This window comes from Gracilinanus agilis, chromosome 1 (genome assembly GCF_016433145.1).
Source record: "Gracilinanus agilis isolate LMUSP501 chromosome 1, AgileGrace, whole genome shotgun sequence".
Lineage (NCBI taxonomy): Eukaryota > Metazoa > Chordata > Mammalia > Didelphimorphia > Didelphidae > Gracilinanus > Gracilinanus agilis.
The window spans coordinates 95,838,880-95,910,968 of record NC_058130.1 but is presented as its reverse complement, the minus strand read 5'-3'; the positions used below and the strand labels follow the sequence as shown (position 1 = coordinate 95,910,968).

The 72,089-nt window shown below is 39.4% G+C and overlaps 1 protein-coding gene across 1 annotated transcript; it reads left to right on the top strand.

The window, feature by feature from the left end:
* The first annotated feature begins 25,807 nt into the window (after positions 1-25,807).
* LOC123230812 (serine protease 38-like) lies at positions 25,808-58,163 on the top strand. The gene is made up of 6 exons (XM_044656987.1): positions 25,808-25,880; positions 26,851-26,877; positions 28,291-28,453; positions 46,437-46,714; positions 50,788-50,930; positions 57,915-58,163. Exons 1-6 carry the CDS (start codon positions 25,808-25,810, stop codon positions 58,161-58,163), a joined length of 933 nt encoding a protein of 310 aa, XP_044512922.1.
* The last annotated feature ends 13,926 nt before the right edge of the window (positions 58,164-72,089 follow it).

Here is a 72,089-nt window from a genome sequence, read left to right as displayed (position 1 = left end):
TGTTCCTTAAGGAGTATACCAGAGCAATGAGCTTGACCAAGGTAAGACCCATTTCTCTTTCAGAATCTCACTTTGTTTGTCTGAGATTTCAGTGAGCACTAGTCACTGAAGGCTGGCGTGTGTGTGTGTGTGTGTGTGTGTGTGTGTGTGTGTGTGTGTGTGTGTGTGTGTGTGTGTAAAAATGCTTAGATTAAGAGAATATAAAGGAATCCCAGAAGAGAGTGGGAGCCTGAGGTCAGAGAGGGAAGAAAAGGTCAAGAGAGTAGTGAAGGAAGCCAGGGGTCAGGGCAGAAACACTAGGGATTGAGGACAGTTGCCAGGGACCTGGGATCCAGGGCAGTGAGCCAGGACATGAGCACACACAGAATAAGATTTCCAGAGAATCTTCTCCATTGGCCCTGTGGGTTAACCCAAATGATCATAGTTGTTATAAAAATGACTTTTACTGATATCGTTAAGTTTACTCCTTTATTTCTCAATTTACCCTCTCTCCTCACCATTCCTTATAATGCTGAATTTTAAAAGATGAAAAAAAAAATAGTTCAGGGGCATCTAGATGGCTCAGTGGATACAGAGCCAGGTCTGGAGATAGGAGGTCCTAAGTTCAAATCTAGCCTAAGACACTTCCTAGCTGTGTGACCCTGGGTAAGCCGCTTAAACTCTCATTGCCTAGCTCCTTATTGCTCTTCTACTTTGTAACCAATACTTAGTATTGATTCTAAGACAGAAGGTAAAGGCTTTTTTTAAAAACCCAGTTCTGTAAAATTAGCCAACACATCAACCAATTATGATATTATATGTACTGCTCTATAGCTATAATCCTTTACCTCTTCATAGGAGGCAGGGAGGTACTTTCTCATGATTTTTCTTTGAGGTTGAGCTTTGTCATTTTAGAGTATATGATTTTAATTTTTATTGTGTTCTTTCCAAGTAGATTGCTATAATATTTGTGTATATGGCTTCCCTGGTCCAGCTGACTTCTCTTTGCATCAGTTTGTAGAAATCTTCATATCTTTCTCTATTGTCTTCATTCCTTGTTTCTTATTAGTGTAATAATGTTCCATTCCATTGGTGAGCCAAGATTTGTTTAGCATTCCCTTCCCCTAATCTATGAGTATCACCTTACAAAAAATTCTGGATAGTTCCCTTTCCTTGGTGCTTTCAGGCTTACCAAATTCTCTTCTCATAACATCTCTGCAAGGTGGACAATATGCATGTCATTCATTATCCCCATTTTAGAGATGAGGAAATTTGAGGCTGAAAAGCTAAGGGCCTTGTCTTTCGTCCCACCAGTGACTGTGTTTTTATGGGATTTGAGCCCAGGTCCTCTGACTCTTGTCCATTATTGTGCCTCTTGAGTAATGTCTTTCTCTGTTTAGGCCTTAGAGAAGATTTGGGGAACCTTCACTTCGGGACCTGAGGCTGACCTCTAGTTTCATAGAATTATAGAATATCAGAGCTTAGGAGGGAAATACGGAGACCGCTCGCCTGACTCTTTCATTTTAAAAAATGAGGAAGACTGAAGCCAAGATAAGTGATTGGTCAAAGTCACAAAAAGAGTCTCTTGGGGAGGGAAGAGACCCTTGACTCCCAGGCTAGTTTTCAGTCCATTAAAACACTGTCTTTCAATGCTTAACAATCCTAGGAATGCTACAGCTCCCAAATGAACTAGGAAGATGCCTGGCATTCTGAGGTACGGGTTTAGGTAATGAGGTAAAAATTCATGGATGCAAGAGGGAAGAGAGGGACAAGATTAGTAGCCAGGCTAGGCCCTGGTCTAGGATCGTTGGAATCCTGATGTTTTCCTTACCTAAGGACTGCATTGCTCAGAGGACTAGGACTGAACCCTTGCGGGGTGGCTGCTCAACCAGGAAAGGAGACGTGATAGAGTAAAAAGAGTGCTGGATTTGGGATCAGGGGCTCCGATTTCAAATTTTGACTTTGCTTCAGACTACTCCCTGCGTGATTTCTGGCAGGTCACTTGACAGCACTGTTCCTCAGTTATGTCATTTGTAAAAGGAAGGGATTAGACCCGATGATGGCCAAAGTCCTTTCCAGTGTTAAACATTGTAATGTTGATGAGATGGAGACTCAGGCTGAAGAGGAGATGAGGCTGGAGAAGGAAGAAATGTGGTAAGGGCTCCCTGCCCTTCTTATGCTTGGAATCCTTGAACATGGGGCTAGAAAGGACCTTATGAAATTGAATTTCAGGAATGGGAAGGGCCTTAGAAAAGAGAATTTTATAACTTTCAGGGACCTGTCATAGAGGCCATTTAGTTCAACACCCTCCTTTTTAAAGAGGAGGATCCAAGGTCAGTCAATCAACCAGATAACAAGCACATATTCAGCATCCAGTAAAGGAAGCAGTTAGGTTGTTCAATGGATTGAGAGTCAGGTCTAGACATATGAGGTCCTGAGTTCAAATCTGACCTCAGACATTTCCTACTGTGTGATCCCAGGCAAATCACTTAATCTCCATTGCCTAGCCCTTGCCTCACTTTTATTTTGGAACCTCTAAGACAGAAGTTAAGGGTTTAAAAAAAAAAAAGCACTCACTAGGATCTAGGCTCTATGGGAGGCTGTATACAAATAATGAGATGATACCTACTCTCAAAGAACTTACATTTTAATGGAGAAGACAAAAAAATGCACACACAATTACATACAGAATAAATATAATTAAATATGAACTTATAGTGTAATTAGGGAGGAAAGACACTAGCAGTTGGGGGACTCAGGAAAGACTTTACATATTTAGTGAGAGTTATAAAGAGCTAGAACTAGAGAGAAAGAGGGAGGGAAGGAGAGAGGGAGGGGGAGAGAGAGACAGAGAGACAGAAAGACACAGAGACAGAGAGAGAGAGACAGAGACAGAGACAGAGACAGAGACAGAGAGACAGAGAGACAGAGAGAAAGAATGAACGATTGGGGTTGCATGCTTCAGAACTCAAGATGTTTTGAAACGTAGAAAAATGGAGAAAGAAGGTTCAAATTTAATGGCTTCATTTTCTCCAAAAAAGTTAAATGCTTACTTACTGTCTGTCGCTTAAAAATTAAGTAGCAGTGGGGGCAGCTGGGTAGCTCAGTGGATTGAGAGCCAGGCCTAGAGACGGGAGGTCCTAGGTTCAAATCTGGCCTTAGACACTTCCTAGCTGTGTGACCCTGGGCAAGTCACTTGACCCCCATTGCCTACCCTTACCACTCTTCTGCCTTGGAGCCAATACACAGTATTGCCTCCAAGACGGAAGGTAAGGGTTTAAAAAAAAAAATTAAGTAGCAGAGATAGGATTTGTCTCCAAGTGTTGTCTTCCATCTTCTGCTATTCAACCTTACCTTGGTGGCCAATTTCCCTTTTTCTCTTTAAATTCCAGAAGCTCCACACTCCTTTGCAGGAGAATGTGCTACTTCTATAGCTATGTTTCCTCATATGTATTCTCCCTCTTATGATGCAGATTACTACCTATATTCATATTTCTAGAGTAGTGCACAATTTGCAAAACATTTTCCTCCTAAAACCTATGAAATACAAGTAGCATTAATCCCGTTTGTAGAGGATCAGAGTGGCAAAGAAGAATGGGAGTCCACACTTCTGATTCTTAAATCTAGTTCTTTGGGGACATTCATTTTGGGGGCAAGGGTGTCCTTGGATTTGGAAGGGTCCCCTAAAGTCATTCACAGAAATGGCCAATTCTACTCTTGATTGTCTATGAGTCAATCTTAGCTCGTATTAGGGCCAAGCACAGGACTTGGGCCCGTTGGTGTCCCTCATCTCTTCTCTCCCGTTGCTTCTTTCTACACAGTGTGCGGGAAGATCGCTCTACAGGAAAAAATTATGGGGGGCATAGCTGCTTCTGAGAAGAGATGGCCCTGGCAAGTGAGCCTGTGGCAAAAAACAAAACTCGTTTGTGGAGGGTCTCTCATTCATTCCAAGTGGGTACTCACAGCAGCCCACTGCTTCAAAAGGTGAGTGACTATTCTGGAGGGAAAAGATGGGCTCTGGGTGAAGGGAGAGCTCGGGGTGGGAGACAATATTGTGTTGGGACAGAGTGCCTTCCTTGGCTTTCTGGGAAAAATTCTGAGAGGCTCGTCTTTGTTGCAGGGCACAGCAGGTAGGGAGCTCTCACTCAAGGAGTCATGGCTAGAAAGAAGGAAGCTGCAGGGTGTGTATAAAGGAGACTCGAGTGTCCTGGTGTCTTAGCCATTTATAAGGAAAAACCAAAAAAGTGACATGCCCAACAGGATCTTCCCTCCATGCCCTGTTCTCCTCAAGCCCATCTTGCTCTGGGAACAGAGCCTGAATCCTTACTGCCCGTGCTGCAGAAAAGGGCTTGATAATGGACTGCCCCAAGTCTCCACTCACACCCTGCTCTGATCCAGAGCCCACTTCCCTTTCCTGGCCACTGTCCCCTCTAGAGGTTGTGTCCTCAGATTAGAATGCAGGCTTCTTCGGGGCAGAGACTACACTCTCTTTTTTTGTCTTTATATCCCCAGCATCTAATAATGCTTGGCGTATTGTAGGCACTTCATAAAAACCATTCATTCGTTCCCTAAAGTCCCCCTCTGACCCCTCATTGTGGTGTGAGATCACTCCAGTTCTCAAAGACTTTGCCAGGACATCAGAAGCCCTGACTGACCCTCCTGAGCAGGAAAGGTTTCAAGGAAGAGCCTGGAATCAAGCTGTGTATCTGTTCTCCAGGCAACAGTAAAGTTCAAAGAGAGATCACCCAAAGGAATGAGTTACCAGGGCTACTGGGAGATGAGAGAATGAGCTCAAAGAGGATGCTACCCCTGTAATTAAGGAGACCCCCCCCCAATTCCTCCAGGCAGCCCGTTTTGCTTTTAGCCAGCTCTAATCATCAGTATGAGTTTCCTGACATTAAACCTAAATTTATCTCTTTATGACTTCCATTCATTACTCTTTGCTCTGCCTATAGGATCATTTCTGAACTGGACACCATCTTTCAGGTGTGATCTGGCCAGGGTAGAGTCTTTTTTGGGGGGGGGGGCAGGGAAACAGAGGGAAGAAAGTTTTGATAACTTTTTCCAGGAGTCTGACTGAGAGACGGAAGGATTATAAGATGTGAAATTGAAGGAATATACATTGGCAAAGAGAAAACAAAATTATTCCTTTTTCAGATGCTATAATGATTTACTTAGAGAACCATAAATCTTCAGCATTCCTGTCTGTCATCGGCAAAACACAGCAAGAAAGGATAGGAGAGAAATTTCACTCAAAAGATAACATACAACATAACGTCTCAGAATGTATCTACAAAGATCCACTCAGGAGCTGTATGAGCCTATAAAACAGTATTTGTAGAATTAAAAATAGTCTTAAATAATTGAAGAAAGCATTAACTTCACATGCATAGTTTTAAAGCCAATATCAAGAAAAAGACAAGACCCACTAAATTAATTTGCTTATTTGGTGCTGTTCTGATCAAATACCTAAAAGGTTATTTTATAGAGCTAGAAATAGTAATAGTGAAATTCAGATAGAGGAACAAATGATCAAGAATCTCAAGAATAATAATGAAAAAAATGGGAAGGAAGGAAGCCTTTCAGTACCAGATTTCAAATTGTACTACAACGCAGTAATCACTGCAATGATTTGTAATTTTTAAAAATTAAGACTTTTTTTAATTTTAATTTTTAATTTTTAAAAATAAGAAAGATTGATCAGTGGAACAGATTAGGTTGATTAGGTACACAACATACTGAAGCAAACATATCCAGTAGCATTATGTTTGATAAACCCAAATGTTCCAATTAAAGAGAGAAAGGTTCACTGTTTGGCAAAAACTGCTGGGAAAACTGGTTAGCAATCTGGCAGAAATTAGGTTCAGACCAGCACCTCATACCACATATCAGGGCAAACACCAGATTGATTTATAATTTATCTCTGAGAGGATACATAATAAACAAATTAGAAGAACAAGGAAAAATTATCTTTCAGAGCCATGAATAGGGGGAAGAATTCATGGTCAAATAGCAATGGAAAAGATCACAGAAGATAAAATGGACAATGTTAAGTATATAAATTCCCAGCATTTGAAGTTAGAAATAGAAAAGAAACAGCTAAATGGAAAAATGTCTGCAGTAAATTTCTCTGGTAAATGTCTCACATATCAGATATGTAAGGAACTGATTTAAACTTATAAAATTGAAACATTCTTCAACACATAAATGCTTAAAGAATATGAAGACAGGGGGCAGCTGTGTGGCTCAGCGGATTGAGAGCCAGGCCTAGAGATGGGAGGTCCTAGGTTCAAATCTGGCCTCAGACACTTCCCAGCTGTGTGACCCTGGGCAAGTCACTTGACCCCCATTGCCTAGCCCTTACCACTCTTCTGCCTTAGAACCAATACAAAGTATTGATTTTAAGATGGATGGTAAGGGCTTAAAAAAATAATATGAAGACAGCATTTAAAAGAAGAAATCCAATAGATAAATAAACATTCTAAGTCACTAATAGAGAAATACTGAAGCAACTTTATGCTTTTATTTTAAACCCATCATATTGACAAAGATGACAAAAGAAGAAAATGGGGCCATGGGAAAATAGGCACACCAGCATACTGTTGTAGGAGTGTGAAATGTTCCGATGATTCTGGAAAGCACTTTGGATTTATGACCCCAGAGTTACTAAACTGTGCTTACCCTTTGTCCCAGCCATATCAGTACTAGGCTTATGCCTCAAAGAAATCAAAGAAAGAGGAAAAGAATCCAAATGTATAAAAATATTGACAACAACTCTTTTCATAGTCACCCAAATTGGAGATTTCTGGATTGTCTCATGGGGGAATAGCTAAACAAATTATAGTCTATGAATGTAGTGGGATATTATTGTGCCACAAGAAATTATAAAATGGATCTTTTCAGAGAAAACTGGGAGAATCTCTATGAATTAATGTAGGACAAAGTGATCAGAACCAAGAAAACAATTAGATAACTTTGAGGTGTTGCTCACAAGTCCTCAAGACTGAAGGTGAAATATAACACTAGCCATCAGTAAGAAAGGCAATGAACTTAAAATGCAGAGATATGTTGTGGGGCAGAGCCAAGGGGGGAATTTGTTTTGTTGGACTGTATATGCTTATGATGAGGTTTGATGATGTTCAGCAGATGGGGTGGGAGAGGTGGCAATGGGAGAGCAGATTATCAATTCATTAAAAAATATTAATCAATGCTTCTTTTAAAAAATGCCATTGAAGGGGGCAGCTGGGTAGCTCAGTGGAGTGAGAGCCAGGCCTAGAGACGGGAGGTCCTAGGTTCAAACCCGGCCTCAGCCACTTCCCAGCTGTGTGACCCTGGACAAGTCACTTGACCCCCATTGCCCACCCTTACCACTCTTCCACCTATGAGCCAATGCACAGAAGTTAAGGGTCTAAAAAAAAAACAAACAAATAAAAAATGCCATTGATGGGATTGAGAGCCAGTCCTAGAGACGGGAGGTCCTAGGTTCAAATCTTGCCTCAGACACTTCCCAGCTATGTGACCCTGGGCAAGTCACTTGACCCCCATTACCTACCCTTACCACTCTTCTGCCTTGGAGCCAATACACAGTATTGACTCCAAGATGGAAGGTAAGGGTTTAAAAAAAATATAAATACCCCTGACGCATCTAGGTAGCAAAGTGGATAGAGTGCCAGGCCTGGAGGCAGGAGGTGCTGGGTTTGAAATTGGCTATAGACATTTCCTAGCTGTGTGACCCTGGGCAAGTCACTTGCCCCCAACTGCTTTGCTTTTTTTTTTTTTTTTTTTTTTTGTCTTAAAACTGATACTAAGACAGAAGGAAAGGTTTAAAAATAAAACAATAATATAAAATATCATCATTACCACTTCTTCAGTCCAGCTGAACAGGTGTAATAATTATAAAGACCAAGCTTAGTCCTGAAGAAGAGGTGAAAAAAAAATGCATCTCCTGTCCAGCTCCTTTCTTTGCTTATGTGGGAGATTGTCAGTGTGGAACATTGTGTGTACTGTTTGACTTGGTTGATATGATAGCTGGTTTTACTAATTTCCTTTTCTTTTTTATATTGTGTTACATGAGTTAATTCTTCAGATAGGGGAGGAAAAAAGAGTTAGATAGGAGAAAAACTCCCAGAAATCCCATGTTTTGGTAAGAGAGAGTCTTCAAAATTGAGGCTTTAGTTTCATATTTAAAGTGTTCGATGAAAGTAAATTAAAAATTTAAAAATTATAAGCTTTCTTCAATTCTTGGCAAAATCCTAGAGACATTATCATTATTAAATTATTTGTGGGCATTTTGAGGCGAAGGACATTATCACTAAGAAAGCAAAGGCATAAATGGCATATATATCACCTTGGCAAAAATCAGAGGGATAATATACCTTAGACAAGAGAATCAGAATCCAAAATGATTTTGAAAGACTAGAGTTATGGGCTAACTCATAAAATGAAATTGATTTGGGAATGAAAGAGATACTGAAGATAACCATGATGATATTAAAAAAAAAATCTCAAAAATATCAATAAAAACTTTTTAAAAGATAAAATTGAATAAAGATATGTGTATAGTCTTATACTTAAGACAAATCTCATTCAGAAATACAAGGTCAGGGTATGTGACTAAATGACAATTTGTGTGTTAAACATCTGAGGATTTTAGTGAGCCACTTAATCACTTAAATTAGTAAATTGTATAGCATGTGATAATTAAAAAAAATAGTTAACATGATCTTCTGTTTCATTAAAAGGGCCTTTAAAAGGGGTGTTTGGGTGGCTCAGTGGATTGAGAGCCAGGCCCAGAGATGGGAGGTCCTGGGTTCAAATTTGGCCTCAGATACTTCCTAGTCCTGTGACCCTGGGCAAGTCAATTAACCCCTATTGCTTAGCCCTTCCCACTCTTCTGCTTTGGAGCCAGGTTTTACACCCATCATATTGACGAAGATTACAAAAAAAGAAAATGACAAGGTAAGGTGTTTTTTTTTAAGGCCTTAATATCAAGAAAGAGAAGGTAATCATGTTACTGTACTCCAGATCTCATCTGTAATATTGTGTCCAGTTCTGCATATTCTATTGCCAAACTGGCGTTTGTCCAGAGAAGAATTATCATGAAACTAAGGGGCCTGGACACTGTGTCCTATGAAGATCCATTGTTTTAGCGAGGCCATAATTACTGCTCTCAAATATCTTAAATGTTTTCATATAAAAGGATGATTAGGCTTTTTCTGCTTGGTTCTCGGAGGCAGAATTAAGAGTGATGACTGAAACTCTCAGAGAGGCAGATTTTATCTAAATATAAGGAATAACTTCCAGTTAGAGCAAACTCAAAATGGGGCTCCCTTGGTTGGAGCTGGGAGGAGAGAAGAGTGAGTGACTTTATGGAATTTCCCATTGTGGAAGATCTTTCACTAAAAAGCTGGACGATCACTTTAGGGACAGAACTGAGCCTGGGTAGGATTGAAGCAGATAATATCTGAAGTACCTTCCAACTCTGAAATCCCACGATTCCATGATCCACATAACGATTCCCTTGGAAAGGCTTGGACATATTCAGTAGTAATGGGAGTTCTTCTTCTTCCCTGCAGTTTCCATTCTCCAAAATCGTATTCAGTCCTCATGGGCAGCGTAAATTTACAGAGCAAAAACTTGGAACGAATCTCAGTGAAACACATTTTCAAACACCCAGGCTTTTCCGGGCATCACCCATATAAAAATGACATTGCCCTGTTGGAACTGCACACCGCAGCTAGCTTCTCTGATTCCATCCTTCCTATTTGCCTGCCGACTCCTGACTTACAGTATGAAGGGAAATCATTTTGCTGGATGACAGGCTGGGGTGCTCTCCTAAAATCAGGTGAGGCAAAATCAACCAACATGCATTTATTAGACACTTAATATATACCAATTATTGGACTAAAAGCTCTGCCTTTGAGGAGATTACAATCTGATGAGAGAGATATCATGCAAATAATTATGTACAAAACGAGTTATGTACACATAAAAAATATATTTAAGAAAAATTGGAGATGAGAGAAAAAGCACGAGCATTGAGGGAGGATCAAAAAAGGCTTCTTGTGGAAGGGGGGATTTTAGCTGGGACCTGAAGGAAGCCAGGAAAGCCAGGAGATGGAGATGAAGAAGGAGAGAGTTCCAGGTATGGGGGGACGGCCACAGAATTCAATCCTTTTACATTAAAGTTATCATTGTTAACTTTGGATTATCATCTATCATACTTTATTATTTTGTAAGAAAGAAATGTAATCTGATATTAATGAAAGAGAATTGTCTTGTGGGAACATACAGTGATGGCCTCGCCTATCGCGAGAATTATGTCCTAGAGACCCCCGTGATAGGTAGTGGCGTTCCACTGATTTTATTCTTCTTTGATGGTCAGCATCTTTCTCTGGCACTTGGGTTCACTGCCAGAAGCCTTAGAAGGTGCAGAACATTCGGGACTTCACAAAAACACAACACTGCAGGGCAACACTAGGCGCAGCCATCAGAAGTTGGTGTGACGGACAAGGAGAGATGCTGAACATGTGGGCGCAGGGAGAGCAAACAGAAGGATGCTGCAGTCACTGAGCCAATCAACGCCCAGGATACAGAGCACAGCGCTGTGGTTGGTCACCTCATTCCATCAGCCAATAGTGTGCGTGTGCAATCTCACCTTGGCAAACTTCTACCAGCGGTAGTGGCATACTGCCTTTCATCCACAAAATCCTGCAATATAGTGAAAACTTCGCAATACAGAATTAGATTGTTTTTTGTTTTTTTTAAACCTGTGATACAGTTGTGTGGAATGAAATTGTGCATTATTCGCCGGGATACACTGATTAGTGCTAGTAGTAGATTGGCAACTTCCTATAGAAAATTAGTGAAGTTGGGTGCCTTTTATTAGGGAGATATTCAATCTTTCTTTATGAAGAACAGAGAAATCCCCCTCCCCAAGCAGCTTCATATATATTAACACATAAATATAGGCCTTTAATATACTCTTTTCAAAAGTGGATGAGACTTTTCCCCCTCCTTCTTTCCCATGGGAAGAAGTTTGGGTGTCCTAATTTCTATGAGAGAAACCTCAAAACTTACAAGTTATAATCTTGACTACATGTCCTAAATGCTGCAGCCTGAGATATGTCTCATTGATTACTGAAACCCGAGAAATGTTGCCACCTGGAAAAACCTTGGACAGGCTTAAATTCTGACTCAACTGAGAAACTGCAAACTTAAGGGATGTTCCCATAGGCTTGGAAGCATTGGGAGAACTTAAGGAAGACAGAACAAGATAAAGAAATATAACATACAAACGTATCATGCCACCCTCAGATGGTGGGAAAGAGGAGATAGCATTGTGCTGGATCCCTATAAATTCTGAATAAAATTGAGCATTAATGTCCACTGTTTCCAAGAGGTCTCTACAGACAGTAGTCCTGTCTGTCTGTCTGTCTGTCTGTCTGTCTGTCTGTCTGTCTGTCTCTCTCTTCCCCTCTCCCCCCCCACTATGAGGACACTGCTTCTGAGAGGTCTCTCCAGACAGTGCTCCCTCACTTTATGCCCCCCTTTTTGCCCCCACCAACCCCCTGAATAAAGCCACATGAGTTCTGCCAGCATCTTATCAAGTCTCCTGTCTGCTCATTAGAGTGATTCTGGGGGTGGACGCTCCTCAGAATTCCACTCCACACACAGTGAAGCTGCGATAAGTGAACTGTGATATAGTGAGGGACGACTATATCCAGGATATGACTGAGAATCTTTCAAGACTTTTGAGAACTGATGGCTACTAACCATTCTTGACTCCATCATGTTAGGATGAATGAAAAGCAAGAAAGAACCTAGAAAGATCAGGAAGAATTATGAAGTTCTCTATAAGGAAATGAAGACTATGGGGATATATATGATGCTTCCACCTCTGTTGCCAATATAGAGTGAAGGATTTGAAAACAAGAGGAAAATTTGGGAAGTGAACCATTGGTTGAAAAGATGGTGTCTGAGAAAGGGATCTGGTTTTCTGCCCTATGGCTTAAAATATAAGAAGGACAGGCTCTTGGCCAGGGATGGAGTATACATGACAAAGCCTAGTAAAAACGTATTTTTCTTGTAGTGTTGAAGAAACTAATAATTATTTTTAAAAAGGCCTTAAACTGAAAAGGAAGTAGAAGGGAGGAAGGGGGAAGCTTGTCTATCTCTACCAAGTTTTTTAGGAGAAAAGTGATTCTGTCTTATTTGAAATGGAAGTGTTGCTCTCTGGGACTTTACATTTTTCCCAAGCTATTGTCTTCACTGCTTTTCCTTCTCCCTCCTTCTTCCTCTGTAACACTCATAATCAAATTATTTCTCCCTTCTCTTCAATTTCTTTTTTCTTTCTTCCCTTTCTTAACTCAAGACAGTCTGTTAATAAAAAGAAGTGCTCTTAATTAATTTTCCCACTTTGGTTATTACATTAAAATAACTGTTAGTCTAACTAAGCCTGCTATCATTTTGTTGTCGTTCACAGAAGCTGGTTCCACATGAGTACTTCTATTTTAAATCTAGTATCTTTTTTAAGAGCCTCAAGGTAGGGAAGAATATATTCCAACAAACCTTCCTACTCCTTACTTCTTTCCTCCTTTAAACTTAAACTGTATTGATCCTGTTTCTAAGAAATTGTCCAGCTGTTAAAGTCAGCCCAATCTAAGTGACTAATAGGTGACTCTTAAGTTCATGCCCTAGCCTTGCTGTTTTATGACAGGATATCTCAATTTAGACTGGGGAAAAGTCTGAACCTAGTAGATACCCTGACCTGACTTGAATTTAATTTTCTTTCCCCTGTTCACTGATGTATATGACACTTCATTCCTTTGAAGGATGGGAGCCCCCCTCCTAAAGAAGCAGTGTCCCCTAGCCTAGCCAATTGCTTGTTTGTAGTTTTGTTTTATTTTTTTTTTTAAGAAAATCTGAGAAAATTTGACCTGCTAAAGCAATGAAAGTCATTTTTATTCCATGACTCACCCTACAGTGATTACATTACATAATCTTGTTATCATCATTTTACCTTTCTTTGGAATTTAGTGTCAATTAACCACTAGCTATTCAGTTTGATTTCATTCTTCATGGATGTGCTTGCTTCTTGATGTTTTGTATATTTGTGTTTCCATTGCAGGTATTATTGCTGGCTTTTAACTTGCAAATTCTTGTCTTAAAATATATAAGTTTTTCTGGGTACCTGATTTGGAATTAAGTTAAATTTTTCTGAATTTTGAAAAATTCCATTCCATTCCATTGCTTTTATTATTCCTTGACCTGGGCAAAAATTCTGTGCAGAATTATCATGCTTTTACATGTGACACATTTTTTTTTGGCTATCTGAGAAATCATCTTGTCATTGTAGTCTTGGAGTTTGATGCAGATGTGATGTGACTAGGTCCCTGTACACTTGTTCGTGTTCTGTGAATTCTATCAATATGCAATCTATTACTTGATTTCAATATTTCTGGTAATTTTTTTGGTACAATTACATGAAGTATAATGATCTGACTTTTTCTTTTCTTTGAATTTTTCTTGAAGCTAAATACCTTTTACATTATTTCTCCAAGCATTGTCTTCTAATCTGTCTTTTTTTTTTTAACCTTATAGTATTTTTAATGAGGATGGTTTTTGAGCTTTTTTTGCTGTTCCTCCTATTTTTCTCCCCATCACTTTGTTCTCTAACTAACTGATTCTATTCCTCATTAAATCCATAGTTTTCTGTATATTCTTTCTGGATATTCCCAAGTGGTTACATTTTTCTTATGATCTTGTTTTGTTCTTTGTTAATTTCATTTATTTATTTTATTTCCTGTTTTTATTATCTGCATTGATGTCCCTCATGAGAGTTCCAATTTCATTTCTGGTGCCCCTGATGTTCATTCATTTTTTTGTTCCTTCTGAACTCTTTGCTTTAGTTCTTCTGATTCTAATTATTAATTCATTGTGTTACATTTTTCTTTTGTTTGCTTGTGTCTTTGATTGTTTCTTTCCTTTTTCTGGGAATCATTTTTTAGGGGAGGTGGTGTGGGTTGAGGGAATTCTTTATGGAAACTTTGCTTTTCTCTCTCTTTTTAAAAAGAGAAAAGGAACATTTTTATCACTTTTTGAGGGGAAATCCAGGGGAGCTGAGCTCTCTTGAAGCTTTTCCCTCTGTTGTCTTCCTTAAAACCCTCCAAATGAGTGATCATGATACCTCCCCTTAATGGGAAACTCACTAACTACCGAGGACGTTTTGGATGGTCCTACGGAAAGCCTTCTTTAGATTTGTCCACAAGTCACACAGCTAGAAAGTGTCCAAGTTTAGAGTTGAACGTAGGACTTCCTGACCCCCAGGACCACGTCCTATCCACCCCCTGCCTGACTGGCTTGTAATCTTTCCTGAAACAGAGGCTTGTGTTCGGTCACTCAGTAACATTGCCAGTGACACGGTTAGGAAGAGTAGCCGATAGTGATCTTGAAGGCCAAATTTGTAGGCTTTAGCTTTCTTGCTCTAGGCAGCTATAGACAAGTCCTGGACCCAGAGTTCTGACTTTGAACTTTTCTTGTCCACAGAATTATTGCCACTGTTACCTTCTACTCTCCAGGAGGCCAAAGTCTCTATCATCGACACTCATTCATGCAGTTTATTGTTTGAGGATCAAGAGAAGAAAGTCCCAACAGTTAAGCTGAGTGATGATGTGCTGTGTGCTTGGGACCTCAACGGTCAAAAGGCAATCTGTCCGGTGAGTGACCAGCTGTATTCCTTCTGGGCCTCCAGACTCAATGCAAAATTCAGAGCTGGATATGGTCAAAGTGTTCTCCATTACAGTCAGAGCACAACTCCTCAGCTGCCCCTAGAGCCTTCTGCCCCTGGCAAATTGGCTTCTTTCTGAATGATAATCTCGGAATCACAGAATTTCAGAACTGGAAGGCTCTTTGGAGATCTTTTAGTCCCATCTCTCATGCTACATAGGAGGAACTTGAGATCCAGAGGAGGAAAGCCACTTTCCCAAGATCAAACAGGTAGGAAGTGTCAGAACCCTGGCAAGACTCAGGCTCCAAATTCCTCAGGTCAGCTCTCTTGCTACCTCATCAGGCTGCCTCCTTTTATTTGGAGGGGGTGGATCACCAGTCACGGGCTTAATGCAGATGCTTCTGCTGCTTCTTCTTTTTTTATGACCCTCACCTTCTGTCTTAGGGTCGATATTAAATATTGGTTCCAAGGCAGAAGAGCAGTAAAGGCTAGGCAATGGGGGTTAAATGACTTACCCAGGGGCACACAGCTAGGATGTGTCTGAGGCAAGATTTTGTATCCAGGACCTCCTGTCTCTAGGTCTGGCTCTCCATCCACTGAGCCACCTAACTTCACCTGGTATAGGCTCTAAACCTATGCCTCTCCGTGGAAGGCTTCCTTGCTCCATTGATGGAGTTAATAATGGCAGGTCTCAAATCAAGGTATATTGGACCTAGAACCAGGAGACCAGCGTTCAGATACTGCCTCCGCCTCATACTAGGTTCATGACCATAGGCTTCTCTGGGTCTTAGTTTTCTCATCTGTAAAATGTGGATAATAATCATTGTCCACTTGTCCCATAAGGTTTATAATGTTTAAAGTACTCTAGAAATGGTAGCCTTTCTTTACTGTCCTTTCCACTGGAGAAGAGTCAGAGGAGAATAAGTATAATAGCAGTAAAAAAATAATTTCTTCCCAGTTTTAGAGCATAAAATATAGAATGTAAAACAAAAAGAGAATTCTCTTTCCATATTCTCTGTGCCTCAGCAAATCTTGACATTTGTTTTCTGGAAGTTGATCTGATAGAGTGTTTGGCTCATTGCATCCCTCTCTTCCTTCTTCTTCCTTATGATAACTCTTTAGTATATAAAAGTGAAGGATCAAATCTGCCCAAGTTGTCTCTTTTTCATGGTAAATATGCTTAGTTCCTTCCACTAAATCTGTCAACAAGAAGAAAGCCATCTAATCCAACCATTCATTTTTCAGAATGGAGAATTACCATAATCTTCAATTAAAAAAGAGTCTCTCCCAGGATATTATTGGGGCAGTTTCTAGAGGTGTGTGCTGGAGCCAGCTCAGATCTCCTCTTGAGAACTTGATTGTTGAGTGAGAGCAGTTACACCTTGGAAATCAGCAGATGCTACACATCAGGGCTTGATGTATTGTTTTGTCGGTTGTCTAGAGCAGTGGTTCCCAAACTTTTTTGGCCTACTGCCCCCTTTCCAGAAAAAATATTACTTAGCGCCCCCTGTCACATACTATCACCACCCCTTTACAGTTACTCACCACCCCCAAATGCACCTGTGGCCATCACCGCCCTCCTGGATCTCTGCAGCACCCACCAGGAGGTGGTGGCTCCCACTTTGGGAATCACTGGTCTAGACTTAAAGTGATGGAGATCACATTAATAAAACAGAATAAAAGGCAGCTGAGTGGCTCAATGGATTGAGAACCAAGACTGGAGACGGGATGTCCTGGGTTCCAATCTGGCCTCCGACATTTCCTAGCTTTGCAACCCTGGGCAAGTCACTTAACCCCTCACTGGCTCTCCCTTAACACTTTTCTGCCTAGAAATCAATACTAAACATTGACTCTAAGACAAAAGGTAAGAGTTTAAATAATAATAATAATTTAGATTAGATTTAAAAGTATGTCCAACTTTGAGAGCTGGTTTTTAAGCATTTACCAGCACACCAGACACTGCTCAAGGCTTTGGAGATACAAAGAGAAAAATGAAAATGTCCCTGTCCTCAAAGAGTTTACATAGGTGGGGGTTAGAGGGTGGCTCAGAACATGGAAGACATTATTGAAGTTGTACTTGACTTGAGCCTTGGAAGAAACTGAGAGGATGAGATGAAGAGGGAGTTCTTTTTAGGCATGGATAATAGTTTGGGAGAATTGAAAGTACACACCCACACACATACACACACACACACACACACACACACACACACACACACATAAGAATTCTGAGTTTGGGAAATAGCAAGTGAAGTACTATAATATTGGGAGCCAAATGGTCCCATGGATAGATTGCCAGGCCTGGAATCAAGAAGAGACTTAGATTAGATAATCTCTAAGAACCTTTGCAGCTCCCCCTTTCTACCAGCTAAAGACTCTTGCAGTTGCAACATTTTAGGATCTTGTAGTGATTCTCATTGCCTGGGGATGGGCAGAGCTGGACCAAATGCCTCCTCTTTCCCTATTCCTGCTCTCCTCCATTCCTACTAATGATTTCTCTTTCTTCCTCAGGGAGATTCTGGAGGTCCACTTGTCTGTGAATTTTCACAAATCTGGATACTGGTGGGTATTGCAAACTGGGGCATGGAATGCGAAGTGCCTACTTTCCCAAGCATTTTCACCAAAGTATCCTATTTTCTGAAATGGATTGAGGAGACAAAGAAAATGTCAGAGAGTTTCTTGACAACAAAAGTTCCAAATGACGGCATCCTTTTGGATGAAAATGGCATTATCCAAAGCTCAACCCCTAAATCCTTAGCTTTCCAGACTTCCTTCCCCTCCCAGATATCTGTTCTGTTTTTGCTGGTCTGCCAAGGTCTCCTGATGGTACTGTAAATCTTCCTCCCACCTCAGGATATGCATTTTCTCTTCCCACTGCCTCCAAAGGCTCTCCTTCACCTCTTTCCCACCCTCCCCAAGTCCTTCAGCTCCTATCCTCCCTCTATCTCATCTTTCCCCTCTTCCTGGTCCTCTCTCACAAATAGGGTGATGCTCATGTATTCCAGGAGGGCTATGGGGTCTTGTCAGTTACTCTATAACATGTCGGTGGTGGTGGTAATGGAGGAGGCAATGTGATAAAATGTCTGGATCCTGGTGGTAATGGGTGTCATGGATGAAGAAAATGAGGGTGTTGGGCTGGGTGTCAATAATGAAGAACTTTACGAAGATGAGAACCCTGAGGGACTTAGGATATTGGAAACAGATAGTCCTTGAGTGGTTAAAATGAAAAAAAAAAGTGCTGAGACTTTGAGCCCATTAAATTGTTGCAATGAAAAAGACCATAGAGTCATGTAATTACTTTTTTTTTTTCAGGGTTTACTTTTTTTTTTTTTACTTTTTTGTTTTAGAAAAAAATTTTCTATGGTTACATGATTTATGTTCTTACTCTCTCCTCCCTCAACCCCTCCCTCCCTCTAGTAGCTGATGTGCTTTTCCACTGGTTTCTTCATGTGTCTTTGATCAAGACCTATTTCCATATTATTGATAGTTGTACTAGGATGGTCATTTAGAGTTTACTTTCCAAATCATGTCTGGATCACCTCATGTGTTCAAGCAGTTGTTTTTCTTCTGTGTTTCCACTCCTCCAGTTCTTCCCCAATTGATGGGCATGCCCTCATTTTCTAGTTTTTTGCTACCACAAAGAGCATGGCTATAAATATTTTTGTACATGTCTTTTTCCCTATGATCTCTTTGGGGGTACAAACCCAGCAATGGTATGGCTGGATCAAAGGTCAGGCAATCTTTTAGCTCTCTTTGGGCATAATTCTAAATTGGCATCCAGAATGGTTGAATCAATTTACAACTCCACCAGCAATGCATTAATGTCCCAATTTTGCCACATCCCCTCCAACATTCATTACTCTCCCCTGTTGTGATTTTAGCCAATCTGCTAGGTGTGAGGTGATACCTCAGTGTTGTTTTGATTTGCATTTCTCTAATTATTAGAGATTTAGAACACTTTCTCATGTGCTTATTGATACTTTTGAATTCTTTATCTGAAAATTGCCTATTCATGTCCCTTGCCCATTTATCAATTAAGGAATGGCTTGATTTTTTGTACAATTGATCTAGCTCCTTGTATATTTGAGTAATTAGACCTTTGTCAGAGGTTTTTGTTATAAGGATTTTTTCCCAGTTTGTTGTCTCCCTTCTGATTTAGGTTGCATTGTTTTTGTTTGTACAAAACCTTTTAAATTTAATGTAATCAAAATGATTTATTTTACATTTTGTAATTTTTTCTAACTCTTGCTTGCTTTTAAAATCTTTCCTTTCTCAGAGATCTGACAAATATACTATTCTGTGTTCTCCTAATTTACTTATAGTTTCCTTCTTTATATTCAAGTCATTCACCCATTCTGAATTTATCTTGGTGTAGGGTGTGAAATGTTGATCTAAACCTAATCCTTCCCATATAGTTTTCTAGCTTTCCCAGCAGTTTTTGTCAAATAGTGGATTTTTGTTCCAAAAGTTGGGCTCTTTGGGTTTATCATAGACTGTCTTGCTGTAGTCACTTACCCTAAGTCTATTCCACTGATCCTCCCTTCTGTCTCTTAGCCAGTGCCATATTGTTTTGATGACCACTGCTAAAGTTGTTGATTATTGCTACTAGCTTTTTATTTGATTCTCTAGGATTTTTAAGTAGATCATCATATCATCTGCAAAGAATGATAGCTTGGCCTCCTCATTGCCTATTTTAATACCTTCAATTTCTTTTTCTTCTGTAATTGCTACTGCTAGTGTTTCTAGTATAATGTTAAATAATAGAGGTGACAATGGGCATCCTTGTTTCATGCCTGATCTTATTGGGAAGGCTTCTAATTTATTCCCATTGCATATGATACTTGTTGATGGTTTAATATATATACTGTTTATTATTTTTAGGAAAGGCCCTTCTATTCCTATACTTTCTAGTGTTTTCAACAGGAATGGATGTTGTATTTTGGCAAAGGCTTTTTCAGCGTCTATTGAGATAATCATGTGATCTTTGTTTGTTAGATTGTTGATATGGTCAATTATGTGGATGGTTTTCCTAATGTTGAACTATCCTTGCATTCCTGGTATAAATCCCACCTGATCATGATGGATAACCCTCATGATCACTTGCTGGAGTCTTTTTGCTAGTATTCTGTTTAAGATTTTTGCATCTATGTTCGTTAGGGAGATTGGCCTATAGTTTTCTTTCTCTGTTTTTGGTTTGCCTGGCTTTGGAATCAATACCATATTAGTGTCATGAAAGGAATTTGGTAGAACTTCTTTGCTTATTATGTCAAATAATTTGTATAGTATTAGGATTGTTTCTTCTTTGAATTTTTGATAGAATTCATTTATGAATCCATCAGGCCCTGGAGATTTTTTCTTAGAGAGTTCTTTGATGACTTGTTCAATTTCTTTTTCTGATATGGGATTATTTAAGTATTCTATTTCTTCTGCTGTTAATCTAGGCAATTTATATTTTTGTAAATATTAATCCATATCACCTAGATTGCTACATTTATTGCTATATAATTGGGCAAAATAGTTTGTAATGATTACCTTAATTTCCTCTTCATTAGAAGTGAGGCCTCCCTTTTTCATCTTTGATACTGTTAATTTGGTTTTCTCCTTTCCTTTTTTTATTAGATTTACTAGTACTTTGTCTATTTTATCTGTTTTTTCAAAGTACCAGCTTCTAATCTTATTTATTAATTCAGTAGTTCTTTTACTTTTACTTTTATTAATTTCTCTTTTGATGTTTAATATTTCTAATTTTGTTTCCATCTGGGGATTTATTTGTTTGCTTTCTAGTTTTTTAAGTTTCATGCCCAATTCATTAACCTTTGCCCTCTCTAATTTGTTAATATATGCAATCAATGATATAAATTTTCTCCTTAGAACTGCTTTGCCTGTATCACATAGGTTTTGATAAGAAGTCTCATCATTGTCTGTGTCTTCAATGAAATTATTAATTGTTTCTATGATTTTTTCTTTAACTAACTTATTTTGGAAAATCATATTATTTAATTTCCAATTAGTTTTTGGTTTGCCTCTCCATGTATCCTTGCTAATAACTATTTTTATTGCATTATGATCTGATATGGTTGCATTTATTATTTCTGCTTTTTTGCATTTGTTTGCCATATTTCTATGCCCTAGTATATGGTCAATCTTTGTGAATGTTCCATGTGCTGCTAAAAAGAAAGTGTATTCCTTTTTGTTCCTACTTATTTTTCTTCATATATCTATTAACTTTTAATTTTTCTATTATGTGACTCTGGGCAAGTCATTGATCTTCCAAAGCCTGTGTCTAATTCGTTGGATCTTCCTGATCTTCTTCTATTTCATTTGCTGTTTTTTTGCTTCTTGGAAAGAAGTTGTCAATTGTAATTTCTTTTCTCTTTTTCTGTTGTTTACTCATATTTTTTCCCTTTCCTGTTCTGCTAGTTTAATCAGATGGATTTAATGAGCTTTGATGAAAAATCTTCTCGCAGTTGGCAATGGAGGTTTGTAGTTATGTTCTCTGCAGTCTATGGGGGAGGGGTGTTGGAGTTTCCTTACCCTCGGATGACTTCTTGTCTGTCTAATTGATGGGATTAAGCCTGGACTGGATCAGTCTGTATTGCTTAATGTAACCTGAGGCTAAAACCTCATTGAGTAAATTTTATTTATAAATTTATATTTATAAATTTATATTCCATAAAGAAATTTTATATTTATAAATTTATATTCCATAAAGAGAAAAAAAGGGGGAGTGGGGGACAAGATGGAGTGTTTTTGCTGAGTCTTCTTTCCTCTCAAAGCCCTTTGTTTTCTATCTTTGTGATGTAAAGCAAGTAGGTCTGAAGTTTTGCTCTATCTAAGCCACCATCTTCTGAGCATTTTTGCTGTGTTTCTCTGGCTTTCTCCTCTAGCCACCTCCCTGGTGCCTGTGTTCAACTCCCCGAGTCTGGCGCCAGCGAGGCCTTCTCTCTGGGCCGGTGCAGCCAACTGCTCCAAGATTTCAGGGGTCACCGGAGACTCCGCACAGCCTGGAGGGAAGGGGTCCTGGGATTCCCCTTCTATACCCTCAGACCCAACAGTTCAAGAATTCAAGCCTTTTTCTTGGTGTACCTCTTGAGCTGTCCAGCAGTAGGATCTCCCTGCTCTGTCCTGTTGTTAGATTTAGTCCTCTTTCTTCTTGAAGAGCTTTGTTTTCTATCTTGGTGTGGAAAGGGTGAAGAGGTCTTAAGATGTGCTCTTTCTAAGCTGCCATCTTCCCCCATGTATTACTTGTGACAATAGTTGGAATCTCACTTCCACAGACACAACAATGATTTTCATTTCTATGGCACAAGGATGGAAAATACTTTCCTCTCAACACTGTGAGGTAGGAAGTGCAGATGTCTGCATTTTATAGAAGAAAATACTGAGACTTATTGTAGTGAAATGGCTTGCCCACATTTATATAGCCAGGAATAGGATTTGGAATTTGGAACTGAAGCTTCTACTTGCAGGCCCAGAACCCTTTCTGTGCCACCAGAACCTAGGAGGCTGAATCATCATCAAGACTTGGCAATTAAATGAATGGAGGTGAAGGAGAATGAAGATGAAAGATAACAGACATTTTGAGAGAAGATGACTTCATCAGGAGGGGTAGAGCCATCAACAGAAAAATAGGGAAATTGGGGAGAGAGAAAAGCTGCTTTGAAAAAGATGATGAGTTTAGCATAAGACATGAAGTGTTTGAGCTCCCAGAGGGGCACTAAGGGGTCCATCCATCTTACCAACTATCCATCTACCCATCCATTCATCATTCACTCATTCATCATGTGCACTGCCCAACACCAGATGGCACTGTAGGGTGTCAGCCTAACTCCTTTGGACCTTCCTCAGACTCTCTCTCTCTTTGGGAGCTAGCTGTCCTTGCCCCTTAGTTCCGCCTCTTTGTGGATAGTATCTCATTGGTCTAGAGTTTGATGTGGATAACCCAATCAGATCAGTTCTAGCAGCCTCCATCTCGTTCTGACAATTCTTTCTCTTTCCCCTCCTGCCATGTTCTCATCACATCACTTACAACACACATTTCAATTTGGAGGGCAGCTATATGGTGCCACAGTGCATAAAGTGCTGGATTTGGAGTTAGGAAAACCTGAGTTCAAATGCTGCCTCAGCTGTTTATTATGTGACTCTGGGCAAGTCATTGAGTTTCTGCCTCAGTTTCCTTAAGTGTAAACTGGGGATAATAATAGCATTTACTTTTTCAGAGTGGTTGTAAGGATCAAATGAGATAATATTTGCAAAGCATGGCTGGTATATTGTAGGTGCTTAATAAATGCTTGTTTCTTTCTTTCCTAGAAAATTTTTATTCCAAAAACTAGAAGTAGATCAAAACACCTTAACATCAATGCCCCCAATCCCTGTGACCACCTCCAGATCAGGGCTCAGTTGCCCATCCCAATACCTTCGACCCCAGCTGTTGCAGGGCTTTTCCACTCCCAACAAGGTTTTCTCTGTAGCTCAGTGTCCGGTGTGTCATGGAGATTCCAACAGTCAGAGCACTGTGTTGGTCTGATAGCAGAGAATAGCCTCTTTATTGCCTCCTGCCCTGGTCTTCCCTCTAAGCAGTGACCACCTCTGCACCTTGGTCCTCAGAACTTAGCAGATGCATCTTCTTTGTAGGTGTTTTCATCTGTGGTACTAGGGATGCCCCCAGGTTCTCCTAGTCCTGGCCAGGCGGCCAAAGATTTTGTGCACAGAGAATGGTGATGCACTTTAGAACATTAATTTAGCCCTTCCTGTGTACAGTGACAGTGATATACTGGGCTGAGTGAGAGGCACAATGCTTAGTGAAGATATGATCCTTCCTTTCAAGGAATTTATAACTTGGGGGAAAAGCGAGAAAAGAGACAGAAATGCCATCCCCACTATAACACAGAGTTTCATGTTATGTGCATTAGAGAAGAGCAAAGCAAATATACTACAAGGAATACTTGGAGGAAGAGATTGTTATTTATCTAGGGCATCAGGGAAGGCTTTCAGGAGGACGTAGCATTTGATTTGGACTTTTAGGTAGAGCTAGGAATGGACCTAATAAAAAAGGGTGAGGGCATTCTAGGCATAGGTAATAGCTGGAGCAAAGGCATGAAAACATCACATAATTTGGGATTGTATTAGGTTAAAAGCTACTAGGATTTCCCCCCTTATACTTCTACCATATTAGTTGGCCTAACTCATTCTCCAATGCATGAGGAAGCTGGGGGCAACTAAGTGGCTCAGTGGATTGAGAACCAAGCCTAGAGATGAGAGGTCCTGGGTTCAGATCTGGTTTCAGATACTTCCTAGCTGTGGAACCCTGGGCAAGTCATTTAAACCCTATTGTTTACTATTCTTCTGCCTTGGAATAAATATACTATGATTCTAAGACAAAGGTAAGGATTATTAAAACAAAACAAACAAAAAACCCAACAACACTATACCATGACATCTCATCTAGCATGAGAACAAATAAGAGTTCTTCAATCTCGTTCAACCATAAGGCATCTTCTATGCAAGGAGCTGCTGAACTCTAACATCCAGACTATCGTGGCACAAGACTTTCATTGGGTCCATCAGGGCATCTGCATTTCCATAGGGGGTTTTAGAGAATAGATCAAGGAAAGTTCATCATGTGCTCTCTGGAGTAGATATCTGTGTGGACTTTTCAGTAGCCTTTATATTGGTTACCTGGGATAGGGTCAAATGGAAACCCTCAGAATTGCCGGATCCATCTCCTAAAATTAACATGAATGTTGGATCTGTAGGGGATGATGGGGATGAAGGAAGATGGTCATACCATCTCCTCTACCTATGACCCTGAATGAGGAGAGGCAGATGACAACTGATGGCTTAAAGGGGTTTACAGGGAGGGAACAGGTAGCTTGGGCCATGGGTACGTGATATGGGGTTATCTACCTCACCAATGCCTTCTCTCTATTGCTGTGGTTGAGACTAGGAAGGAACAATAGGTTTTCCCCAGGGAAAGAACCCGACATTCTCTTCCTGTGCTTCTCCAGGGCTATCTGAACCCTCCCTCATCCTGCCATGGTCTGCTGGGCAAAGACCTGATAAAAGGCTTCTCTTCCTCAAGGCATTGACATCTGACATTACCATGATGATTTATTGACCAGATGAGAATATGGTAATGTCTTTGGATCAGACAGATGGTGACCCATCTGAGGATTAAAGGATAAGAATTAACACTATGAAAACACAAGGTCTAGTCCACTCAGTCAAGTCTGGGGGAATATAGTTGGTGGAAGAAGTAATTCAGGCCCTCACTTCTCCACAGTCTAAAAAGGAAGTTCAGAGGATTCTTGGACTCCTTGGATTTTGGAGAATCCACATTCCTTGCCTGGGTATCCTAGTGGATGCCATTGACCCAGTCACCCACAAGACTCCCTCTTTCAGATGGTGCCCAGAACAGGCGACAGCCTTGGAAGTTCTAAAGTCAACCACCCAGGAGCTCTTACCTCTACCCTTAGGACCCATGGAACTCAGGGGCTTTGTCCACAAAGACCAGGCTGAGCTGTTCACTGACATCTTTACCATCCCGAATGCCCACAGAGGTTTTAGAGCAGCCAGCTTCCTGACAAGACCACTCACGATGCTATAAAAAAGCGGTTGCTTGGGGGCAGCTAGGGCTCCTTGAAATAGAATCTGAAAGTTTAGTGTTTAGACCCAGGATTCTTACCTTCTCTATTACCACTCCAGGCCAGGGAGGGGTCAGGGGCAGAGGACTCATCATAGAAGAAACATTTGATCTAGCCTCATGCAGCCTCCTCCAGTAGATTAGGAGTTTCTCTGAAGCCAAGGTATTGCCTCTGCCTAGGGAGGTGCTCAACAGACCCTCCACCCCAAGCCTTAAGGGAAGTTTTGAGGCCCACGAGGAAACAGAGAATGGCATCTGGGGGAGGCTGGTAGAATTTTAGGACCTGCTGGATAGCCATGAACTGGGCACAGAGAAATTATTCTCCTGGAGGAAACCTTTCAGCTTCTGCTCAGAGCCAGGCCTAGGGGGCGCCCTTTAGAAGGGGCTTGAGCATCCTTAGCTAGAGCAGTGAGGAGTGCCCAAGGGCTCATCAGAGGCCCAGCACCCAGAATCCAATCATGGGGTTCTCTTTACAACTTCTGATGGGAGGGCGCCTGGGATGGCTCCCCTTCTTGGGGCTGCTGCTGCCCAGTGAGGCTTCCATCTTTTTCCCTTGTTCTCCACTCATCCCCTTTGTCTATGCTCCTAGTTATCTCCCCTCCTGCTGGTCATCTTGCCTCTCCACTCACCTCACCTTTTCCTGTTCATTTTCTTACCCCCTTGTTCTCTCCCTTCTTGTTTTCTCACCTCCTGATCTCACACTTCCCATGATTTCACATTTTCCTTGTTATCTCCCTCATGTTCTCCCCTTCCCCACCATTACTTCTTGGTTGTTACCCTCTACTAGTTACCTCATTCTTTATCTTCTCTCTGGCTGAGTATCATCTCCTTCCAATGATCTCCTCTGAAATTTCCCTCCCATCCCAGCTACTGTTCTCTGTCTCTATCTCTCTCTGGCTGTCTCTATCTCTGCCTCTGTCTTTGGGTCTCTACATCTGTCTGTCTTTCTGTCTCTGCCTCTCTGTTTCTGTCTCTCTCTGTCTGTCTCTGTCTCTGTCTCTCTGTGCTGTCTCTGTCTCTGAGTCTCTATGTCTGTCTGTCTCTGTCTCTCTGCCTCTGTCTCTCTGTTTCTCTGTCTGTCTCTGTCTGTTTGTCTCTCTCTCAGTTTTCACCTCTCTTTTTCTTCTTGCCCAGGCTTGGGATTTCATTGATATAGGGAAGTCTTTAGAGAGGAAACTCAAAGCAGAGAGACAACTTTTGTCCTCTTAGAGTGTTGCCCAGGACTGGTTTTCTCACCTCCTTTCATACTCCCCTTCTTGCTGTCTTCCTCTTTACCTCCAATCTCACCTCCTTCTGTCATCTCATCTATCTTCATCAGCTCCCCTCAACCTGGCAGTTTCAGGGCTCCCTTAGTGTGATTCCTTCTCCCCCTCCACCCTTTTTATCCATACTCTGTGTCCTATAACTTCTCTGTAGCCTTTACTCCATCTCCTAGTTTCTTACTCTACTCCATGTCACCCTTCTCCTGTTAGAGCTCACATCTCTCTATTCTTTTCCCCAGGTTTTTACTGCCAGGAACTCAGTAAAGGTAGGACAACTATTTTGAAACCTTGCTTAAAGGAGTAAATGGCCTCTTCTTTCTGCATTTGCACTTAACTATTATAGATGATGGGCAAATTTCACAAAGTCCCTTAGGTAGTTCAACCTTGTGATATTCAAAAGGCTGGTCAAGGGATTCCTCTCTCACCCTGTAATGCCTAGTTTCATTAGTCCAATTACATCTCTGTCTCTGTCTCTCTGTCTCCCTTCTATCTCTCTTATCTCTAGCTCTCATTCTCTCTTTCTCTCCCTTCTCTGTGTCTGTCTCCCTTCCACTATCTCTCTTCCTTCTCTTTCTTTCTCTTCCTTCTATTTCTCTTTTCTACTCTTCCTCTCATCTCTCTTTCCTTCTCTTCCTCTTTCTCTTTCCTTCTCTCCTCCTTTCTTCCTTTCTCTCCCTCCCAACCTCTCTTCCTTCCTCTGCGTCTGACTCTTCTTCTCCTTTCTTTGTCTTCCTATCTATCTCTTCTTCACCTTTTCCTTTTCCCCTCTCTCTCATTCTCCATTTCTCATTGATGAGCATTACATTCCCTCTCTCTTTGCCCTGGCTGTTTCTCCATATTTCCTCCTCACTTTTCAGTAACCTTTGTTTCTTTCAAAATTCTGCTCAAACATTACCTTCTACCTGAGCCTTTCTTGACTGCCCCCATCCCCACTCCCAATCAGGGGTCTTAGATTCTTCCCAACACACACTAAAATATGCCTCCTCTTTGGTATACATTTGGGAATATTTGACCATGCATCTGTTGCCTTTTACAAAAGAATATAAGCTCCTTGAGGGCAGAGGCTACTTCATTTTTGTCTTTGTATCCCCAGTTCAATTCAAACAATATTTAAGAAGCACCTGCCATGTGTCAGGCACTATGCTAAGCACTGGAGTTACATGAAAAAGAGCAAAAGACAGAAAGAGGCAGTCCCTGCCCTCAGGACTCTTATGGTCTAATGAGGAGCTTGTGTCTGGCACTTAGGTATTCAATCAACACACATTGACTGTGGATTCATCAGTTGACTCTTTCCAGTGCCTTCCCCCATCATTTATTTATTTATTTGGCTTTGGCTACATTTGCTTGCCTGTTGTCTCCCCCCCTTAAACTGTGAGCTCCTTTCGGACAAGGAATGTCTTTAGCCTCTTTTTGTATTCCCGGAGGTCAGCTTAGGACCCAGTACATAGTAAGTGCTTGATAAATGTTTAGTAATGGATTGATTTCCAAGTGTCTTCTTTTTTTTCCCTTTCTCTACGTCTCCTTCACTACCTCTAGTCTCTCTCATTGTCTTTGTCTCTGTCTCTCTCCTTAACTCTTTCAACATCCCCCCCCAGCCCTTCCCCCCACACCTTATTCCTCTGCTTTTTTTCTTTGTTCTCTCTATTCACATCTCTGTTCCTGTGGCTCTCTCCTCTTAGAATGCGGGAAAACCTTTGAAAAAGGGAAGATCCTTGGGGGTCAAGATACCTCCATACTTAAATGGCCATGGCAAGTCAGCATTCTCTACAGACGTTACCATATCTGTGGAGGCTCCATCCTGCATGAGCAGTGGGTGCTCACGGCTGCCCACTGCTTTTTCACGTGAGTATTCAGATGAGGCCAGATGAGGCTGGGGGTGGAGATGGATGGGGTCCTAGAAGGCAGGAGATCAGCATTTCAGCAATCACCAAAGTGGATTTAGAATCACCTACAGGTGAATGTGGTTGCCTCCATAGAAGGATCTGCTGAAAATTGGGGAGAGGGCACCCCTTTCTCCCAATATCAACCCATCTCAAATCTTCCTCTATTATACCATGCAAGAGCTCATTTGATAAATATCTATTAGTTGCTTACTCATTTCTAAGGGGGAAACAAAGTCTAGATAAAACTTGATCCTACCTGTATAGGACTCTCCTCTAAGAAAAGGGATTAGGAACAAATATGTCATGGTAACTAGAATGAATTATTTAATATTGGGAAAAATGCTTTAGAGAGGGGAGAAAATGTGATATGTGGATCCTGACAGGAGAACTTCATTACTAACAGAGAAGTCTTAGTGGAGAAGGTAGCATTTGAGTTGGCTTTAAAGAATGAGGGGAGGGCAGCTAGGTAGCTCAGTGGATTGAGAGTTAAACCTAGAGCTAGGAGGTCCTGAGTTCAAATCTGGATTCAGAAACTTCTTAGCTGTGTAATCCTGGGCAAGTCACTTAATTCCCTTGCCTAGCCCTCACCCCAATTCTGTCTTGGAATCAATACATAGTATTGATTCTAAGATGGAAGGTAAAGGCTTAAAAAAAGAATGAGAGGAATTCTGCAGGTGAAGCAGCAGAGGGAAGTTATGTCAGGTATAGGGAATAGCCTCTGCAGTCAGGGAGACAAGAGAATACCAAGCATGTTCAGTGGAGAAACTAGGGTAGTTTGAGTGGTGCATAGAATTCATTCATTCATTGAACAAAGGTATATTAAGTGCCCATAGGCACTGTACTAGACCCCGAGTCCTAATGACAAAACCAGAATTATCCTGCCTTCAAAACAGAGAAGAATGACATGAAATGAGACTGGTAGTACTAAATAATAGTGAGCCTTGAATACCAGAGGAAGGAAGGGAGGCAATAGAGGATATTGAAGTTTTAAAGGAGCCCAGTAGTAGCATGATCAGCTTCTGGTAGTACTGTGTGAAAAATAGGTTGGAGGAGGCAGGAAGACCTGACAAGAGGCTGCTGAAATAATCCAGGTGGATGGTAACAAAGGACCATACACTCAGAAGTAGAAAGGATATCAAAATCTATCTCATCTAATCAAATCATTTTCATAGATGAAGAAACTGAGACCCCAAGAAGTTAATGACTTGTCCAAGGTCATAAAAGTAATAAGTGGCTGGAGGGTGGTGGTAGATTAGAACTGAGGTCTTCTGACTCTATCCAATGCTCTTTCCGTTGTACCAGAGAGGAAAGGATGGGTAGAAGAGAGAAGACACAGAGATGGAATGGACGGGACTTGGTCATTGGTTGCATTTGAGGGGCAAACATTCCTCCTTCGTTTTCTCCCCCCAGAACCTCATTTTTTCTAGTTCAGCAGCCAATCAGTGGACTTTCAGCTGAGTCCCATGTGGCTGGAAATTAGCCCCCACAATTGCCTTGTGATCCACAAGAAATGAGGGCTTTCTGTGCTATACTCACAAGGCAGCTCTGAGTAGAGAGTAATAGCTTGTATTTATAAGGAGCACTTCTGTATCTGCATCACATTTGCTACTCATGAGCAGCCTTAAGAGCTCCGTAAGGGAGGCAGCACGGTGGCTTAGTGGATGGAGGGCCAGATCCAGAGATGGGAGGTCCTGGGTTCAAATCTCAGGCACTTCCTAGCGGGGTGACCTTGGCTGAATCACATTACCCTCGTGGCCCAACCCTTACTCTCCTTGAGTGTGGGATGAGATTCAGTATGTAATTCTCAGAGTAGTATTTAGCCTGTAACCCCAATTTTAAGACCTCTTAGTATTACTATTCCATAGAATAAAACTGCCCCTCCCCAATAAAATTTTTAATTTTCTTGACCTATTTTCAAAAACTTTGAGAAGAGCTTATCTGTAGTCTGGGAAGCATGCCATCTCTGGGAAAAGGAGATAAGCTAAAGGAGGAAGAAACAGGAAGTTTCAAATTTGTAACTTTTCTTACAGCCCTGAGAAAAGGCCACCTGAGTCACATCACTGGTTCTCGGGGGTATATAATGTTGAAAATCTCATGCTCAAGACTGTGAATGTCATAGTCCCCTTACAGGGTTAGATAAGGGGTGGGGGTGAATCTTGCGTCAATATTATTATAAAAAGTCTGTGCTTCTATGTAGACAAAGAGGACATTTTTTTTTTGCCCCAAGCAAGCAGCTTCTGTGGAATCCCCTTTCCTTCCCTTCCTGTTTTCCTCCCCCTTTTATTTTCTTTTAATTTTTATTCCCTTTATTTTTCTCTAAATAAAGCCTCATCTGTTTTTGCATTCTATCTGGCCGTGCTCTCTACTTATTTAGAGTGATTAAAATTTTCCAGATTTTCACTCCACACAGATGGTTCCCTGACCAGGAAACCCAAACACTAGAGAGTGCCTCAGTTTACCTACCTGAACAATAGATGAATTAAGGCCACCTCCCATTGGCTTCTAAAGGACTTGGTAACAAAAGATTAGAGAGAGGGGCCAATAGAGAGCAAGGCAGATGGCTGAGCCAGCAGTTCCAGAGCAGAGAACTGGCCAGAGAATTTACATGGGTATTATGGAAGTTGAGTGTATTAAAGAAGCAGGAAACAGAATCCTGGAACTGTATTAGGGATCGATTAGACTATTGAATAAGGGAAATAGAGGTTGTAACCTCAAGTTGGGCAGAACTTCTAGGCAAGTCTGAAGCAAAAGCCTATGGAAGTAGTTCCCCCCTCCCCAGTTTCCTCTGTTTATCCAAGGTGGCTTAAAGTTGTACCTGAGCTATTTGAGTGTGTTCATGGTTTGCAGCAGGTGTAGACTGATACTTGCCCAAACCGCCAAAACCTGAGCTGATCAGCGAGATTTTGGTTCAGCGATGAAATTTGAGCTGTTTGTATGAACAGCGGATCTCTTTGTCCCAGGGCACCTGAGAAAGACTGGTGAGCGTAGAAGTCCTGAGCTAATCTTACAGACATTCAAGTCACCTTGTGCTTGGAGGCACCAGACAGTGATTAAGCTGTGGCTAGAGAGTAAAGACCAAGATTTTAGGGAGAGACGATGGGATAGGAGCACTGTGCAGCCCTTTGGCTAAAGAATACAACAATGGAAGGGACAGATAAACAGAAGACTGAGCACGAGAGAGAAAAGTTATGGGTTCCACGTGAAACCCCACCTGCTCCTGCCTTTCTACCAGTCTTAGGTGAAGTGGTGAAGCTATGTCCAGTGGGGAAGTTCCACTCAGATGGAGGACTGAATTGGCGATAGAATTCATTAGTGCTCCTCAGAGTAGTACTGATTCTGAGGGAGAAATGGAAAGTCTGGAAGCAGAAGAGAATAAGCAGGAATGTTTCCCTCAAGACCAGAACACTGCAGTTCCTCAAGAGAATATTGTTCGGGTCATTAGAACAGATGTGTCCCAGAATCAGAATGGGGTGTCTGATGTCAAACAGGTGAAGAATGAAACTTCTTTTAAGTTCTGGCTTAGATGTGACTGCTAATCCTTGGCCAGATATTAGTAGAAAGCTCCAGGAAATGGAAGATTGGGTGAATAAGTTATTAAGGGAGCTCTTACAGCAAGCTCAAGAGAGGAAATACAGCAAGCAGGACAGATTAAAAATGGACAGACTCCTCGGAAGAAAAGATGGTGCAATCATTGAGGAAGGCCCCCGAGGCTATATGTGATAGCTGCAGAAAAATAAACCACTTAAAAGAGAATTGTCCCAAACAACAAAGAGAATAGAAGATTCCCTCTCTCTCAGAGACTAGAGACTCAAGGAGTCAAAAGCTTTTTGATGACTCCCACCCAGAACCTTTGATAACCCAGAAAGTGGAAGATCAGGAGGCAAAGGTTGCCTTCCTGATAGATATGGACACCATTAGGTTGTCTTCTATTGTGCTGCCCTTAAGGGCTAAGCCTTGAAAGTGAGACTTATGGTGACTGAAGTAAAAGGAGAAAACTTTCCCATTTCCATCACCCAACCACCAGTAGTGGAAGTGAAATATGAACAAGAGAAAATATGGGAGCAATTACAATTTGCAGTTGAAAGAATCTCCTAACCCTGTCAGATGGGACTTAGAGAGAGGAGAGAAATTCTCAGCACCGAAGAGGGCTTTATAGTCCAATTTGAACCCTGCCATGTTTCTATGGGAAATTAGAAGAATCCCGAGGAAATGGTCAGTAGTTGATGGAGACAAGGCTACTCTAGTGAATAGAGGCTAGAGTCAGCCCAAACCTGTGAATTATATGCATTCAACCAGGCTTTGAAGATGCTAGAAGAAAGAGGCCTGATTTCTAGCAAAGAGAAAGAATTAGTTTATGTAGAGTTACTCAATCAAGTGCTAAAGAACTTGCTGAGACCAGAACAGCTGGCAGGAGTCAGACAGTGACCAGAATTTTACTTGAGCACCTTGTGCTGAGATATGGACTCATCAAGAATATTGATTCTGAGGGGGCAGCTGGGAAGCTCACTGGATTGAGAGTCAGGCCTAGACAGGAGGTCCTAGGTTCAAATCCGGCCTCAGACACTTCCCAGCTGTGTGACCCTGGGCAAGTCATTTGACCCCCATTGCCCACCCTTGCCACTCTTCCACCAAGGAGCCACTTACACAGAAGTTAAGGGATTTAAAAAAAAAAAAAAAGAATATTGATTCTGAGAATGAGATTCATTGCAAGGGTTAGCAAGAGCTTTAGGTATTGTCTGGGATTCACATTTCCCATGATACCTTCCTTCCTTGGAGAAGGCGGAGAGAATGAAACAAGAGCTTAGAAAACAGTTTACCAAGCCGAGAGTGGAAATTCAGTTACCTTGGGCCAAATGTCTTCCTTTGGCCTTAGTGAAGATAAGGACAAAGCCTGGAGGGATAATAGGCTGCTCCTATGCTGCTGAAGCCTCAAGACACAATTGCGAGAGAACTGCTGAAGGAAGCTGTAGAGCCTCCTATTCCTGGAATCACTGATGGAGCATGTTTTCAAAGTTTATGTTAACTATTTGCTGTCCTTATATGTTGTGTAAGACAGTTTTATTATTTGTGCGTACTGGATAGGGTTTTCTTTTGGGAAGAGATCTCTTTGTAATTACTGAAGTTTTTATCTCGCCTCTTGACTCCCTTATTACTTTAGAAAATGGTGGAGCTGACGGACCAGAGAGATTCAAAAGGAAAAGTGAATTCTTGGACCTTTTAAATGTTAAGATCATTTAACTAAGTGAAAATGGAACTTTGCCCTCTTTATTTTTTATTTTTAAATGTTTTTCCAAGTTTACATGATTTGTTTTCTCTCCCTCCTCCCTTCCTTCCCCCTCCCAGAGCTGACAAGCAATTCCACTGGGTTATATGTGTGTTATCACTTGATCCCTATTCCATATTATTCATTTTTGTAATAGAGTCATCTTTTAAAACCAAAACCCCAAATCCTATACCCATATAAACAAGTGATAAATCATGTTTGTCTTCTATGTTTCTTCTCCCACAGTTTTTTCTCTCGATGTGGATAGCGTTCTTTCTCACAAGTCTCTCAGGATTGTCCTGCATCCTTGCACTGCTACTAGTAGCAAAGCCTACTACATTTGATTGTCCCACAGGGTTTCAGTTAATGTGTACAGTGTTCTCCTGGGTCTGTTCATTTCACTCTGCATCACTTCATGTAGGTCTTTGCAGCTCTTTCTGAAATCCTCCAGTTCATCATTCCTTATAGCACAATAGTATTCCATCACCATCATATACCACAATTTGTTCAGCCATTCCCCAATCAGGAGACACTCCTTCATTTTCCAATTTTTTGCCACCACACAGAACATAGCTATGAATATTTTTTTTTTTGAGAAAGCACACTACTTTTTTTTTTTTTATTGCTTTGGACCCATATTTAAAAAGATGGTGAAGAGAAACGACATTACAATAATGTCTCATTCGTCTAGAATTGTTAAAGTTTTCTATATATGTGAATTTTCTAAGTTGTTAAAGTTCACTCCTTTAAACAAGATAGAGATATTCAATATTTGGATAGATATCTTTCTAAAAACACTTTCTTGTCTTCATAAAGATAGTATTCTGAACAAATTTTAAATTTGTCTCAACAGATCAGGATAATTATGAATATCAACTATTGTACTGAGATAACTACTGAGGTTAATTTGGTATATAGGATTCTTTAACCCTTATGAATATTTTTGAAAAACCATTTTTATTATATCTTTGGGGTATAAACCTAGTAGTGGTGTTGCTGGATTAAAGGACATGCATTCTTTTAAAGCCCTTTGGGCATAATTCCAAATTACCTTCCAGAATGGTTGGATCAATTCACAACTCCACCAGTAATGCATTAGTGTACCAATTTTGCCACAAATCCCCTCCCTCCAATATTTATTATTTTCCTTTATTGTCATATTGGCCAATCTGCTAGGTGTGAGGTGATACCTCAGAGTTGTTTTGATTTACACTTCTCTAATCCAGAGGGATTTAGAAAACTTTTTCATGTGCTTATTGATAGTTTTGATTTCTTCAACTGAAAACTGCCTCTTCATGTCCCTTGACCTTTTGTCAATTAGGGAATGACTTGGTTTCTTGTACAGTTGACTTAGTTCCTTATAAATTTGAGAAATTAGACCCTTGTCAAAGATTTTTGTTATAAAAATCACCCCCACAGTTTGTTGCTTCCCTTCTAATTTTGGTTGCAATGGTTTTGTTTGTACAAAACCTTTTAAATTTAATGTAATTGAAATTATTTATTTTATTTCTTGTAATGTTTTCTGCCTTTTGTTTGGTCTTAAATTACTTCCTTTTCTATAGATCTGACAGGTATACTATTCTACATTCACCTAGTTTATTTATAATTTCCCTCTTTATATTTGTTATTTACCCATTTTGAATGTATCTTGGCATAGGGTGTGAGATGTTGATCTAAATCTAATTTTTCCCATACTATTTTCCAATTTTCCCAGCAGTTTTTGTTAAATAGTGGGTTCTTGTCCCAAAAGCTGGGATCTTTAGGTTCATCAAACACTAGCTTGCTGAGGTAATTTACCCCAAGTCTATTCCATTGTTCCACTCTTCTATCTTTTAGCTAGTACCGTATTGTTTTGATGATCACTGCTTTATAGTACAGTTTAAGATCTGGTACTGCTAGACTACCATCCTTCACATTTTTTCATGAATTCCTTTGGTATTCTTGATCTTTTGTTCTTCCAGATTAGTAACAATTAATTCCAAATTAGTCATAATTTTTTCTAAGTTTTCAAAAAAGGGTTTGGTAGTTTGATGGCTATGACACTGAATAAGTAGATTAATTTGGGTAGGATTGTCATTTTTATTATATTAGCTTATTCTACTCATGAGCAATTAATTTTTTTCCAATTGCATAGATCTAGTTTTATATGTGTGGAAAGTATTTTGTAGTTGTGTTCATATAATCCCTGAGTTTGTCTTGGCAAATAGATTCACAAATATTTTATATTGTCTAGAGCGATTTTAATTTATTTTATTTTTTTAAACCCTTACCTTCCATCTTGGAGTCAATACTGTGTATTGGCTCCAAGGTAGAAGAGTGGTAAGGGCTAGGCAATGGGGGTTAAGTGACTTGCCCAGGGTCACATGGCTGGGAAGTTTCTGAGACCAGATTTGAACCCAGGACCTCCTATCTCAAGGCCTGACTCTCAATCCACTGAGCTACTCCTCTAGAGCAATTTTAAATGGAGTTTCTCTTTCTAACTCTTGCTGCTGAGTTTTGTTGGAAATACAGTCATCCCCTGCTATATCACGGTTCACTTATCACAGCTTCACTGTATCACGGGTTTAAAAAAAAAAATCTAATTCTGTATTGTGGAGTTACACTTATAGTGGCACACTATTGGCTGAATGAATGAAAGGCAACCAACTACAGTGCTGTGTTCTATATCCTGGGTGCTGATTGGCTGTAGGATAATAAGTGTGGAAAAGTTTTATAGGAGAGTGGGAAGGGTTTATAAAGCCTTAAAATATATATAAATAATAAATATAATGCTACTACCTTGCAAATTTTCACATATTGTGGGGGGTTATCTGGAATGTAATTTCCATGTGAGGTGAGGGATCACTGTATATAGAAATGCTGATGATCTATGTGGGTTTATTTAGTACCCTGAGACTTTGCTAAAAGTTGTTAATTATTTCCATTAGCTTTTTAGTTGATTTTCTCAGATTCTCTAGGTATATATCATCATATCATTTGCAAAGAGTGATAATTCCCTTCAATTTCTTTTTTCTTCTCTAATTGCTACTACTGGCATTTCTAGTACAATATTAAATAATAGGGGTGATAATGGGCATCCTTCCTTCACTCCGGATCTTATTAGTGTGAAAGGGGATTTCTTTATCTTAACTTAATCAAGTACTTTGGGTGTGCCCCACCCTTTTAACTCAGTCAGTCAGGAACTTGTGAATTCTTTTGATAAGAGTAGACCCTGCCCCCTGGGAAGTGCTAGGCATTTTGGGAATTTTGGGAGACCATAATTTGTTCCTGCTAAGTGGGAGAGAGACAGGAAGTGACATGGAAAAAGGACTATAAAAGATGAGACCAAAAAGAAGAATTCATTCATTCCTTGGCTCTTTGATGAGGAGACTCTCCTGGGTAAGGAGGATTCTGCATGATTCTGCACTGGAGGCTTTCTGAGTGGATGACTGGAACTGAAGGAAGAGGTTTACACTGGTGAGACCCATATTGAAGAGATTATCAAACTTCCACGTGGAGATTGGGACCCGAGGGAGCTTTTGTAGGAGTTGAGCTGAATTTCTTTGGATCAGCAATTATAGGGTATTTAGCTAGGAAATTTTTTCTACTTCCTCCTTAGATTTCTCTCTTTTGCTGTATTTATATTATGTTAAATTATTAAGAGCTATTAATAGATTTTTTTAACATAAGAAGTTAATTATTTTTATAAAGGGCAATCACAACACTTTTATAACTCTTATATTGAGTCAAAACCTAATTTAATTTTTATATTAGGAAGACTTCTAACTGATCCGCATTGCAGATGATACTTGCTAATGGTTTTAAATAAATACTGCTTATTATTTTGAGGAAAGTCTCTTTTATTCCTATATTTTCTAGTGTTTTCAATAGGAATGGGTGTTGTATTTTGTCAAAGGCTTTTTCAGCATCTATTGAGATAAATCATATGATCTTTGTTAGCTTGTTGATATGGTCAATTATGTGGATGGTTTTCCTAATGTTGAACCATCCTTGAATTCCTGGTATAAATCCCACCTGATCATGATGGATAACCCTCACAATCACTTGCTGGAGTCTTTTTGCTTGTATTCTATTTAAGATTTTTGCATCTATGTTCATGAGGGAGATTGGTCTATAGTTTTCTTTCTCAATTTTTGGTCTGCCTGGCTTTGGAATCAGTATGATATTTGTGTCATAAAAAGGATTTGTTAAAACTCCTTTTCTTATTTTGTCAAATAATTTGTATAGTGTTGGGATTAGTTGTTCTTTAATTGTTTGATAGAATTCACTTGTGAATCCATCTGACCGTGGGGACTTTCTCTTAGGGAGTTCTTTGATGATTTGTTCAATTTCTTTTTCTGATATGTGATAATTTAAGTATTTTATTTCCTATCTTTTGTTAATCTAGGCTATTTATATATTTTTAATTTTTGTACATTTCACCTAGATTGTCATATTTATTGTCATATAATTAGGCAAAGTAGCTCTTAATAATTGCCTTAATATCCTCTTCATTAGAGGTGAGATTGCCCTTTTCCTTTATAATACTGTTAATTTGATTCTATTCTTTCTTTTTTTTAATTAGATTAACCAATATTTTGTTTTTTTTCCAAATATCTACTCCTAATCTTATTTATTAGTTCAATAGTTCTTTTACTTTCAATTTTATTAATTTCTCCTTTGATTTTTAAAATTTCCAATTTGGTATTCATCTAGGGATTAAAAATTTTTTTCTAGTTTTTTTAGTTGCATGCCTGATTTGTTCATCTTCTTTCTCTTTTTTTGTTAATATAGGTACTCAGGGAGATACATTTTCCCCTGAGTATTCCTTTGGCTGTATCTCACAAATTTTGATATGGTGTCTCCTCATTGTCATTCTCTTCAGTGAAATCAGAAATTGTTTCTACTATTTGTCCTTCAACCCTCCCCCCCACCCCCAGTTTTGGAGAATTAGATTATTTAATTTTCAATTAATTGTTAATTTGCCTCTCCATGAACCCTAACTAATTATAATTTTATAGCATTTTGATCTGAAAAAGTTGCATTTATTATTTCTGCTTTTCTGTATTTGTTTGTGATGTTTTTAATGCCCTAGTACATGGTTAATCTATGTATATGCACCACATGCTGCTGAAAAGAAGGTATATTCCTTTTTATCCCTATTCACTTTTCTCCAGATATCTATTAACCCTATTTTTTCTAAAATTTCATTCACTTCTCTTCTTTCTTATTTATTTTTTGGTTTGATTTATCTAGATTTGATAGGGGAAGGTCCCCCACTAGTATAGTTTTACTATCTATTCCCTCCTTAAACTCCAATAGTTTCTCCTTTAAAAATCTGGATGCTATACCATTTGGTGCATATATGCTGAGTACTGATATTTCTTCATTGTCTACACTGCCTTTTTATCAGGATGTAATTGCCTTCCTTATCTCTTTTAAATGGATCTATTTTTGCTTTAGCTTTGTCAGAAATCATGATTGCTACTCTTGTCTTCTTTTTCTCAGCTGATGCCCAATAAATTCTGCTTTATCCTCTTACTTCATAGTTATGATTACCATCTGTGTATTCCCCATCATTTTGATTTCCTCTTTTAACCCTGCCCTTTCTACTTTCACTCTTTCCCTCCACACCAGTGTTTTGCTTTTAATCAGTCCCCCTTTATCCCTCCCTTATTTTACTTTCCTTCCTACCACCTTCCTCCTTATTTCCCTCCTACTTTTCTTTAGGTTCTTTTAATCACCCCCACCTCCAACTTTTCCCTCCTTATTACTCCTCTCTCCCCCTACATCCCCTTCCTTATTCCCCTTCTACTTCTCTATAGAGTAAAATAGGATTCTAAACCCCAATAAATCTGGCTGCTCTTCCCTCTCTGAACCAATTCCAATGAGAGTAAGTTTTAAGTATTACCATTCACCACCCTCATCCTTCCTTTCTTGTAACAGTATTCTTCCTCCCATCCCCCATGCCTCTTTATGTGGTATAATTTACCCCATTTTCCTCTTCCCTTGCATTTCTCTTAGTCCAATCCTCTTTTTTCCTCTCTTTTTTTACATATCATCCTAAATAGCTTAATACCACACCCTCTGCCTATACATATTTTTTCTATCTGCTATGATAATGATAACAATTTTTAAGAGTTATAGATATCATTTTCCCATATAGGAATATAATCTATTTGACCTTATTGAAGCCCTTCATTTTTTTTCTTTCTTATTTACTTTTTTATGGTTCTCTTGAATTTTGTATTTGGACATCAAATTTTCTTTTTAATTCTGGCATTTTCTTGAGGAATGCTTGGAAATCTTCTATATTATTAAATGCCCATACTTTCCTCTGAAATTATATAGTCAGTTTTGATGGGTAGGTGATTCTTTGTTGTAGACTCAGTTCTCTTGCCTTCTGGAATATCAGTGTGGAAGCTGCCAGATCTTGTGTAATCCTGACTTGGGCTTCATGATATCTGAATTGTTTCTTTCTGGCTAATTGCAGTATTTTCTCCTTGGTCTGGAAACTCTTGAATTTGGCTATATCATTCCTAGGAGCTGTCATTTGGGGATTTAATGCAAGAGGTGATCTGTGGATTCTTTCAATGTCTATTTTGTTTTCTTTTTCAATAGACAGTTTTCTTGGGAAATTTTTTGTAATATGATGTCTAGGATTTTTTTTGGGAGGGGTCATGACTTTCAGGTAGTCCAATAATTCTCAAATTGTCTCTCCTGGATCTATTTTTTTTAATGAGAAATTTCATGTTTTCTTCTATTTTTTCATTCTTTTGTTTTATTATTTCTTGATGTCTCATGAAACCATTAGCTTCTAACTTGCCCCTACTCTTTAAAAATTTTTGATTCTCCTTTTTATTTGGTCTCTTCTACTTCTTGCATTGCAATATTACCCTAGGCAAATCTGTCAGTTACCCTGAATGGAATCTTGTCGATGGCATGCTCTATGGGGCAGGAGCCAACTGACAGCTGGGCTGTGACTATATAAGGCCCTGCAAACCCAACCTTGGGGTTCTGTTTTCCCTTTTCCAGACAATTTGCTATCCCTGACCTTTCTCCCTGGGCTCTGGGTGGTGAAGGGAGGTGGATCATGGGTAGGAACTTAGATATCATAGCCTAGTGGTTAGGGCCATCTCTAGAGGAACTCAACAACATCATCAGTGTACCTAGTTGATTAAATAACACCAAGCCAGAGTCTGGTTATCTCTGTCTGAGGGCTGGTTGCCCTCAGCCTGTCAAGACCTTCTAGGTCCTTTGCCAGCACCTGCCAGTTGCCCCTAGGAACAGCTTAGGAAACCTAAGCCTTCTTACCTTATTTTTCCCTTTCCACTTTCAAATAAATCCCTTAGCCTTAATTTGTGAAATCCTGTGATTATTCTAATACCTTCAAGGCTAGGGAGACTAGGGAGAGGACAGAATTTTGAGAAGTAGGGGTTACTGTGGAAGTGAAATCTAAGCCTCCATTGTTGGCAGGAAGTTGAGCCACAGTTTCCTGTTGGGTTCTGCTCTCACCCAATAGGGAGCCAGTTACCTCAGCAGGGAAGGGCCTCCCACTTAACAACTTAAAGGAGCCTAACATCTAGCAGTGGAGATTCACTGGGCACCTCAGTAGAGGCTACTGTCCTTTGTCTTCAACAAACCTCAATCTCCTGCTGGACTGATTTCAGGCTCTCAGGCCCCTAGTGATCCCTCATTATTATCTTCTTCTTACCCTTTATTACACTTGCCCAACTCTACTCTTTAAAAATTTTTGATTCTCCTTTTTATTTGGTCTCTTCTACTTTTCATGGCACTCTTTTCATCATTAGATTCTTTGCTTGTTCTCTCACCATGTCAATTCTGGTTTTTAATTTGCTTATTATTTCATTTGATTTCTGTGTCTCTCTTTCCATTTAGCCAATTTTCTTTTTGTATTACTTCCATTTCTTTTTCCCTCTTTTCTTCCCATTTTTCTACTGTCTGTCTTACTTGGTTTTTAAACTCCTTTTTGAGTTTCTCCAGAACTTACAACTGGTTTCCCTTTTTTGGGTAGATTTTGCATGTGTTTGCTTGTTTCTCACCCTCTCCTGTTGCTTCTGTTGTTTGCTCTTTTTCTCTGTAGAAATCTTTTAGCATCAAAAGGTTTCTTTGATGCTATTTACTCATTTTCCTGCTTGAGGACTGGGAGTCCTGAAAATTGCTAGTCATTTCTATCTTAACTTCTGGCTCACAGGGCTTTGCCTTGAGGCTATCTCCTTATCAGAGGCTTGAGTGAGCCCAGTACTATAGAGTTATGACTTCTCTTTCAGGGTCTGGGATTTTCAAGGGTAGGTTTGCAGTGTTTTGTTTTGTTTTTGTTGCTGTAGCCCACTTTGCAGTGTTTTGCCCTGAGGCTATCTTCACTGCTGCTGATACTGCCCTGTACTGCCACTTCCACTGCAGTCAAGAGAGTTTTGCGGGGGCAGCTGGGTAGCTCAGTGGAGTGAGAGTCAGGCCTAGAGACAGGAGGTCCTAGGTTCAAAACCAGCCTCAGCCACTTCCCGGCTGTGTGACCCTGGGCAAGCCACTTGACCCCCATTGCCCACCCTTACCAATCTTCCACCTATGAGACAATACACCGAAGTACAAGGGTTTAAAAAAAAAAGAGAGTTTTGTGCTATTAAACCTTGAATCTCATTGCCAAGGTCTGGAGCCTCCAGGGGTAGATCTGTGAGACTTTTTCTTTAGTGTTGCCTAGGCTCTGGCTCTGAATCTGGTGAAGTAGGTGAGGGGTTGAAGTGGTCAGCCTATGCTTTTCTTTGTGCATTTTTGTCCCCTTATAACATGGAAATCCCCTCTCTGCCTATCTTTCATGCTGTGTTCAGTGGAAGAGCCCTTTTGCGTATCCTGCTTTGACTTCTGTCCTTTTGAGATACTTTTTAATGATCAGTTTGGAAGAATATTCAGAACAGCTTTAGGATTTCCCTGCTACTACCCAGACATCTTGGCTCCTTCCCCCACCCTCTACTGTTAATAGAAGACAGAGGCAGAAGAAGATTTGTTCCACATTTTCTCTTTTCCTTCTTCAGCCACTGAATGGGAAATTTAAAAATAAGAACAAGAAAAGGAAGATTTAACCCCATGGTTGAATTTTACTTGGGTTTAATTTTAATATTGATACATATGTGGTTTTGGAAAATGACTGAAATATATTTGTGAAATTGTGTAAAATGACTCTAAAGTGATTCAGTGTTGAAAATCATCTATCAATTTTATAAGATTCCAGGTAGTTTTAATTCTGTACAAAACTTAATGATGAGAGAACTGTTAGTTTTCATTGAGATTTGAAATGAACAATGGTGAGAGATTTGAATGTTTGGATATACCTAAAATGTTTGTTATTTGAGTAATCTGAATTTGAGAATTGGCTGAATGTAATTAATAGCTAGCCTGATGCAGAAGGAGATTTTTAATTAATGATGCGATTGAAAAGCAAACTCCTGATAAGTGCTGTGCTGGCTGTTTTATGAATATAAGAGTTCAATAAAATGAATGTAAAGTGTATAAAAATTCAATACCAACTTATTAGAAAAAGATGTGATATATTAAGAAGATTCAGGATAATCTTTGGGTTTTCAAATGAGAATGTGAAATAGTTATTTTAATATATGTACTGTTGAATTAAGCAACAAGTAAAAATGTAATGAACATTGGGGAAGAAGAAGTTTTAAATTTGGAAATTTAGAAATGTGAAATGAAACTGCATAAAGTATTTTAAATATTGTTAAAAGAATTTCTGAATTTGTAACTGATTGGGATATGTGAATTGTTATCAAAGTATGTACCCTGGGTAAAATTGACTTCATTATTTAATGTAAATATGGATTTAAATCTAATCTATTTGCTTATAGAGTGTAATTTTGTGTAAATGCAAATGGTTAATGAATTTGTACTGTGAACAAAACAAATTCTTTTTTTTTTTTAAACCCTTACCGTCTGTCTTGGAATCAATACTATGTACGGGTTCCAAAGCAGAAAAATGGTAAGGGCTAGGTAATGGGGGTCAAGTGACTTGCCCAGGTTCACACAGCTAGGAAGTTCCTGAGGCCAGATTTGAACTTAGGACCTCCCATATATAGGCCTGGCTCTCAATCCACTGAGCTACCCCCATCAAAACTAATTCTTGAGGTGAATTGGATAAGATAATATGTAAAGATATGTTATGTAAACGATGTATGTGAATGATGCAATTGATAAGAAGAATGATAATCAAGGCTCTTCCTGAGCCACTAACAGCAGGTGAGAGAATATCTGGTGCAAGTTAAATATATGAATAATAATGACAGAAGCAAGTTGTAGAAGGTGAGAAAGGACAGTGGGATTAGCATATGAAAGACATAAGGTGTAGGAGACTTAATCAGAATATGGGGCCTCTTTATGAGAACTAGAAGACAGACATGTTGTATGAACAATGTATGTAGGATATGTGAGAGACATCAAAAGGGAAAATAGAGAATTTTGATTCTGCTCAAAGCAGAGGCTTGAAGGGAAAAAAGAGTAGATGTTTAGAGATTGAGTGAGTTTAAGCAGTTATTTATTTCATCTCCTTCTCTTACAAAGAAGGAGGGACAAGTGTTATGGTCCTGAGTGTTCTCAGAGAGAAGTGAATAAAATGTTAAAAGGTAGGGATAAACTATTTTTAATTAGATTTATGATAGAGTAAGAAAAAGTCTTTTGAAGACCATGGTGAGGCAGATATAAGGCATAGAAGCAAGAAGATACAGAATTGACATTTACTATATTAGAGAAGTTAAAGAGATGAACATTTATTTTAGATAAAATTGAAGTAATATTTTTAGAAGCCAGTAGAAGTAAGCAGAAAGCTTGTTTGAGATTATGAATTTTATTTTTTAAATTGTTTATTTGTTTTAAAGTTTTTTTTTCCATGGTTACATGATTTGTGTTCTTTCCCTCCCCTTTTTCCTCCCCCTCCCAGAGCTTACAAGCAATTCCACTGGTTTATACATGTGAGATTATGGATTTTAAAAGAATGAAATTGGAACACTGAGAGAACAAGTTTTCTCTCAACTGGAATGAGTAGGATTTTTTTTGCCATTTAAGATAAAAGGTTTATGGGAATCACACTTACTATTACTGTGAGTTTTGAATTCAAGCATGGCTGTCTGATGATTGATCTACGACTGAAAAGAGAGAATGAGGAGATACTCAGAGGATAAGTGAAAGTCATATAACAATTAGAAGGTCAGTCTGGGACTCAACTTAACCTGGCCCTTTCTGACTGACTCTAGTGGTCTCTGAGTAAAATAACTGTGACATGAGCCAGTGACAGCTCTGACCTGTACATGAAATCAGACAATATTATGTCACCATTTGTCCTCTTAAGATGTAAACCTCTAAGAAAGGACCATAAGGACACTTCTAATCGATTTCCCACTTTTTCTTTTGTGACAAATTCCTACAATCAGCACAGGATGCAAATTGTGAAGTGAGAGTTTCCATTTTCCAAACAAGTAAGTAGACTAGTAGTAGAAAGTTAGAATTGATTAAGTGATAGCTTAGGCAAGTGAGATTTTTGGTGATCTGTGATTAAGATTCCATAGAAATATATAGAAATAGTTATGAGAAGAATTGAAATCTGAACTTTAAAGATTAGGGCCTAGGAATTTCTGTATTTCCTACAGAAACCTGAGGTAGAAGGATTTATTTCATAAAATGTTTTCATCAGTAGGAGAATTCCCAGAGATTTTGTAAGCAATCTGGAGCAGAGAGAACAAGTTTCCTGAGAAGATCTATTCCTGGCCATCAGAAGATGATTTCTGAAGATGAAGATAAAGAATGTTCAATTATGTTTAATCAATGTTATTAGTTATTGTTGTTGCATATAGGGGAAACTGAGGCAGGTGAGAATTACACAACTCTGAAATTAAAAGAGGGAGGATTGTATGGGATGAGATTTACTGAGCAATTCTCAGAATAGCATTTAATTTATAACCCCAATTTTAAAAATCCCTTAGTATTACACTTCCTTAGAATAAAACTGCCTCACCCCAATAAAATTTTTAGTTTTCCTAACCTATTTTCAGAAACCTTGAGAAGAGCTTATTCGTAGTCTGGGAAGTATGCCAATACTGGGGAAAGGATGAGATAAGCTAAAGGAGGAAGGAACAGGAAGCTTCAAATTTGCAACTTTTCTTACTGTCCTGAGAAAAGACCACCTGAGTCACATCATTGGTCTTGGGGATAGATAATGTTGAAAATCACACACTTAAGATTGTGAATATCACAGTCCTCCTACAGGGTTGGACAAGAGGGAGGGATTGAGTCTTGCATCAATATTATTATAAAAAGTCTGTGCTTCTATGTAGACAGAGGGAGGACATTTTTTGCCCCAAACAAACAGCTTCTGTGGACAGAATCCCTTTTCCTTCCCTTCCTATCCTCCTCCCCCTTTCCCTTTATTTTAATTTTTATTTCTTTTATTTTTCTCCAAATAAATCTGCATTGTCTTTACATTCTATCTGGCTGCACTCTCTACTTGTTGAGAGTGATTAAAATTTTCCAGATTTTTTACTCCACACACTTGGAACCAATGTACAGTGCTAATTCTAAGAGGGAAGGGAAGGGTTTAAAAAAAAAGGAAAAAAGAAAAGAAAAGGGTCTATAGGGCTTGGTGAATCAGCATGGTGGTGATGCGGCATCTCCTTCCCTCCCCCTTCAGGAACATGGAGACCCTGTTCAACTACGAAGTGTTGGCAGGCTTTACTGACATCAGAATTAAACATAGGAAGGGCCAGAGGCGGACTGTCAGGCAGGTGCTCATTCACCCGAGGTACGGGCTCAATCACCCCCATGGAAGCGACATCGCTTTGGTGCAGCTGAAGAAATCCCTGTCTTTCTCAGACAATGTCTACCCCATCTGCCTCCCCAATGCCACCATCAGTCTGAAGAAAGTGACCACATGCTGGGTTACTGGATGGGGAAAGTTAAGTGAGGAGGGTAAGCCCTTGGCTCCAGGGGAGGGCCAGGGAAAGTAGGAGAAGGCTCTGAGGGGGAGCTTGAGGTCCTGTCCCTGTCCTCAGGGCCCTATTTTGGCCCAGACAGTGGTCAGGGGGCTGGGGAGAGTAGAGGGACTTGGGAGGTGGTGGCAGAGGTCCATGGACTAGGTAAGGGTCTTAGAAGAGAGCAGGGAAAGCTGCTCATTTCAGCCCTGGAGGTTTTCAAGGGGAAAGTGGTCTCTAGGAAAGAGAAGAGAATCTTAGTGCTGAGCCACAGGAGAAGGTCTACAAGAAGGCATCTTGTGCTCCTGGGAGGGACCCACTCCTCAGGATGTTGGCCCCCAAGACTGAAGCCCTGTTGGACTCCCATTGGAAGCCATCTTGATGACTCTGTAGGAGTTAGTCAGGAAGAGCATGACCTGGAATCAAGAGGCCCAAGCTGACTGTGGCCTTGGCCTCCTCCTCTGTAAGTGGGGGGGGGGGGCAGGTAAATCCTGGCACTGTCAATCTGAGTGGCCTATTGGGGAGGACATTCTCTTCTCCCTTGTCCCCCCCATCAGTGGCCAAAGCCCACTGTTTTTATCCCAGATAAATTTCTTCCCTCCTTCCCCCTTTTTTTCCCTATTGCTACTGCCATCACCATACTTTAAGCCCATCTTACCACTGGCTTAGACTACTGTAATTCTTTATTATATGAAACTCCTGATCTCTATGGCTTCCCCTCTCCAAAGATCATCCACAAAAAGGTCAAAATTATCATCCTAAGGCCCAGGCCTCACCCTGTCAACTTCTAAAACCTTCTATAGCCTCCCATTGCCTTCATCACTGGGTCTCTCTCCAGCCATGGATCTTCTGCTGAGTAGGTGCTAATGCGATCTCTATTTTACAGATGAGGAAACTGAGGCAAACAAAGTTTTGGGGACTTGCCTAGGGTCCTACACAGCTAGTATGAGTGTGAGACAGGATTTGGACGCAGGCTTTCCTTACTCTTAGAGGACAGTTCCAGCAGCCTAACCATCAGTCTATCTAACTGTCTTTCTCCTGGTCTGCTGTCACTCTTATCTTATCAAACTTATGGGATGCAGCCAAAGCAGTTCTAAGGGGAAAACTGATATCACTGAGTGCATATATTAACAAATTAGGTAGGGCAGAGGTTAATGAATTGGGCATGCAACTTAAAAGACTAGAAAATGAACAAATTAAAAATCCTCAGATGAAAACTAAATTGGAAATACTAAAAATCAAAGAAGAAATTAATAAAATTGAAAGTAAAAGAACTATTGAATTAATAAATAAGAGTAGAAGCTGGTATTTTGAAAAAAACAGATAAAATAGATAAAGTACTGGTTAATCTAATTTAAAAAGGAAAGAAGAAAACCAAATTAATAATATCAAAGATGAAAAAGGAGACCTCACCTCACCTCTAATGAAGAGGAAGTTAAGGCAATCATTAAAAACTATTTTGCCCAATTATATAGCAATAAATTTAGTAATCTAGGTGATATGGATGAATATTTGCAAAAATATAAATTGCCTAGATTAACAGCAGAAGAAATAGAATACTTAAATAATCCAATATCAGAAAAAGAAATTGAACAAATCATCAAAGAACTCCCTAAGAAAAAATCGCCAGGGCCTGATGGATTCACAAGTGAATTCTATCAAACATTCAAAGAACAATTAATCCCAATACTATACAAATTATTTGATATAATAAGCAAAGAAGGAGTCTTACCAAACTCCTTTTATGACACAAATATGGTACTGATTCCAAAACCAGGCAGATCAAAAACAGAGAAAAAAAATTACAGACCAATCTCCTTAATGAATCTAGATGCAAAAATCTTAAATAGAATACTAGCAAAAAGACTCCAGCGAGTGATCAAGAGGGTTATTTATCATGATCAGGTGGGATTTATACCAGGAATGCAAGGATGGTTCAACATTAGGAAAACCATCCACATAATTGACCATATCAACAGTCTATCAAACAAAAATCACATGATTATCTCAATAGATGCTGAAAAAGCCTTTGACAAAATACAACACCCATTCCTACTGAAAATACTAGAAAGTATAGGAATAGAAGGTTCTTTCCTAAAAATAATAAACAGTATATATCTTAAACCATCAACAAGCATCATATGCAATGGGGATAAATTAGAAGCCTTCCCAATAAGATCAGGTGTGAAACAAGGATACCCATTATCACCTCTTTTATTTAACATTGTACTAGAAACACTAGCAGTAGCAATTAGAGAAGAAAAAGAAATTGAAGGTATTAAAATAGGCAAACAGGAGACTAAGCTATCACTCTTTGCAGATGATATGATGGTCTACTTAAAAAATCCTAGAGAATCAACTAAAAAGCTAGTAGAAATAATCAACAACTTTAGCAAAGTTGCAGGATACAAAATAAATGCACATAAATCATCAGCATTTCTACATATTTCCAACAAATCACAGCAGCAAGAGGTAGAAAGAGAAACACCATTTAAAATTACCCTAGACAATATAAAATACTTAGGACTCTATCTACCAAAACAAATACAGGAATTATTCAAACATAACTACAAAACACTTTCCAAACAAATAAAACTGGATCTAAACAATTGGAAAGCCATTGATTGCTCATGGGTAGGATGAGCTAACATAATAAAAATGACCATTCTACCCAAATTAATTTTCTTGAGTGACAAATCTTGATACTCCCTATTATATGGTAAACGTCTTGAGGGTGGAAAATATATCTATAGGGTTATTATATGCCGACTAAGGGCTTTGTATGTAATTCCTACTTAATCAACATTTATTGAATTAGAATGAATCAAATAATTAGCAAGGGGGGACAGCTAGGTGGCTCAGTGGGTAGAGAGCTGGGCCTGGAGACAAGAGGTCCTGGGCTCAAATCTGGCCTTAGAAACCTACCTACTAGCCATGTGACCCTGGGCAAGTCACTTGATCCCCATTGCCTATCCCTTATTACTCCTCTGCCTTGGAACAAATACACACTATTGATTCTAAGAAAGAAAGTAAGAGCTTAAAATAAAATAGTCAACAAGGTCTCCATGGAAATACATAGCTTAACTGAGACACAGACCCTGTCTCTTAGAGTTTCTAGTCTTACCTAGAGCATTTATTAAGCTTTTTTACCATTTTGTTAATTAGTTATTATATTACACAATCATAATTTTATGTATATAATTATATATCATGTCATATATTATTATATACAATATTGTTGTAGAATATAATATTATACTTATTATATGATTAACAATATATAGTATAATTAAGTGTTATGATTATTATACATGTTTACTAGGCATTTACTATAGGCTAGGCTCTGTGGTAAAGTAATGGGCATACAAAAATAAGCAAATGGCACCATCCCTACCCTTAAGAAGCTTCCATTCTAATGAAGAAAGTGAACACGTAAAAGAGGATAAGATGTTTCTAGAGATCTCTATTAGAGATTCCACATGGGTCAAGGCCACTTAGGGACCCTTGAAGTTCCACATTTTTCTTCAGACTCCACGGTTTTTTTGAATAGTAATAAGAATCAAAAGACATGAGTGAGTTTTATATCGACCTTTAAGGTTTTCAAAGCACTTACATTTCTCACTCATATACTAAATTATTTTGGCCTCACAATGACACCTCAGGACAGGTTCTGCAGATCATTTTACCAATGAGGAAATGGTGGCAGAATCACCAGGTTCAGAAGGCATCTAAAGCTATTTGCAACACAAGTCTCCTTTACTTGAAGTCTCAACTTTCCTACCTACCAGGAAGCACTGCCTCTACAACCTACCTCTGTCCTGTCTCCCATTCCTTGACCCAAAGGAGCTGAGTTGTTCATCCCTGGCCAGAATGTTACTCTGCAGCAGTAGTGGAGAGAGCCCAGAACGGAGAGGGTCTTGTTTTAGTCTTCCTCTCACTAGCTCAGAGACCTTGGGTAGGTCACTGTCCCCTCCAGGGCTCTCAGGTTCTCATCTTTGAAACAATGGGGCTGAAATAGTTGTTTCTAAGATTCTTTCCAGTGCTAAAGTTCTCTGATTCTGACCCTCCCAGATCACAATGAAGGGAAGCTTCAAGAGGCTGAAGTCCCTCTTCTTAATCAGTTGATCTGTCAGTTAATATATGGAAACCCACTCTTTATCCAGGAAGATATGATATGTGCCATGGACATGGAAGCTCAGAAGAGCCCATGCCAGGTAAGTGCTGCTGGACCAGTGGAACAAGAACCAAAGTCAGTAGGGATTTCAGGCAGGAGGTCCAATCCAGGTTGGTTGGCTAAGAAAAAAGTGGGCAATGGGAAGGAAGGAAAAAAGAAGGAAGGAAGGAAGGAAGGAAGGAAGGAAGGAAGGAAGGAAGGAAGGAAGGAAGGAAGGAAGGGAAGGAAGGAAGGAAGGAAGGAAGGGAAGGAAGAAAAGGAAAAAAATGACTGAATGAATGAATTAGATATTTGGTCAGACCAGTATTGGAATTCTGAAAGCAAGAAGAGAGTCAGAGCAGTCCTGGTTGGTGGAGTGGGTATGTTTTGATTTTTTTTTTTTTAACAGAACAAAGTGGAGATTCATGAGATATAGTTAACAAACTACTATCCTTTCAGTCTGGAAGATCTGGGTTCAAATCTTACCTCAGATACTTAATAGTTCTTTGACTCTGGGCAAGTCACTTAACTCCTTGGACCTCTAAATCTTATGACTATATGATCTCCCTTTTAGCCCCACTGGGCATTTCTTTTAGTTCCAATTTCCTATTAGATCTTTATTGAACATGTGGTAGGTTCGTTTTTTAAACTTGTTTTTATTTAGAATACTTTTCCATGGTTACATGATTCATAATCCCCCCCTTCCCCTGTTCTCTCCTCCCCTCTCCCAATGTCAACAAGCAGTTCCACTGGGTTATACATGTATCATTGTTCAAAACATATTTTTATGTTATTCATATTTGCAGTAGAATGATTATTTAATATCAAAACCCTAATCACATCCCTATCATACCATGTGATTGAGCCTATATTTTTCTAATGCATTTCCAATTCTACAGTTCTTTCTCTGGATGCAGATAGCGTTCTTTCTCACAAATTCCTCTGGTTTCTCCTGGATCATTGCATTGCTTCTAGTAGAGAAGTCAATTACATTCTATTGTGTCACAGTGTATCCATCTCTATGTACAATGTTCTCCTGGTTCTGCTCCTTTCACTCTGCATCACTTCCTGGAGGTCTTTCCAGTTCACATGGAATTCCTCCAGTTCATTATTCCTTCCAGTATAATAGTATTCTATCACCATCAGACACCTCAATTTGTTCAGCCACTCCCCAATCAATGGACAGCCCCTCATTTCCAATTTTTTGCCACCATAAAGAGTGTGGCTATGATTATTTTTATACAAGTCTTTTTCTTTATTATCTCTTTGGGGTACAAACCTAGTAGTGGTGTTGCTGGATCAAAGGACATGCATTCTTTTAAAGCCCTTTGGGCATAATTCCAAATTGCCTTCCAGAATGGTTGGATCAATTCACAACTCCACCAGCAATGCATTAGGGTCCCAATTTTGCCACAAATCCCCTCCCTCAAATATTTATTACTTTCCTTTATTGTCATATTGGCCAATCTGCTAGGTGTGAGGTGATACCTCAGAGTTGTTTTGATTTACATTTCTCTAATCCAGAGGGATTTAGAAAACTTTTTCATGTGCTTATTGATAGTTTTGATTTCTTCAACTGAAAACTGCCTCTTCATGTCCCTTGACCTTTTGTCAATTAGGGAATGACTTGATTTCTTGTACATTTGACTTAGTTCCTTATAAATTTGGGAAATTAGACCCTTGTCAAAGATTTTTGTTATAAAAATCACCCCCACAGTTTGTTGCTTCCCCTTCTAATTTTGGTTGCAATGGTTTCGTTTGTATCAAAATTTTTAATTAGATGTAATCAAAGTCATTTCATATAATCAATTTGATTATGCTATTTGTATATAATTTGATATAATTATTAATAAATAATAATAATGGTATAACTAATTTGATATAATCAAAGTAGTTCATTTTACTTCTTGCAATGTTCTCTATCTCTTCCTTGGTCTTGAATTCCTTCCTTTCCCACAGATCTAACAGGTATATGAATCTATGTTCACCTAATTTATTTATGATTTCGCTCTTTATATTTAAGTCATTTACCCATTTTGAATTTATCTTGGTATATAGGGTGTGAGATGTTGATCTAAACCTAATTTTCCCCATACTGTTTTCCAATTTTCCCAGCAGTTTTTGTCATAGTGAGTTCTTGACCCAATACCTTGCGTCTTTGGATTTATCAAACACTAGCTTACTGAGGATTTACCCCTAGTCAATTCCATTGATCCACCTTTCTGTTTCTTAGTGAGTACCATATTCTTTTGATGGCCACTGCTTTATAGTATAGTTTAAGGTCTGGTACTGTTAGGCCCCTATCCTTCACATTTTTTTTTTCATTATTTCCCTTGATATTCTTGATCTTTTGTTCTTCCAGATGAACTTTGTTATAATTTTTTCTAATTCTATAAAAAAGTTTTTTGGTAGTTTGATAGGTATGGCACCAAATAAGTAGATTAATTTGGGTAGGATTGTTATTTTTATTATATTAGCTTGTCCTACCCAGGAGCAATTAATGTTTTTTCCAAATGTTTAGATCTAGTTTTAATTGCAAAAAAAAAATGTTTTGTAGTTGTGTTCATATAATTCCTGTGTTTTTCTTGGCAGATAGATTCCTAAATATTTTATATTGTCTAGAGTGATTTTAAATGGAATTCCTCTTTCTAACTCCTGCTGCTGAGTTTTGTTGGAAATATATAGAAATGCTGCAACTTTAACTAAAGTTGCTAATTATTTCCACTAGCCTTTTACTTGATTTTCTGGAGTTCTCTAGGTATGCTATCATATCATCTGCAAAGAGTAATAGTTTAATCTCCTCATTGCCTACTTTAATCTCTTCAATTTCTTTTTCTTCTCTAATTGCTACTGCTAGTGTTTCTAGTACCATGTTAAATAATAGAAGTGATAATGGGCCATCCTTGCTTCATTCCTGATCTTATTGGGAAGGCTTCTAACTTGTCCCCATTGCAGATGATATTTGCTGATGATTTTGTTTTATTTTATTTTATTTTATTTTATTTTTAAAACCCTTACCTTCCATCTTAGAGTCAATACTGTGTATTGGCTCCAAGGTAGAAGAGTGGTAAGCACTAAGCAATGGGGGTTAAGTGACTTGCCAAGGGTCACACAGCTGAGAAGTGTCTAAGGCCATATTTGAACCTAGGACTTCCCGTCTCTAGGCCTGGCTCTCAATCCACTGAGCTAGCCAGCTACCTTCCTTGCTGATGATTTTAAATATATACTGTTTATTATTTTGAGGAATGGTCTTTCTATTCCTATACTTTCTAGTGTTTTTAATAGGAATGGGTGTTGTATTTTGCCAAAGGCTTTTTCTGCATCTATTGAGATAATCATGTGATTTTTGTTGGCTTGATTATTGATATGGTCAATTATGTGGATGGTTTTCTTAATTTTAAACCATCCTTGCATTCCTGGTATAAACCCCACATGATCATAGCGGATAATCCTCGTGATCACTTGCTGATATTCTATTTAAAATTTTTGCACCAATATTCATTAAGGAGATTGGTCTGTAGTTTTCTTTCTCTGTTTTTGGTCTGCCTGGTTTTAGAATCAGTACCATATTAGTGTCATAAAATGAATTTGGCAAAAGTCCTTCTTTGCTTATTTTGTCAAATAATTTGTATAGTATTGGGATTAGTTGTTCTTTAATTGTTTGATAGAATTCACTTGTGAATCCATCTGGCCCTGAGGATTTTTTCTTAGGAAGTTCCTTGATGACTTGTTCAATTTCTTTTTCTGAGATGGGATTGTTTAAGAATTCTATTTGTTCTTTTGTTAATCTAGGCAATTTATATTTTTGTAAATATTCACCCATTTGACCTAGACTGTCATATTTATTGCCCTATGATTGAGCAAAGTAGTTCTTAATAATTGCCTTAATTTCCTCTTCATTAGAGGTGAGATTGCCCCTTTCAGTACTGTTAATTTTATTTTCTTCTTTCTTTTTTTTATTAGATTGATTAGTACTTTATCTATTTTATTTGTTTTTTCAAAGTACAGGCTCTTAGTCTTATTTATTAATTCAATAGTTCTTTTACTTTTGATTTGATTAATTTCTCCTTTAATTTTTAGGATTTCCAATTTAGTTTTTATCTGGGGATTTTTAATTTGTTCTTTTTTTCTAATTTTTTAAGTTGAAAGCCCAATTTATTGATCTCCGCCCTTTTTATTTTCTTGGTATAGGCACTTAGCGATATACATTTTCCCCTGAGTACTGCTTTGGCTCTATCCCACAGGTTTTAGTATGATGTCTCCTCATTGTCATTCTCTTTAAAGAAATCTGTGATTGTTTCTAAGATTTCTTCTTTGACCCACCTGTTTTGAAGAATTAGATTATTTAGTTTCCAATTAATTTTAAATTTGCCTTTCCATGAAACGTTGTTAAGTCTAATTTTTACGCATTATGATCTGAAAAAGTGGCATTTATTATTTCTGCTTTTCTCCGTTTATTTGCAATATTTCTATGCCCTAGTACATGATCAATCTTTGTATATGTACCATATACTGCTGAGAAGAAGGTATATTCCTTTTTATCCCTCTTCAGTTTTCTCCAGATATCTATTAACTCTAATTTTTCTAGCATTTCATTTACTTCCCTTATTTCTTTATTATTTATTTCTTGGTTTGATTTATCTAGTTCTGAAAGGAAAAAGTTAAGATCCCCTACTAGTATGGTCTTACTATTTCCTCCTTGAGCTCCTTCAATTTTTCTTTTAGAAATCTAGATGCTATACCAATTTGGCGTATACATGTTTAGTAATGATATTACTTCATTGTTTATAGTACCTTTTAGCAAAATGTAATTTCCTTTCTAATCTCTTTTAATCAGATCAATTTCTACTTTGGCTTTTGTCTGGTATCATGATTGCTACTCCTACTTTTTTTAGAAGATTTTTTTAGAAGATGCATAATATATTCTGCTCTAGCATTTTACTTTGAATCTGTGTGTATCACCCTGCCTCAAAAATGTTTCTTGTAAATAATATATAGTAGGATTCTGGTTTTTAATCCACTCTGCTATCCACTTCCATTTAATGGGTGAGTTCATACCATTCACATTAAGCTTCATGATTACTAACTGTGTATTGCCCTCTATCATATTATCCCCTTTGGATCCTGCTCTATTCCCTTTCACTCTATTCCTCCTTACCAGTATTTTGCTTTTTGTCACCCCCTCCCCCATAAGTTAGCAAAAATATTCCCCTCCCTTCAATTAGCACCCACTTCCCTTGTCATGTTCCCCTTCTACTTCACTGTAGGGTAATATAGAATTCTATGCCCCACTGAGTATACTCGTTTTTTCCTCTCTGATCCAGTTACAAAGAGAGTAAAGTTTAAGCATTGCCCGTCACTACCCTTATCCTTCCTTTTCTGTTTTGATTTTTCTCGCCTCTTTATGTTATATAATTTACCCCATTGTTTCTCTCCCTTCCCTTGTCTCTCAGTGCAAACTTCTCTTTCAGCCCTTGATTGATTTTTTTGCATGTCATTTATATGCATACATAGATATCATTCCATATCATCATATTTACATATATATCCTATCATCATATATCATCACATACATCATATTACTTTTCCATCCTCTTTCTGAGTAAATTTCTTCTATCTACTACTGAGACTAATTTTTGAGAATTATAGAAATCCTTTTTTCATGTAGACATATAGACATTTTTACCTTTATGAGTCCCTTAAATTTTCTCTTTCTTATTTACCTTTCTGGGCTTCTCTTGTTTCTCATATTTGGCCTTCATATTTTTTGTTTAGGCCTGGCTTATTCCTCAGGAATGCTTGGAAATCTTCTATCTTATTGAATGACTATTTTTCCCCTGAAAGAATATACTCAGTTTTGCTGGATATCCCAAATCTTTTGTCTTTCTGAATATCATATTCCATGCCTTCTGATCCTTTAATGTAGAAGGAACTAGGTCCTAAGTGATCCTGATTGTAGCCCCATGGTATTTGCATACTTTCTTTCTGGCTGCTTGAAGTACTTTTTTCTTGGCTTGGTGGCTCTTGAATTTGGCTATTACATTCCTGGAAATTGTCAATTGAGGATTTTGTACTGATCAGATTTTAGTCCCAGGCTTAGGCTCACCTTTTTTGGTCTCAAGGTGTTCTTGATTCAATCAGGTACACCCTTGATTGCCCTGTCCTGGAGCTCCACCCTTAGTTTTGGGAAAAAGGATCCTGGGGAGGCTCCCCCTGAGAACTGGGTCCTCATCCCAAACTGTGGATTATGTCCTCACCTCAAGCCCAGACTGGTATTCTTGGCTTTGCTCTGGGCCCACTGAGATTGGCCCCCTTCAGCCCAGATTGTCTTGGGCTGGGACTCTGGATTTCTCTACAGGTTTGCAATTTCAAGAGGTGTTAGTTGGCTTGGACCACTAATTGCCCTGTAGGATCTCAGGGTATGACTTAGTTTGGGCTTAAATTTGGAGCCTGTGAGAGCAGATGTGTGGGGTGGTAGGGGTCTGGTTTACTCTTGTCTTGAACTTCACTCACTGTTTTGACCCCTGCTAGCTCTGTTCCCCTCTCACCTCAGTTCTTGAGATGATCTCTGCCTACTTTTTGGGTTTTTCTTTTTTTGAAAGTTGTTTCCCTCTGTTTCTTTTTTGGTTCTTTCACTCCTGTATTCATTTTGTGGTGATATTTTACTCTTGGTTGGAGAGGATTTTCATGGTGAAATGGATAGCTACTGATCTAGTTACTTTTCCATCTTGGCCCTTCTTAATAGTACCTTTTGAACTCAGTTGAACTTATGAAGTACTGGACTTAAAGGCCAGAAGATCTGGGTTCAAATTAGCCTCAGAAACTTCCTAGCTGTGTGACCCTGGGCAAGTCACTTAACCTCTGTGACACCTCAGTTTTTTCATCTATTAAATAGGAGGTTAAACTCAGTAGTCTCTCTAAGGTCCCTTCCAACTCTCCAAAAATGATCCTATGACCCTATGACAATGGCTTTGCAAGAGGCAAGCTTCATTCCTTCCCACCAGTCCATCTCATGACTAATTTATTCTTCCCTTCCTCTTCCTAGGGCGATTCTGGAGGACCTCTTGTCTGCAAAATCAATAACACCTGGATCCAGATTGGGGTGGTGGCCTGGGGCAGAGGCTGTATGCCACCTATATTCCCTTCTGTTTTTACCCGAGTTTCTTTCTTCTCACCATGGATCTCAGACATCATCAAAACCAGGACCATCTCCAACAGATCAACAGTCATCATTGTTTCCTGGGCAACTCTTCCAACTCCACTTTTGTTTCTCTATGTCCTGAGAATACAGTAACTTCCCACCATTTTTGTTCTCCTTTCCCAATATCTTTAGAACCTTTCCCTCTTCCTCTGAATCCTTTTGCAAATCTTATGGCTTCTACAAGACCTCTGTGACATTTTTTCACTCCCCCTCCCTCATCTGCCCCATCTTAAGGCTCATCTCCCCTTCCCTGGACAGACAGTGGTGGTGGTGATTGAGAGAGACATGGATGCTGGGTCCTGGGATAGACTGGGTAGGAGAAGGTGATGGTGGGAACTGGGTGCTAGTTTACAGAAGGTAGGATATGAACCTTCTTAGAGAACTAGGAATTCTGGAATGGTGTGATGGGTGCTGAAAGTGCCTGGACTAACGAGGGTTCTGGAAACACTGAATGGCAACAAGGACTGAGGCTCCAGTGATCTAATTAAACAGTTGTAAAGTAGAAAGATGTGGAGTTCTGCATTTGTCCTCAGGGCAGACAGTCTTCTTTCCATGGACACTCAAGGGGTGTGTCTACACTGCAACATGGGAAAGACAGGCAAAAAATGAAACATGCTATCAAGCCGAGGAATCTGGAGTGAGACAGGCTCTTAGAGATCATTTAATTGAACCTTAACTCAATTAAATTTAGCAGCCATTTTTTCAGAAATTAGAGTTTAATTGATGCCTTGTATTTTGACATCATAAGCAGTCTGGATTGGGTATCACCCCACCTCCCACCCATCTAGCAAACCTTTCTTTGTGATAAAGAACAACAGTTAAGCAAAACCAGCTGAGGCCATAAGTCCATCTGACAGCATAGGCAACATTGTGCACCCAGATGCTCTCTTCGCACCCCGTTTCAAAAAAAGGAGCCATTTATTAAGCATCTGCTGCATTCTACGTCCCTTGTTCTTGATTTGTTATTTATTGTCACTAGTAAAGGAGCATTCCTTTGCTGTCCAAGAGCTACCTAGCTAAGTGGAGGAGGGAGCATCAGAAGGTCAGTCATTGAAGATGATGATTTTGGCCAGAGTAATTCAACAAGTCCAATGATGAAAGTCTAGAGAAGAGTGTGCCAGGTGACTCAGTGGGTAGAGACAATGTCCTGGGTTCAAATCTGGCCTTAGACACTTCCTAGCTGTGTGACCCTGGGCAAGTCACTTAACCTCTATTGCCTATCCCTTAGTGCTCTTCTGCCTTGGATCCAACTCTTGCTACCAATTCTAAGACAGAAGGTAAGGATTAAAAAAATGAAAAATATAAAGGGATTACAATCTGCTTATTGAAAAAAAAAACATTTCTGCCTCTTCCTTTCCTTTACTCCCTCCATGATAGCTCAGTTCCCTTTGATTTATTTTATTTTATTTTTTAGAAAAAATTTTTCCATGGTTACATGATTCATGTTCTTACTCTCCCACCCTGCCACCCCCACTTCCACTTGTTTCTTCATTTGTCCTTGATCAAGACCTATTTCCATATTATTGATAGTTGTACTAGGGTGGTTGTTTAGAGTTTACTTCCGAAATCATGTCCGCCTCAACCCATATGTTCAAGCAGTTCTTTTTCTTCTGGGTTTCCTCTCCTGTAGTTCTTCCTCTGAATGTGGGTAGCGTTATTTTCCATAAGTCCCTCAGAAATGCATTGCTACTAGTAGAGAAGTCCATTACGTTTGATTGTGCCACAGTGTATCAGTCTCTGTGTACAATGTTCTTCTGGCTCTGCTCCTTTCGCTCTGCATCAGTTCCTGGAGGTCTTTCCAGTTCACATGGAATTCCTCCAGTTTATTATTCCTTTGAACATAATAGTATTCCATCACCAGCAGATACCACAATTTGTTCAGCCATTCCCCAATTGACAAGCATCCCTTCGTTTTCTAGTTTTTTGCTACCACAAAGAATGCAGCTATAAATATTTTTGTACAAGTCTGTTTATCTATGATCTCTTTGGGGTACAAACTGTTGTGAGGATTACTTAGATATTAGTTTACATATAGTTTATGTGGACCTAGCAGGAAGGGCTGGAGAATTCCAAGATGGAATGAAGGAGGAAGGGTCTTCTGGCTCACTGAGAGAGACTCCATGGTGGTTGGGGCAAGCAGAAACTGACCCTAATGCCATGGGGAAAGCCCTGGATGTAGGTGCTTGCCAACAAGTTTGCTGTGATAGGCTCAGCTTGCAGCTTTTGCAGTCTCTCTTGAACAGCACTAGTTAGGTCTACGTAGGCCTCATCGATGCTGGAATGCTCAATCACAGCAAAACAAGACATCACCTCCATCACTTCCACACTGGCATCCTGGTACTTGGTAAGATTAGCTTTCCCACAGGCCTCACAAACTTGTACTAGGAGGAGGTCTGGACAAAGCTTCTTGGCATCATCTGCCCACATGCTTCTAGTAACTCCAAAAGCATGAGCTTCATAACTGACTGCAATTATTTAGATGAAATGGAAGACTATCATGGACTTTGGCAATCAGAGCTGGGGAGGTGGTACTCTTTTTAAGCAAAGACACCACCACCCTTCCATGATTTGTACTGCACAAACTATATATAAACTAATACCTAAGTAATCCTCACAACAAAACCCAGCAATGGTATGGCTGGATCAAAGTGCAGGCAATCTTTTAGTGCTCTTTGGGCCATCCATATTGTTTGGATCAATTCATAACTTCACCAGCAGTGCATTAATGTCCTAATTTTGTCACATCCCCTCCAACATTCATTACTCTCCCTTGCTGTCATTTTAGTTAATCTGCTAGGTGTGAGGTGATACCTCAGAGTTGTTTTAATTTGCATTTCTCTAATTATTAGAGATTTAGAACACTTTATCATGTGCTTATTGATAGTTTTAATTTCTTTATCTGAAAATTGCCTATTCATGTCCCTTGCCCATTTATTGATTGGGGAATGGCTTGATTTTTTTGTACAATTGATTTAGCTCCTTGTATATTTGAGTAATTAGACCTTTGTCAGAGTTTTTTGTTATAAAGATTTTTTCCGTTTGTTTCCCTTCTAATTTTGGTTGCATTGTTTTTGTTTGTACAAAAGCTTTTTAATTTAATGTAATCAAAATTATTTATTTTACATTTTGAAATTTTCTCTAACTCTTGCTTGGTTTTAATGTCTTTCCTTTCACAAAGATATGACAAGTATACTATTCTGTGTTCTCCTAATATACTTAGTTTCCTTCTTTATATTCAAGTCATTCACCCATTCTGAATTTATCTTGGTGAAGGGTGTGAGATGTTGATCTAAACCTAATCTCTCCCATATTGTTTTCCAATTTTCCCAGCAATTTTTGTCAAATAATGGATTTTTGCCTCCAAAGTTGGGCTCTTTGGGTTTATCATAGACTGTCTTGCTGTAGTCACTTACCCCAAGTCTATTCCACTGATCCTCCCTTCTATCTCTTAGTCAGTACCATATTGTTTTGATGACCACTGCTTTATAGCATAGTTTAATATCTGGTACTGCCAGACCACCTTCTTTCATGTTTTTTTCCCATTATTTCCCTTGATATTCCTGATCTTTTGTTCTTCCAAATGAACTTTGTTATAGTTTTTTTCTAATTCTGTAAAAAAGTTTCTTGATAGTTTGATAGGTATGGCACTAAATAAGTAAATTAATTTGGGTAGAATGGTCATTTTTATTATGTTAGCTCATCCCTCACTTCCCTTTGAAAGGAGTAGCTAGCCTTAAGATCTTTCAGTTCCTGAGATAGTGATGCCTCTTCTTTCTCTTTGTAAGATACAATCAATATGCCTATATACTAGGAGAATCAAATTCACTAGAAGAATTAAAATAATTTATGTATTTTGGATTCTCATTCTATGAGTAATCCAAACTCTCCCATTATCCTGGTAGAGCAAGGGCACCCCAGGGGTCAGAAGCGAAGTTTCTATGTTCTTCTTTCTTTCTCCTACCTCAAGTATTTAGTAAACATTTTCTATTTCTTTGGACCTTTCATAAAGGAATATTTACTTCAGAGAATATAATCACAAATAAACAAACCTCTGGGAGACATAATCCTGCCCCTTTGTACCACCTCAGTTCCTGGGGAGAACAAGGCAATTTGGTTCATACCTTAGTTCAGTTCCCATAGAGCACAATGCTGGTTCCAAGTCCAAAGCCTACTTTGGGTTTGAGTACCATGCACCTTGGCTTCTCCAGGCTTCCATGCCAACCTGCAACCTTGGCTACAAAGTCATCATGGCTCAAAGTCCCAGTCCCATGGAGATGGTCTCCAGCACCTGAAACTGAGGAAGGTGAACAACATAGAATAGAAACACCACCAGATCCATTTCTCAAAATTGAGGTAAGAGAGGTAAACAGGAAAAGGATTTCCTTCCCCTCACATTGGTTCAATTCATGGTGTTCATGTTGGATGAAGCAGCCAAAAAAAGATGGCAGAAAAGAGAGTGCAGCCCAAAGAGAGCAAATGCCTCAGTTTTGAGAGTTTTAAAGACATAGGAAGCCAATCAAAGGAGGTTACCCAACTCATATGATGAGGGCAACAGCAAGCTCTATGTTAGGTAAACTGAACATGCTATTGGACTGTGTTCCAAAAGGGAAGTAAGAGGGGGCAGACTCAATGCATTGGGTATGAGGTATCATAAGAAAGTATTAAAAACTTTAGGGAGTATTTTATAGTCTTCAGGGCAAGATGGCAGGAAGTAAGTGTTTAGGGGAGGACGCCAAACCATAAATATTCTCACTTAGCTCAGATTTTTAAGTGTTTTGGTAGGCAAACTCTGCCCTCAGCCCCAGTAGCCCCAAATTCCCCATTGCTTCTTCCAGACATTCTCTGAGGGATGAGTTCAGGGATAAGAAGAAGCTAAGGGAACAGGAAGCTAGTTATTGGAATTGTGACTAATTGATGAATACTCAGGATAATTAGGTTGTTGTCAGAGACATAAGGGGGATCATAAAGGTTCATGGAACTTCAAAGTTGGAAGCGATGGTCAGTGACCATCTAATCCAACCTTTATCCCAAAGACAGTCCTCACTACAGCATACCTGACATGAGGTTGTTTAGCTTTTACTTGGAAATTTAGCAGGACATTACTCCAGCATAGCATGGGGAGCTTTGAGATCCCCAGCACTGTAGAGTTCCTTAGAGTGAGGGTCTTGAGGTCCCCAGCTTTAGGGAGCTTCTATGCTTGAGGTCTTGGACAAGAGAGAGCTCTCTAGAGAGGGTGCCCTAAGGTTTGTCAGCCAATAAACATTTAATAAGTACCTGCTGTGTTCCAGCACCATGATAAGTCCTGGTGAAGACAAAAAAGTGACAAAAGACAGTCCTTGCCCTCAAAGAGCTCATAATGAGGGGGCAGCTGGGTAGCTCAGTGGATTGAGAGTCGGGTCTAGAGATGGGAGGTCCTAGGTTCAAATCCGGCCTCAGGTACTTCCCAGCTGTGTGACCCTGGGCAAGTCACTTGACCCCCATTGTCCACCCTTACCACTCCTCCAACTATGAGCCAATACACAGAAGTTAAGGGTTTAAAAAAAAAAGAGCTCATAATGTAATGGGGTGAGGAACAAACAAATAAACAAACTATATAGAGAATAAACAGGAAATAATTAATAAAGGGAACACACTAGAATTAATTGGAGTTGAGAAAGGCTTCCTGTAGAGAATGGAGTTTTAATTGGGACTTAAAAGACTTGAAGAAGTCAAGGAAGCCAGAATGCTGAGATGAGGGGATGGAGGAGACTCAGAGAAATTGCCTGGAGCTGAGAGAGAGAGAGAGAGAGAGAGAGAGAGAGAGAGAGAGAGAGAGAGACAGAGAGAGAGAGACAGAGAGAGAGAGACAGAGAGAGAGACAGAGAGAGAGACAGAGAGAGAGACAGAGAGAGAGAGTCAGTTTTGTTTGTGGTACAAGTGTCACCAAATTGAGGAGTATATGTTGGTCTTTGCAGCTCATTCTGAAATCCTCCTGCTCATCATTTCTTGTTGAGCAATAGTATTCTATTTCGTTCATATACTATAATTTGTTCACTGTTCCCTAATTGATGGACATGAGAGTGGATGAATTTAAGAGATGTTGTAAAGTTGAAATCAATAAGTTTCAGCCACGGATTAGATACAGGAGATAAGAGATGATAATGGGGAGTCCAGGATGACACCCAGGTTGGGAGCCTGAGGGACTAGGAGGATGAAGGTGCCACCTACAGAAAGGGGCAATGTAAGAGACCAGAGTGTATGTGGGGGTGAGGTGGTGGGTGGGGAGGTAGTATTTAGAGGGAAAGATAATGGGTTCTGTTTTGGACATGTTGAGTTGTCCCCACTTGTCTATTGGATGGATGTCTATTAGCCTGAAAGTCAGCTGGAGATGTGAGATTGGAGATCATCACAGAGATTGGGGTAGGAAAGGAAGATTTGAGAATCATCAGCATAAAGATGGCAATTAAATCCAGAATCAGTTTGTACCAGCTCACAAGAGCTGGTTGTTAAATTTTCAGTGTATTTACACTTCAGAAATCAGCAAATACTACAAATAAGGGCTTGATTTATCGTGTTGTTGATTATCTAGACTAAAGAAAGTGATAGAGAAAATGTTAATAATACTGATTAAACTTAAAAGAGTATCACATGTATAGTTTTTCCAGACAGCTAGTTGTTAAATATTTACCAGTAACACTCCTATCCCCTTCTCTATGCTCTAAATTCTGCACCTGTAATTTTACATAGACTTTCTCCATGCCTTCATGGATATTCTCCTTATCCATATCTCTTATAATTCTTATCATCCCTCTAAACATCACTTTCTCTGTGATCCCAACTAGCTAATATTCTCTCCCTCCTCAAATTATTTTATATTTAGAGGAACTTAATACATATTTATTGAATAGCACTAAATTTCCTCATCTGTAAAATGGGGATAATAATATCATGCCATGTGGAAATAACTATTTCACCCCCCCCCAGGAAGAGGGAAGGAGACAATTTGATATTATACCTTTAGAAAATTTATGTGGAAAATTGTTATTACATGTAATTGGTAAAATAAAATGTCTTTTAAAAAAGAAAATTAAAAAAATAACATTTAACAAAAAAAATGTTTCTACATGTAGCTGAAAAAATAAAAAAATTGGGGAAAAAGGAAGATGGAGAAAAGCTTCTGGCACAAAGTGGATTTTAACAGAGACTTGAAGGAAACAAAGAAATCCAGGAAGCAGAGATGAGAAGGGAGAGAATTCCAGGCATGGGGGACATGTTTAGAGTCAGGAGATAGAATGTCTGTGTCCGGAACAGGAATAAGGCTAGTGTCGCTGAATTATAGAGTAAAGGTGAATAAAATAGGAAGAGGCCAGGTTATGAAGGACTTCAGAAGACAAAGAAGAATGTTTGGAGCTAATAGGAAGCTTCTAGAGTTATTGAATAGAGGCTGAAATGATCAAACAACTTTTACTTTAGGGAAATCACTTCGGCAGCTGAGTGAAGGAAGGACTAGATTGGACAGATCAGCCCAAAAGTTATTATAATAATACAGGTGCAAAGTGGTGAGGGGCTGTTCCAGGGCGGTGGCAGTCAGAAGAGAGGAGGGAGCATATATGAGAGCTATTGGGAAGATAGAATCAACAGGGCTTGCCAGTCTTTTGGATAGGGGCATAGGGAAACACGAGGAATCCTCTAGGTTCTGGGCCTGGGTGACTGGAAAGATGGTGGTACTCCTGATTGTAATAGGGAAGTTAGGAAGCAGGGAGGGCTTGGGGACAAGAGCGTGAATTCAGTTTTGGAAATGTTGAATTTAAGATGTATATGAGACATCTGGTTTGAGATGCAGGAAGCAAGACTAGAGGTCAAGAGAGAGGTTAGGGCTGGATAACTAGATCTGGGAGTCAACTGCCAAGAGAAGATACTAAATCCAAGAGATCTGCTGAGATGAGCAAGCAAGTGGCCAATTGCAATACATACATATGTATACATACATACATATATATATACATATACATATATGTGTGTATATATATATATATATAGTGTTTAAAAAAGTGAGCACTGTGGAACCATGAGCTATATCTTATAGCTCTTTACTTTATGTCTGCATCTTCACATATAAAATTGGAACAGTAATACCAAAGGAAGTATTATACAGGTATCTCTTTCACATCCCAACTTTCCCTATCATGGCTTCAATATATTGTGGGTCAGCAGAAAAAATGAAATGGGAATTTGGGGGGGAGTTTTGTGGAAGCCACAGATGACATGCAGAGGTCAGCAGATGACACAGAAAAATCAGAAATGCAGAAATGCATAAAATATGCGTAGTATTATATAATATCAACATATTTTATCTTTTTTTGAAACCCTCACCTTCTGTCTTAGAATCAATACTGTGTAGTGGTTCTAAGGTAGAAGAACGGTAAGGGCGAGGCAGTAGGGGTTAAGTGACATGTCCAGAGTCATGCAGTTAGGAAGTATCTAAGGCCAGATTTGAACCAGGATCAGATCTCTAGTCTGCCTCTCAATCCACTGAACCACTTAGCTGCCCTATATTTTATCTTTTAATACCATAAATATATCCAGTTTCTTTTTCCTGTCACATAGATTACTGACAGTCTATGCAGGATGTCCCCCCAAAATCATAACACAGTGGTAAGTTTTAATAATTATGAGCATTTAGGTAGCATAGTAGATAGAACACTCAGCCTGGAAGTCAGGAACATCTGAATTCAAATATGACCTCAGGCACTTATTAGCTGTATGATCCTGGGCAAGTCACATTAACCTCTAATTGTTTCAATTTCTTCATCCATAAAACAGAGATAAAAATAGCACCTGTTTCCAAGGATTGTTGTGAAGATCAAATGTGATAATAATTGTAAAAAGGGCTATCTATCTATCTATCTATCTATCTATCTATCTATCTATCTATCCATCTATCCCTCTCTCTCCCTCTCTCTGTGTCTATTTGTCTATCTATCCCTCTCTCTCTTCCCCTCTCTATCTATTCATCTATCTATCTATCTGTCTGTCTGTCTATTTTTCTATCCATCTATCTATCTATCCATCTATCTATCCCTATCTCTGTGTCTATCTATCTATCTATCTATCTATCTATCTATCTATCTATCTATCTATCTATCTATCTATCTATCTGTCTGTCTTTCTGTCTATCCATCTAACTATCCCTCTCTCTATCTATTCATCTATCTATCTATCTGTCTATTTTTCTATCCATCTATCTATCCCTCTCTCTGTGTCTATCTGTCTATCTATCTGTCTATCCATCTATCTATCTATCCCTCTCTCTTTCTGTGTCTATCTATCTATCTATCTATCTATCTATCTATCTATCTATCTTAGTTTTATTTTTTTTTTTTAATTCTTACCTTCCCTCTTAGAATCAATATCATGTATTGGTTCCAAGGCAGAAGACTGGTAAGGGCTAGACAATGGGGGTCAAGTGACTTGCCAGAGTCACCAGCTAGAAAGGTCAGATTTGATCCCAGGGCCCTCCATCTCTAGGTCTGATTCTCAATCCACTGAGGTACCTAGCTACTTGCAGTTATTATTAATAACTCAAAAGCTGCCCTAAGACTTTTGGGACACATTATATTATCTATCTATCTCTATTATCTACCATCTATTTCTGTGACATCCATCATACCTATCTTTACACAGCTATCATCTACAAAGTACCATTTGTGGATTCAGGAAGACCTAGGCTTGAATCTTGCTTTTGATACTTATCAGTTACATGACCTTAAACAAATCATTTAATAATGTTTCTTAGTCTCAGTTTCCCCAGCTGTAAAATGAAGTTATTGAGAGTTGTAGCATGTGTAATTTCACAGTATTGTGAGTCCTAAATGAGCTAATGCATGTAAAGTACTGTCCAAACTTCAAAACCCTATAAAATTGTCAGTTATCTCATCATCCTGCAAGGTCAAATCAGCCTCGTCACTCGCACCTCATCAATGCAATGAGAAAAACAACTGCTCTTGATTTTATTCAGTTTGGAGTAACAGCATTCTTCCTTCCAACCCACTGCTGGCCATGGGAGGACTGACTCTGAAGGTTCTCGACACTCTTTACAAACCTTTGGACTCCTCTGAATGGAGGGTGAAAATCTCCTGAAACTTCCATTTAAGGGAAATTCCCAGGCTAGCCATCGCTTAATTTCCCACCTGACTACACTACTTTGGACTTCATCATCCCCTTCTCAGATACCGCCCCTCCCTGGCCCACTCTGCTTTTAGCATTTTTATGTGTCTTGTCTCCCCCTTTAGCCTGGGTTTTTTTTTTTTAATTTTTTTTAAACCCTTACTTTCCATCTTAGAATTGATACTAAGTATGGATTCCAAGGCAGAAGGATGATTAAGGTTGAGCAATTAGGGTTAAGTGACCTGACCAGGATCACACAGCTAGAAAGTGTCTAAAGCCAGATTTGAATGCAGGACCTCCTACCTATCCCCTGAACCACCTAGCTGCTCCTTTCCCATTAGATTATAAGCTCCTTAAGGGAAAGAACTATTTTTCTTTTTCATATTTGTATACCTAGTGCTTAGCCCTTAACAATAGGCCCTTAATAAAAATTTGTTACCTATTGCTTTGCTAACTATTTCCATGTCTATCTATCTATATTTATCTGTCCACTCTTCCATCCATTCACTCACCCAGTCATGCCTCTGTTTACTCATTTGTTTGTCTAATCTTTTACCCATATTTTAGGTACACGTCGATTTATTGAGCTGTACATTTATCCATTTGTTAATTAACCTATGGACATCATGCACTTACCTACATGATGTAACAGGGAAAGTGAGTCTGGGCAGAATACAGAAACATCTCCCATCTCCATATCTGTCCAAATACTTCCCTGCCACTCTACTGCAGATTCCACCATTAGCGCTCTTCCTTTGGCATGCCATCTTTCCTTCCTGTCTTTGGTCTGGATCTCTGGTTTTATGAATGCACAGTGTGTGGTCCAGCCCTGCTTGGGGGGACCAATCTGGCTGTGCTTGGCAGAGGGATGTGCAGAGGAGATTAGCGGGGAACCAAGGTCGGAAAGTGGGTTGGAGGGTTGGAGTTTACATGAAGGAAAGCTTAAGCTTACAGTGTTCCCTGGACCTCTGACCCTGGGGAGAAGGTGTCCCCTTCCTCTGGCTCTCCCTGGCCATCTTCCCCATCCCAGCACATAAAAAGCTTACCAGAGAGTAAGATGGATTAGAGCAGCATCTGGGCCACCAGTTCTTAGCAGTGTCTATAACGCCCAGTAGGCTTTTCCTAAATGCTGATTGCTGGAAGCATTTATTGAGTGGAATGGAACGAGAGGACCTGAACTTGAATCCTAGCCCTGCTGCTACTTAAACTGCCAACCCCGTGATCCTGGAGAGCTTATTTCAACTCGTCCAACCTCTCTGAGCCTCAGCGTCTTCCTCTGTAAAATGGGGCTGGGATACGACGAGGAGAGGCTTTGTAAGCCTTAACGTGCCCGCAGAACGAGGTATCATGATTCTCGTCCCTTACGTTACCTGCTGAGGAAGGTGGTCCTGAAGAAAGCCCGGTGGATGCCCTACTGGGCTCTGGCCATGATTAAGTCAATGTTTCTCAGATTTTCCTAAGCTAGGATGTACTTTGGAATGTGCTGGGCATGAGTGAGCAGAGAGTCACTAACAGCTCCGAACAGCAGTCATTTCTCCCTGCTGTAGGTATTTGCTAAGGCGAATAGACACACACACACATATATTATTAAGACACACATCTACCTCATTTATTTAAACAGTGATGACCAATTGTCTACATGTGCTGCCCTTTTCCATCTCGGGACAAACATATGAGTATAGACGGCGCCGACTCTCCTCCTCCCTCCGTAATGGTCCCTCCATTCTCCATCCAGTTTCATCCTTCCTGAACATGGCACTAGACTAATCCCCCTTTGCAGAGGTTACAGGCTGCTGGGGGGCTCAACGGGTAGAGCTCTGGGCTTGGAATCAGGAAGACTCATCTTCCTAAATTCAAATCTGGCCTCACATACTTACTAGGTGGCTGACTCTGGGCAAGTCACTGAAGCCTGTTTGCCTCCATTTCCTCATCTGTAAAATGAGCTGGAGAAGGAAATGGCAAACCACCCCAGTATCTCTGCCAAGGAAACACCAAATGGGGTCATGAGTCAGACACGACTGAAAAGTGACTGAAAAACAACAAAGACATAGGTTAGGTTCCATTGATTCATCGGTGCTTCCCTTTAGAGCCCTGAGAAAGCCCCCTTTATTGCTCTTGCTGTCCCCTAACACCCCCAGATTCTTTGCATAGCAATTATGGTCTAGCCTTGCCTTCTCTACTCTATGCAGTTGATGCATTGAATGTTTTCTATACGACATCTCCTATTATTGGATCTCCTATTTATCGGATAACAGGATTTTAGAGCCAGAAAGACCTTGTGGGTCTTCTGATCCAAATTGAGGGTCAGAAATGGAAAGAGTTGTTCTTTACCAAGGTCATACAGCAGAGTCAGAATTTGAACACAGGCCTTTTAACCACAGCTAAAATGAACCAAAGAGCATTTATCAATTTCTTACTAGATGGATTGTCCTAAACATTGAGAATACAAAGAAATAGTGAAAGTGGTCTCTGCCCTCAAAATGCTCATGTTCTTATTAAAACCAGTGGAAATGCGCGTTGGCTATGGGGGGGGGGGGAAGGGGAAAGTAAAAACATGAATCATGGAACCATGGAAAATTTTTCTAAAAAATAAAATATTAAAAAATTTAAAAAATAATAAAAAATAAAATACTCATGTTCTAATGGAGGAAACAACATATACACATGGAAGTATCTAGAAGGTACAAAGAAACTAGATTTCAGTCCTCTTTCTACTCCATTATGAGCACAATGGCAGGGCTATTCATTCATCTCTGTTCTTCCTTACAGGGCTGTTGGAAGGTGTAGTTTTTCTCACATGGAAGGATTTCAGGAGGTCGAGGCCAGTGTCAGGTAGGGAGAGCCCAGAACCTTTTGGAGCCCGTCCTCTCCTGCCTATCAGTGGGTTGCTCCAGGAAGGGTGCTGTTACCCCAAATTGCATATAATCACAAGCAGTTGGAGTTTGGTCTTTCTCTCTGACCTACTTAAGAAGTGATCTGGTGGAAAGAATTTGCTGTCAAACTGGGACAGGGTGAATTTATCCCCTGCTACGTTTCTTCCCTCTCCCCTGCCTGGCAAATGGGCATTATTGGTCCTTAAACCGTGTTTCCTTAATGTCTGTACTTCTATAATCAATTTTGTCCTCAGACAAACCAGCTGATTTCTACTGCGTTTCTGAGTTGGGGTTCACTAGATGTGAATGGGCTCTACTGGATCAGAGTGGGAGACCAGGATTGCAAAGGGGACCTCTGGAAAACAGTCCTGGACAGATGTCAATCCGATTTCATCTTCCTTGCCTCTAGTTTGTTATGGAAGATTCATGGAAGTCCAATACCAGCATACAACTAAAATAATAATTGTCATTGTTCACTTGTCTGACCTTTCTAGACCCCATTTTATCCAAATATCAGATATCAGATATCAGAGTGGTTTACCATCTCCTTTTCCAGCTCATTTTCTAGATGAGGAAACCGAGGCAAACATGGTTAAGTGACTTGCCCTGGGTCACACAGGTAGTATCTGACATTGGATTTGGGCTCAGACCCTCCTGACTCCACTGAACCACCTAGCTGCCTCAAATAATAAACAACACCCTTATATTACAAAGTACTTAAGAGTTTTCAAATGTTTTCCCATCCATTATCTGATCTGATCCCAAAAACATTTCTGGGGGAGGAGGGTAGGCCTGGGTGTGGAAGTTTATAGAAAATGGGAAGTTAAGTATCGAACCCCTGTGTGAGAGCAATAAATAAAAATAAATAAAATAATGTAAATAAATAAATAAATGAAATAAAATAAATTAAAAAACCATAACAATTCCTATTCGTATAGACTCTAAGATTTACAAAACATTTCCTAATAAAAACCCTGTGAGGTAGGATTATTATTTCATT

Coding starts and splice junctions, on each gene's coding strand:
- LOC123230812 (XM_044656987.1), top strand. CDS start 25,808: ATGGGGTTCTCTTTACAACTTCTGATGGGAGGGCGCCTGGGATGGCTC. Junction 46,715..50,787: donor GGGAAAGTTAAGTGAGGAGG/GTAAGCCCTTGG, acceptor TGACCCTCCCAG/ATCACAATGAAGGGAAGCTT. Junction 50,931..57,914: donor CTCAGAAGAGCCCATGCCAG/GTAAGTGCTGCT, acceptor TCCTCTTCCTAG/GGCGATTCTGGAGGACCTCT.